This window comes from Adiantum capillus-veneris, chromosome 2, assembly GCF_014529385.1.
Source record: "Adiantum capillus-veneris isolate H3 chromosome 2, ASM1452938v2, whole genome shotgun sequence".
Classification (NCBI taxonomy): Eukaryota; Viridiplantae; Streptophyta; class Polypodiopsida; order Polypodiales; family Pteridaceae; genus Adiantum; species Adiantum capillus-veneris.
In genome coordinates, this window is record NC_140932.1 from 59,524,953 (window position 1) to 59,597,041 (window position 72,089).

Sequence of the window (72,089 nt, forward strand, 5' to 3'; positions counted from 1 at the left end):
AGTTATGATGGCTGGTTTTTTGGTATTTTGAGCCATTTATGCTGTTATGCTGCTGAAATTTTGGCAAAATCAGAGGTTGAGTCAGGTGTGCCTTCTTGGGAGCTTCATGGTTGGCTTTAATGGATGATCAAAATGGCCCTCAGTTCACTCCTTTTCATTTAACGCAAAGAATTCAGATTAATGTTCATGTGTCCAGGAAGATCTTTTTCCAGCAGCGCATAGTCTTTATGTTTGGGCCAAGAAGATTGAGAGAGATCCTGGAATGTCCTTTGCCTGTTGTCATTCCGATGATCAACTATGAAAACTCATTTGATGTGCATGTGTTTGTCCTTATCTAAAGTTGAGCTCCATTGAAGTTTCTAGGGATTGGGAAGTGAAAAGTTTTGGGTTCTTGCACGTGTGTTCGAAGGGGTTCTCAAAGCATCATAATTTGGGTAGCCATGGCTTTCTCTTATCCCGAGTTTCATGGAAGAAGTGATGAAGATGTGGAAGAATTTTTGGAAAAGATGGAGGTTGCCTGCATTAGCAACCAGATTCATGACCCTACGCAAATGTTACGCCTTCTCCAAATTTGTTTGAAGAGTGATGCACGAGCTTGGTCCAAAGCATTTGAAGAGGAGTTGCGTATGGCTGATCCACCTATAAGATTGAGTTGGGACAATCTAAGGCATGGATTGGAAGTGGAGTTTGTGAAGATAGAAGACCCTGACAAAGTGTGGCAAGAAGTACAGGCTTTGGTGCAAAAGGAAGGTGAGCCAGTAGATGCATACATACGTAAGTTTTCATTGGCATGGGAGCGAATGTGCAAGGCTTTAGCACCACAGGTACCCCCGCCTGACATGATGAAGAAGGACAGGTTCTTGGCTGGTCTTTGGGAGAATATACGTTGGAGAGTAGAGCTAAAGAAGCCTAGGACATATGAAGATGCACTAGAGGTAGCAAGGAACAAAGAGTGGAAGCTGAGGAAAATGAGCCAGTTAGGGGTGGAGTCTTTGCCTATGAGGTCTGAATTTCAGCCTATAGAGTCTTTACAAGGGCGCATGTCAGGGGTTCATCATGAACCAGTGGTTCCTGTTACTACTCAGGTTATGCCAGCAGTGGTCACTACAGCAGTGCAAGATGATGGCCTAAGGCAAGACATGAGGCAAGTGGTTGATCTGATGAAGAATCTCAGCCTAAACATGCTAGGTCAAGTGGGAAGTAATCGAGGTCGAGGGCGGTTTGCAAATCAGCCAGGAGGTGAAGAAAGACCTAGGAATGGTGCTGGACAAAGTAATAGTAGGTTTTGGAGGCAGACGCCCACATGTTATAATTGTGGAGAGTTGGGTCACATCAGCCCGCAATGTGATAAGCCACCAAGGATGGGGGGAGACATGTATCCATTGCCAAGACAGGTGCTAACTAGATCAAATGATTATGGCATCGAAATTAAGGGAGACGAAGGAACCAGTGGACTGACCTAGGAGGAAAAGGGAAAGACAAAAGTGCAAAGTGTAGTCACCTTGGAGAAGGCATCAAAGCTAGAGGATACATTAGTGATGCCTATTGGGAAGAGGACCACAGAGGATAAGGAAGGAAGAAGTGCCCCAGGTCCTAGTAAGAAGAAAGGAAAGAGCCATGAAGGCGAGGATGTCAAGGCCAAGAGGAAAAGGAGAGCTCGTCGAAAGTTTCATGTTTCAGATTTTCCACTAGGGGATGGGCAATTAAGCTATGACTTGAAGGAGGATCTGACGAGCAGGAAGGCAGATGTTACTTTTGGGCAGCTTATAGAGATGGTGCCTAAGCTAAAGCGACAGTGGAAGAGGATGGTTAACCCAATGGAGAAAGAGCCAGAGAGAGGTTCAGTGAAGGTGTTGGCAATGGACGAGCTACCAGACATTTGTCCAATAGTAGATGTGTGGCATAAAAGGAAAAATTTGGGACAAGGTTATGTGGATGGCGGAGCCCAAATATGCGTCATAACACACTCATGCGTTGAGAAGATGGGTCTCACAGTGGCTGGGGTGTCAGGTTTTCGGATCAGATTGGCAAACCATCAAAAAGTAAAATGCTTGGGTGTTGTAAAGAGCTTAGAAGTGGAGGCATATGATGCAAAGGCAGTGGTTGATTTTCATGTGATGCCAGCAGGGTTGGGAGCATATCCTATTATACTGGGCAGACCATGGTTACGTGCAGTGGGAGCTGTTCAAGATTGGCGACATGGTACAATTAGCCTCTATGGAAAGACAGGTACCAAGAAGCTTTATAATATGGACACAAGGAAACGATTAGAGGAGCTTTATGAAGATGAGGATGAGTCTAGTGATGAAGACTCTTCCACGGTGACAGATGAGGACAGTGATAGCACTACCAGCAGTGATGAGGATGTTGATGTTGCATTTCTTTTGATGGATAAAGAAATCCAGGAGATTGGTTTAGTCGCATTTGCGAAGGAAGTTGAAGATGAAAGTGAAGGGCCTTATGAAGTGATTGAAGGGCTGATGCAAACCAAAGTTGAGTTGTCAAAGAAGCAGGAATTAATGACGCAAATGATTAGTGGAGACCTCTCAGCTATGGAGAAGGATATATATTTGCATATGCTGGCTAGTTTTCCTGATTTGTTCATTACTTCATATGAAGAGATCAGAGGGTTCAAGGGTGAAGAGATGCATATAGAGCTGAATGAAGGTGCTAAGCCAGTGCGGCAAAGGCTAAGAAGGATGGGTCAAGAGCAAATGGAAGCCTTGCGGGTAGAGGTGGACAAGTTATTGAAGGCAGGGTTCATAGTTCCAGTGGAGACCACAGAATGGGTGAGTCCAGTAGTAGTCAGTCCAAAGAAGGATGGGAAGTGGAGGATTTGTGTAGATTTTAAGCCCTTAAACGCAGCCACAAAGAAGAACCCATATCCTCTTCCATTCATCGATCAGATCTTGGATTCAGTGGCAGGTTATGAGAGGTACAGTGTGTGTGATGGTTTTTCAGGCTATTTTCAATTGAAGATTGCTCTTAAAGACCGCACAAAGACAACTTTTATTACGCCATGGGGCTGCTATTGCTACACAGTGTTGCCGTTTGGGTTGTCAAATGGACCATCTTTCTATCAAGAAAGAGCAAATTGGGTGCTGGAACCATTCATTGGTAGTTGTGTTAAGGCTTTTATGGACGACTTCTGTGTCTATAGCAGTAGGGCTGAGCATCATGAGAAGTTGCAGATGGTATTGGCTCGATATGATGAATGTGGAGGACAACTAAATCCAAAGAAATGTCATCTAGCACAGCCAAGGGTGAAGTTATTGGGCCATATGGTGTCAGAAAATGGCATTGAGGCTGATCCAGATAAGGTGAAGTCTATTATTCTTCTTCCATCACCTATGAGTACAAAGCAATTGACAACCTTTATACACAAAGTGAAGTACATGGCACGGTTTATTCCATTGTCTTCGCAGCTTCTTTATCCATTACAGCAAGTGGCAAAGCATGATCCATTGCAATGGGATGACAAGTGTGAAGAAGTGTTTCAAGAGGTGAAAGAGGTGTTAGGGGGGTTGTCAGCCATGCAGGCTCCTGATTGGGAAAAAGTTTTTTATGTAAATCCATCAGTGGGGGATGATGCCATTGGAGCCATGCTATTGCAAAAGGGGAAGGGCAGCCATTATATGAGGCCAGTGTATTGTGCAAGCCGAGTGAAGTTGGTAGCGGAGAGAAAGTTATCGGAAGTAGAGCTAGTGATGGCCAGTGTAATATTTGCTTGTCGACGATTTCGTCATTACTTGCTACCACGGCCTTTTGTTTTCTTGACGAGTTATGCCTTTTTGCCACAGTTAATTAATGGTATTAACATGTCAAATGTGGTGAAGAAATGGGTAATTGAGCTGCAAGAGTTTGAGTTCTCTTTTCTAGTGGAAGATAGTACAAGGGCTACCCTAGCTGATTTGTTGACCTACAAGGAGAATCCCCTTATTGTTAAGGAAGAGGTGGTGAGAAAGGTAGTTGAAGAAGTGCCACAGATCAGCAATGCACATGTGTTGTTCTTTGATGGTTCATACAGAAAGAGCTACGATGCAGCTTCAGGGGGTATAGCACTTTATGATCCAGAGGGGAAGCTAGTATGCAAGAGAGGGTTCAAATTGGATGCGCATAGTAACAATGAGGCTGAATATGCTACATTGGAAGCCGGATTACACATTTGTTTGAAGCATGGGGTTCGAAGGTTGAGCATAAAAGGTGATGCCTTGTTAGTGGTGAAGCAAGTGTTGGGTGTGTGGAAGAGCAAGAACACCTCATTGAAGGAAATGTGCTTCAGAATTAAAGGCCTGTTAAAAAAGTTTGAAGCATGGAGTATCAGACACATTGAACGTGCTCTAAATGGAGAGGCACATGAAGCAGCTCAAGGCATGATTGGGGAGCTATTTGTGTTGAGGACCACTTTACCTCTTTATCATGGCCGGGAAAGTTTGGCTCAAGAAGAGGAGTTTTTGCTAACAGGAATCATTCCAAAGGAGATTCAGAAGTCTAAGAAGTATGGCTTTGTGCGTAGAGCATACAGGTACAAATTGATTGGTGATGTCTTATACATGAAAGGGGCTGATCTCGTGTTGAGACGTGTACCTTGGCGGGAGGAGCTTTACAGAGTGTTGGAAGAGAATCACGAAGGCGCATGTGGTGGCCATTTTGCTCTAAAGATCACCTTGCATAAGATTTTGCAAGAGGGGTATGTATGGCCTAGTTTGCACAAGGATGTTCACCATTGGTGTAGGTCTTGCAATAGGTGTCAAGCATTTGGGAAGAGAGTGTTGAAGCCAGAGCTACGAAAAACCATTATGGCGTTTGATGTGTTTGAAAAGTGGGGGATTGATGCAATAGGCCCGTTACCTATCACAAGCAGGGGCAAAAGCTATATCTTGACGGCAGTGGACTATCTTTCTAGATGGGCAGAGGCTATAGCAGTAAAACAGATCACTGCAAAGGATGTGGCAAAATTTGTGTATGATGAAATATGTTGCAAGTTTGGGGTGCCATTAGAGCTACTTTCAGATAAGGGGCCAGGATTTAGAGCTAAACTGCTAGACTTCTTATGCACAAAGATGAAGATTAGGCACCAGCATACCACTCCTTATTACCCGCAGTGTAATGGCTTGAATGAAAGATTCAATGGTGAGTTGGTACAGATTCTTTCGAAAGTGACAGAGCACCAAGGAAAGAATTGGGATTTGGAATTGCCTAGTGCATTATGGGCTTACCGTACTTCGGTGAAGACAGGTACAGGGTTTACTCCATTTCATTTGGTGTATGGAAAGGAAGCACTATTGCCTGTGGAGGTAGAGTTGCCTGCGGTCAAGATGTTAGAGAAGTTGCTTGGGCCGCCTAGTGATGCATTCAAAGAGAGGCTCTTGCAATTACAAGAGGTCCAGTTGGATAGGATGAGCGCATTGGAGCATTATGGGCAGATGCAGGATAAGGCTTTGACAAAGCTAAATGAAAAGGTCAAAAGTAAGGGTATCAAGCAACATGACTTGGTTTTGCGCTACAACAGTAAGCTGGACAACACCTTCCAAAAGAAGTTTCAAATTAAGTGGGAAGGCCCTTTCAAGGTAGTAGAGTGTTTTCCAAATGGCACATATCAGCTGGCTAACCTGGATGGTGTTCTACATAAGTCAAGGGTAAATGGATTGCGTCTTAAATTGTATCATGCTAGATTGATGATGGTGGAACAAGATGAGTTGTCGGTGGAGCAAGAAATGTTGGTGAAGGATGAGGAGACTTGTGATGCGGCGAGTCTCATATCTCTCTTTGCTGCTGCTGATCATGAATGATCTAGCAGGCTAGGGGATGGGCAAATTATGTCAGGAGTTTTTTGGAGCAAGGGATTGCGCATATGTACATACCCATGCATGGTGCATCAAATAAAGTATTGCCCATTTTCCAGAGCCAGGTGGTTACGTGGGGCCCACATGTGTACAGGTAGGACACCATGTACATAGTGCATCGATTTTCATCGTTACTAGTACCATTGTGTTTTTCTACAATAAGGAGGAGTTGGTAGCGCGTAAAACTTCTCGAGGAAGCTATCCGTGGGCCGACGACGTGAGGTCAGCAGGTGCGTCAGATGGCATCTAGTGGCGTCAGGAGGGCGAACGAGGTCAATATTTGCACGCAGATGAGGACGGACACAACGTGGGTGTTTGCTTGTGAGAATTATGCAGAAAGGTCATCATGAGGACCTTTTTTTGGGGCCACTTCACGTGGTGGAGAGATGCATTATTGGAAAAAAGCTGAGTGCCAGGTGTGCGAATGATGCAAAAAGGTGACAACTATGCACTGCGAGGTCAGTTTTTGGCCTGTTCGGGGTCCGTTTGAGGTCATCTAAAAGGCCAAGGGTGCCCAACTAATAAAGCTAAGTGTGGGAACTGAAAAAACTGAGAGAAGACCAGAAAAAACGTGGAGAAGAGAGGAGGAACAGCCGCAGGTGTGTTTTTGCTCATTTTGGAGCCTGTTTTGGCCGTAAACTGCTCATCCGAGGTCGGATTTGAGCACTTTGACATTGTAGACTGGGGTTTTGGACCGTTCCGGACGCGATGGCGCTGTCCATTTTGCCAAATTCCTCACTCTTTTCCTGCTGTTTTTCTGTGTAAGTTTCTCCTATGAGCGAAGTTTCTGCTCTAGTTTGTGATTGTATCTGGTATCTTTTACCCATATTGTGTGAGCTGTTTGCCCCATTGGTGTTGGCCCAAGCTCATTTGTATCTAAACATCAGAAATTCTCCTCTTTTGAGCTGAGTTTTTTGGGTGTGTGTGTGTGTATGTGTGTGTCTGTGTGGAGTGGGCAAGTGGATAGTCTCTCTCCTCTCACTCCAGAGGTGTGTTCCCTGTCTCATGGATGCGAACATAAAAGCTTTAGAAGGAGAATGGGGTGTAGGAGGGCCTCTTTATTTTCCATGACCTTATGGAGGTGATCAATATTTTGACGCATTAGGAATAGGATGGGGTCTAGGAGGTCCATTTGCCATGAGTTTATGGAGGTGATTAACATTTTGACAAATAGATGTATGCCATGTGTTCAAGAGTGGTGGGTGTGTAAGAGAGGTGTAAGGATGGTCAAAGGATGCACTTTTGCGGCCCAAAAGGGAATGGACAACTTTCTGATTTTTGGCCTTCTAGAACTCCTACATATGATCTCCGATTTCAGCGGAGATTATAGTTGTGGTATCTACACACCGAGCTCTTTCCAAAGGTATGCTACATGATATACTTTTGCCCGCTAGATTTTAAATTTTATTTTGGGGAGAAAATTTGAATTTAAATAAATTAGCCGTTTTGCTTGTTTGACTCAAAAGCGATCCTTTAATTACTTTCTTAATACTAAAGGTTTGACTCCCTTAAACTGCCAAATAAAGAGACCGTCCTGGACTCCATTCTCTTCCTAATGAATAGGTGTATGCCATGTGTGCAAGAATGGTCGATGTGTAAGAGATGTGTAAGAATAGTCAAAGGATGCACATTTTTTGCCAAAAAGGAGGTGGACAATTTTACAATTTTTGCCTCCCATAAGTCCCATATATGATCTCCAATTTGAGCGGAGATTATATATCTGCAATCTACAGATTGAGCTCTTTCAGTAGATATGCTACATGATATGGTTTTACCCGCTAGATTTTAAATTCCATTTTGGGGGGAAACTTTGAAATCAAATAAACTAGCGGTTTTTCTTGTTTGAATTCAAAAGTTGTCCTTTGATTACTTTCTTAATACTAAAGGTTTGACTTTTGTAAACTGACAAATAAAGAGGCCCTTCTAGACCCCATTCTCTTCCTAATGGAAGTACCAGATTGGGACACCAATCAACTCAAACTATCACTTAAAGGAGGACAACTCTTAGTTCCAATTGCACCGAGCAAAGAGGAATGGAAAACAAGTCGGCGACCACAAAAGAAACGAGGGAGTACTCAATCTACATCAACCTCTAGACAAGAAAATGCTATAAGTAGCATGCAAGGAGTGTGGCAGATTTGGGTACCAAAAGCACAACCCAAGGACAAACCGCCGCAAATTTGGGTGCCCAAAAAATCATCTACCATACTGAAGAAAGTTTTGCATCTAACAACTCATAGAAAAATAGCTTTCAGAAGAGAAACTAGCACTAGATGGGTTTGGAAACCAAAGGAGCATTTATCTTCTCCATAAACTATAAAGCTGATAAAGCAGTGGAAAGTTAAATCTCAAAAAATTCAACCACAACAATGCATCAATGGAAAACCAAAATACCAATGGAGAGTTAAAGCTCAGCAACCATCATCATTGATACCTACAACTCAGAAAATTATTCTGCCAAAGCATCAAGATGGTACAATCAAACAAAGAGCACACAGATTACAAAATTTGCTATTTAGAAAACAACCACAAGAAACCTCAACCACTAAAACACTTGAGTTAACTACTGAAGACCCAACTCTTGCACTGTATACTGGTTTGAATTTCATTGACCTTCACAGCATGATAGAGCCAACCATGGCTATGCATAGATACAATTTCTCAACCCATGCACACGATGTCCCAGAGTACTCCATCTAGGAGGGGTGGAAGAAAACTTCATTAATTAAGGGCATTGTTTGAAGAGGGAGGAAAAGTTGGATGTTAACGTGTGTTTTTTTGCAAAATTACCTAATAATGCCCTTAAAAGTCATCAACAGGGGAGTTTCAACTGATAACATCTCCGAAATGAGTGTAAATAGTGTATGTACAAATGCATTAAAAAATAATATTTTTTCCTTATTTTCATCAACTTTCTTGATATTGGAGCTTAAAAATGAAGAAAACCACCCAGAAAGTAATAAAATAGTATTCTTCAATGGATTTTCTTGATTATTTATTTTTTAATTTTATATTTTAGTGCATTTAATTATTTTCTTTGATTTTTTTAATAAACTGGTCAAAAATTAATAATAAATAGCAAATGAGCTCAGATGGAGAAACTCAAGATATACAGATGATCAGAAGAACAAGACGGACAATCACAAAAAAATTCTATCAAAATGAAAAATGAAAACGGGAAGCCTAAATTAGGCCACTAAGGCCTGTTTATGCAAATTCTTGCAGAATGAGCTAACGGAGTCCGATCTAGTAAGTTTTTGAGTTTACGTAGATTTCATGGCCTAGTAGGACTAACAAGGGAATCTCAGGAAATATAGTTTGGGAAGTCCGAGTATAGATATTCAAGGTAGCCCAAAATCACCTCATTTGGACCACTAGTCACTCTTGGGGAAGAAAGCTTTCTCTCTTCTTCGCTTGCGATTTTTGCAGTGCACAGTCGCCCATTTTCAGCATTGTCTCACAGGAGACATGAGGGGTCATCAAAAGACGTTTTTATATAGCCGGGTAGCAAGTCTAGGCCAACAAAAAAACCCTAGAATCTCGATTGTATACCAATTCCTATGACAAAAAAATGACCATTGCAGTTTGTGAGGTCTACCAAATTGGACGAGACTTGAACTGTAGCATGTCCCTAGATATTAGAACACTTCCATATCAATATATGGCCATTTGGCAAGGGTCAATGGGGTCCCAAGTAAATAATCTAGGTTTTTGCCACATGCTAGTATTGATTTTTGACTCCACGGGCAGCTTATAGGTAAGGTCTACACACAATGTGCGTAGACGGTTTCAAGAAAATAGTCAAGGAAATCTTTCTAACAAGAGGAAACATTTCAAAGACTACAAAGTGTCAAATTTGACATATGAAGTCAAATTGACTCCGAATGAACCCAAACTCGATGAAAAGCATCAAGACTATATAGCGGACAAGTTCGTGGCTTCAGAAGTAACCAAACAACTACACACCAAGTAGTAACAAAAACTGGTGATTTCAAAGTCTACAAGCTCACGAAGTGATGCCGACGCAACCAAATCTTATCAAATTCATTTTTGTACCTGTTTTAGATATAATGAAGTTGTGACGCAGGTCATAACATTATCTTTTCAAGTAAAAAAACAATTGTAGTTAATAACCATGATTATTTACTTTTGTACACAAGTAGCTTGAAAATGATCATTTTGCTTCACCTATCACTTGTACACATTTATCTCATGCCACATGTCAACTTTAAGCCTAAAAGATCAAGAAAATCTCAAATTTTTGTCAAAAAACGTTGTCAGGAGTTTTTTGGAGCAAGGGATTGCGCATATGTACATACCCATGCATGGTGCATCAAATAAAGTATTGCCCATTTTCCAGAGCCAGGTGGTTACGTGGGGCCCACATGTGTACAGGTAGGACACCATGTACATAGTGCATCGATTTTCATCGTTACTAGTACCATTGTGTTTTTCTACAATAAGGAGGAGTTGGTAGCGCGTAAAACTTCTCGAGGAAGTATCCGCGGGCCGACAACGTGAGGTCAGCAGGTGCGTCAGATGGCATCTAGTGGCGTCAGGAGGGCGAACGAGGTCAATATTTGCACGCATATGAGGACGGACACAACGTGGGTGTTTGCTTGTGAGAATTATGCAGAAAGGTCATCATGAGGACCTTTTTTTGGGGCCACTTCACGTGGTGGCGAGATGCATTATTGGAAAAAAGCTGAGTGCCAGGTGTGCGAATGATGCAAAAAGGTGACAACTATGCACTGCGAGGTCAGTTTTTGGCCTGTTCGGGGTCCGTTTGAGGTCATCTAAAAGGCCAAGGGTGCCCAACTAATAAAGCTAAGTGTGGGAACTGAAAAAACTGAGAGAAGGCCAGAAAAAACGTAGAGAAGAGAGGAGGAACAGCCGCAGGTGTGTTTTTGCTCATTTTGGAGCCCGTTTTGGCCGTAAACTGCTCATCCGAGGTCGGATTTGAGCACTTTGACATTGTAGACTGGGGTTTTGGGCCGTTCCGGACGCGATGGCGCTGTCCATTTTGCCAAATTCCTCACTCTTTTCCTGCTGTTTTTCTGTGTAAGTTTCTCCTATGAGCGAAGTTTCTGCTCTAGTTTGTGATTGTATCTGGTATCTTTTACCCATATTGTGTGAACTGTTTGCCCCATTGGTGTTGGCCCAAGCTCATTTGTATCTAAACATCAGAAATTCTCCTCTTTTGAGCTGAGTTTTTTGGGTGTGTGTGTGTGTATGTGTGTGTCTGTGTGGAGTGGGCAAGTGGATAGTCTCTCTCCTCTCACTCCAGAGGTGTGTTCCCTGTCTCGGCCAGGTGTGTTGTGTAAGCCGAGTGGTGCCCCATAGTGTGTGTGTGTATCTTCCCAAGAGTGTGTGTCGGGTCGTTATAGAGGCGCTGTGTGTGTTTTCATCCCGCTCACAACGTACTAAAGGCTCTTCTATCCAAATTTGGAGTTAATTGTCACATTTTTTATCCAGATCATCTCATATCTTACACAGAGGAACTTTATCATGTCTAGAACCAACTTGTAACAAAAAATGTCCAATTTGATGAAAAAGTTAATAATTGTGACTATTTACTTTATTACCAAAATGAGTTCAGATTTCAACTTTGACCTTATGGGACCAAAGTACATGATGTGACAAGCCCACCAATCAAGTTTGATCACATTTGGATTAGAAAAACCCAGAATCCATTTATATATCTACTGTTTCAGAGTCTAAAGACAAAATCTAGTACCATTTCCACCCTGTGCACTCAAATTAGGCCACACTTAACTCAAAGTATCCAAATCACATGTTTTCAAGCTTGTGGAGTCAAAAGTGCAATAATATTCAAAAAAATCCCTACTGTAAATAAACTTGTGATTATTTACTTTGGTTATAAATTTTACCTACATTGCATGGTTTTGATCCTTACATGTTTTTATGCATCTATGCATGCTCAAGAATTGATTTGAAGCAAAATGGACATCATTTGGCAACAATTAGACATAGGGCATTTCAGAGCAGAAATTTGTGAAATTTTCTAACTACAAACTATATTCTCCTAATAGGTGCAATGCAAGCTACTAAGAAAGCAAAGCAAAGGATGACTCAAAAGGAAAAGCTGCAAGAATTACCACCATACCAGTTGCAACCGAGTTCAATGACAACAACCATGGTAACCTACCTATCAAGAGAGCATCTTAAGGAACATAACACCAAGTCTTCACCGGCAGATTCAAGAATGAAGATGGAAATCAGGTAGAGTTGCAAATGCTACCTAAAGAAATATACAATGTAGCAGCGAAGCCAATTACAAAAGAAGCCAACAGAAGGTTAGGACTTCAAGAATTCTACAATCAAGAGCCATATAGAGTAGATTTCCAGCGGGCTTATGAATTATTATCAACCATCAAAGAAGATAAATGTAATCGGATCACGCATCAACAGGGACAAAAAGTTGAAGTGGTATTTAGCAAGAAAATAGTGACTAAAGCACTAAATTTACCAACTGAATGAATGACAATGAGGGCCAGAGATAGGAAACAACTGGTATATTCAGCAATGGTACAGTTTCCGCCACCTTCTCCGACCTCATTCTCAAGCAAGTGGAAGATCCAACCCGTCTTTATCACCAACACTTCCAATTCCTCTCAAAGAGATCACCAAGATACACTACTCTGAATCACACAGCTGCAACCATTTTCACGCAAGTGTTAAAGTCAACAACAAGGAAAAAAAAATTTCATTCTCAGTACGTGCTTACAACACTCAAGAGCACAAAGAAGGAAAGAAAGGTAGCATATTTGGGAGCTCCAAAAGTTCTAACCAGGATTTCATACCATGCTATTGGGACGACAGATAACTTGCTATCAGCCCCAAACAGAATACTTGGATAGTCTCAGCTCAACCCTCTCCATGAACCACTAGATCAAAGAAGAAAAGAATAAATCAATCAGATGAAGAATCAACAGAAAGATCACTTGAAGTCCATAGAAGTGAAAGCCCTAACAATGAAGAAAAGAGGGCAAGCAGAGAAGAAATGAAGAAGAAAGCAGTGGCAATCCATCAAGAATAACCTCAACTAGAAAAAGCAAGGTTTGAAAGAGAAAAAGAATCATAAGAAAAGAAGTCTCCAAGCTGCTAGAGAGAACCTAGAGTCATGGAGCCCGAGGGAGATCAAGGGTCGAAGGACCAAGAATCCCAAGAAGAGGACCGAAGAATATCTGAAGGATTTTGTTGAGCGAATGTATGCTGAAGCCGAGCCTTGAAGATACAAGAATCTCTAGAAGCACAAAGGAAAGAAAGAGAAGAGTTGGCTACACAAGAAAGGCAAGCAAAAGCTTCACAACAAAACAAACCACAAAATGAACAAGGAGAGATGTCTCCAAGACCCACTTCACCCACTACGGAACAAGAAGACCAACCAATGCCAAATCCAAGCCCTTCACTAACTGCCAAATCCAGTAAAGGCGAGAAAGAAAAAGGAAAAGAGAAACAAGAGGTTGAAGCCAGTTATGAACATCCCAAGGAAATAGAAACAAAATCAGTTAGACCGTCCACATCACCACAAATAGAATCAAATGAACCATGTACAAAGCCACAAGAAGAATCTGCTCCACCGTCGAAAGAGCCGCAAGCCAAATCTGCTGGACCTTCTAAGCAACCTCAAGTAGAATCTGAAGAATGGGAAACAACAAATGAAGTGATCATCTAGGTAATTGAATATGTAAAGCAGATGCAGATGATGACAAAAAATATACGAACAGCAGCTCTTGGCCGCAGTGCTAAAGCTCAAGAGTTGGAATAGGTAATTGATGATCTCCAAGGCGAGCTTGAAACAGAATGAGCATCATTGAGAATCTTCAAGGCCATATAAAAGAGCTAAAACATGAAGTAGAGCAACACCAAACTGTCAAGGAAAGGCAACAGAAGGAGATGGAAGATTTAGGAGAGCTTCTCACAAAGCTGTTAGATGTATGTAAAAAGCAAGGACCAACAACTGATTGAAGTAACTAAAAAACTTTTGAGCACTACTCAGTTAGTACAAAAGCTCCAAGTGCAACTAAATGTAGCAAATGCTTCATTGGAATACTCACAGTAGCGAATCAATGACCAAGAAACATTCCTAAAGAAGATTAGGGAAAACCCTATCGTAGCTTCAGAATTCCAAGTACCAATCAATGAAGAGGAATAAGTGCCAATGGTCTAGCTTTCTAAAGCTGAAGAAGATGCACTTAAAGAACAGATTGTCCATGAAGTAGATGCTGAATGGAAAGAGGCAATAGATTGGGAGTTGAGAGTTGTTCACTCACTCAATGTAACACAACTCACTCCCAACCAAATCAATGCTCAATGGCATCAACAGTCGCTAGCCTACACTTTGATAAACTGCAAGTCAAAGAAAGACTTTACAAGGATATGCAAGAAGAGGGGTAAGATTCTCTGCACCCTAAATGGAGAAAGAATTGCCTCAACAAGAACTCAAGGTACCTCATTTTGTTTACAAGAGAACCTGGAACAATCCACAGAGACATGACATTCTGTCCAGTACCAAGGGTAAGGACATGGAGACACACGAAGCATTAAAGAGGAAGAGGCCGACTTGGCTCAATTTCCAAAACTGCCAGCTCTAGAGCAAGGACCAGTAACTGAAATACATGGTGAAAACCCTAACGGGCGCCATGAACTCCTTCAAGAGCTTGCCTGATCTCTCATCTGCAATGCTATATAAAATTTGTAGAATGCTGCTCACATGCATTCAATTTTTTTCATGAGCCTAAACAAGCAGTAGCCGCATGAATGTCTATCTTAGCAGGTAATAAAGGCTTGTGCGACGATTTGAGTGGGAAAACTATAGAAGAAGTCCTCTATGGCTTCTATGCCAGATGTATGTTCTTGCCCTCAAGCAATATGTTGGCATTCGAAGACGCTTTTCACAGAGGATTGTTCACATGACATACAAAGGATTTTGGGCCAATAAGATCAGCAATATTACATCAAGTTTTGTTCGCTATTGTACCATCGAGCTTAAAAGCAAAGTCACTATTCAATTTTTGCAAGTCCCTAAGAAAGAATGCCGCATCAGATATTAGAAATCTCTACAAGCACTTAGAAATCGCCTCGCCAGTCGCCGTCAACCCGAAGACGATTTCAGTCCATGAAACTGTGTCAAGGGACGACACAGTCAAGGAGGGGGGAAATGTTAGCAGCAAGCTAGCCCATGTAAATTTTTTGACAGCTTTTATTGTAAAAACACTAATTTTTAAAAAAAAGGGAATATTGTAACTCCTATATTCAAAGTGGATATTGTAATCGAGGAGTTGGAGCTATAATCTTCCAGATTGTATCAATTTATACTTAGTTAGAGATCTCGGATGATTAGTTTTTTACCAAAGAAACCTTGGCTAAAGTATATCAACCAAGTTTTGTAAGTTATTAAGTTTTAATTAAGTAATATACACAGTGTGAGCTAACGGTGCTCACTTCTCTCCTTATCATGCTTCCTACTCCCTTGTCGATTGTCACATTGCAGTGCCATTTCATCATAATTAAGAATTCTAGCTAGGAAAACACAAAGTAAGCATATGCGGGGTATTGGGGCATCATTGTTAATCATTCATATGCATTCGGGGTATAAAATGACTAGGTCAAAAGATCATTGCTCTTAATACTTGCCTTTTTTCACGTCATCAAAAGTGAGTTTTGAGACCATAATCATGTGTGCTTAAGTCTTATATACTTGTCTTGTAGTTTTCTTAACATTCGGATGTTGTTTGATGCTATAACGGTCATGTTTGTTTTTTGATTGGTGCTTAGCTTTTGATGACTTAGGTCATTTGAGTGTAGCTTGTGTTAGATGCGAGTTGTTTGTTGTTTTCCAAGAGATTGACACCCTCTTGTAGCCTCTATGCACTAGTCGAGTCATCTTTGTCCCGGGGAATGACAATTATGTTTGTGGTTCTCTCTATGTCTTCAATAAGATAAGAGTGAGTTTAGAAAACCCACCCACAGGACTCAATGCATTAGGAAGAGGATGGGGTCTAGGAGGGCCTCTTTATTTTACATGAGCTTATGGAGGTGATTAAGATTCTAATGAATAGGTGTATGCCATGTGTGCAAGGATGGTGGGTGTGTAAGAGATGTGTAAGAGTGGTCAAAGGATACACTTTTCTCCCCAAAAACGAGGTTGAAAATTTTATCATTTTTGACCTTCTATAACTCCCACATATGATATCTGATTTGAGTGGAGATCATAGATCTACAATCTTTCCATCGAGCTCTTTTCATAGATATGCTACATGATATGGTTTTACCCGTTAGATTTTAATTTCCAATTTGGGTGGGAAATTTGAATTCAAATAAACTAGTCGTTTTTCCTATTTGAATTCAATATTTATCCTTTGATTACTCTCTTAATACTAAAGGTTTTACTTGAATTGCCAAATAAAGAGGTCCTCCTAGACCCCATTCCCCACTTTCATGCAAAGCACCTAAAGAGGCCCCTTCTGGTTGTCATGGTGCCATGACAAGTGATTGAGGTCCATCATTCTTAATTAAAAGGCTTTGGCCATTTATGAGCCCGCAGGCATGACCCCTAGTTGGAAAGGCCATGTCATCATCATCCTCCCTTGAAAACAAAACTCCAAAAAGATGATTCCACCCTAATAGAATTACCAGTGTAAGGAACCTTGCCATCCCAAACCAGTTAAGCGCATACATAATTACATGATTGCATAAGCATAATACTGGTGTTTCCACATAACTTCAATGGCATAGTAGAGAACAGTTTATCCCATAGTGACATTCCAAAACCATGAAAATACATTAGAGATTTGTCAATCAAAAACCGTAATAACTTTGACCAACATTTATCAGATACCAGTATATTTTTTACAAGTGTAGCTTGCCTAGCCAGCATGTGCAGTTTCAAATGCAAAATTTCCAAGCCTCTATTGGAAACAGCCATAGAAACATGTTCCAAGGCTATCTAGGCCTTATGGCTGGAACCCCATAAGAATTGGAGGCACCCAGATCTAAGATGGTTTGAAACAATATCATACTAGCTGAGAAGTGGCAAAAAATATACTAGATAGGGAACGAGAATGTCTTGCAACAGCCTAACCCTTACATGCAATGTCCATGCATCACAGTGCCAAGAAGCCATATTCAAGCAAACCCTCTCTTCCACCCACTTAGTCATATGTTTAGGGGTGACATCCACCCCTATGCGATATCCTAAATACCTAAAGACAGTACCCGTGTGGATTATTTTGCCCCGCAAAATAAGGTCCTCAAATGTTTCAGCATATACATTAATTAAGTTAGTTTTACCCTAGCTAATCTCAAGTCTTGCAGCAGCAAGTGAGTATATCCTAAGATAGTTCATACATTTTCCAAACCTAGCTTTATTAGCTTGAAGAAAAGTCAAGGTAACATCAGCAAAGCCCAAGGAAACCACCTGATCCGCCCCAATTTGCCATTCCTTTGAGTTTTCCCCCACTAGCATGGGCAACAAGAAAGCAAAACAATGGATATGTAGCACTAACAAACAACAATGTGCTCAAGGGACACCCCTGTTGTTGCAGTAAGAACATTGCTTATTAGGAAATTTGAGACGAGAGAAAATATTACCGCGACGGCCACCTCTGCGGTTTCCTCGTTGAAATGGACGCCTTCGAGCATAAAAAGCCCGTTCCATCTGTTGTGACTCACTCTCCTCGTGTGAAATCATAGCTGTATCATGACTAGCATTACGACGTTCTTGACGTTGAGAGTATTCAATTAAAGACATGCAGGCTTGGTCGAAATCAAGACCATCTTTATTAGAGAGAATAGTAACAATGTTATCATAAGAAGAGTCCTTCACCGTATCAAGGAGAAGTGTAATCAGTTGCTTTTGTGGAACAGGATCACCGACAGCAGCAAGTTGATTAATAATAGATTTGAAAGATTCAATATGTCCCGTCATGGCAGTACCAACTTCATATTGTAACTTGTTAAGAAACCCTCTCAAATAAAGTATTTCTGTGACAGATTTCTTCTGAAAGTTTGCAATAAGGTACTTCCATACGTCGTGGGAAGTAGGCAGTTCGTACATATCAAGCAAAAGGGAATCAGTAAGAGCAGAAAGAATATACCGACGAGCTGCTTTATCACGTCGTTGCCAATCCGTATAGGCAACATTCCAATCTTCAAATATAGGTCCTTCAGTGATAAGCACGTTATCATTATCAGTATCAACAGGCTGAGGCGGACAAACACGATTTCCAAGAACAACATCGGAGAGTTCATCGCCTTCAAGAATTAACAACATCTTTGCTTTCCAGCCTGGAAAACCTTGACCTTGGAAAGGAGGAACAGAACGCTGGCCAGAAGGAAAGCCGTTGACGAGAATATTCATAGCCATATCTTGTTGTGAGAAGACGTATAAGATAAGATCGCAGAATTTGCACACCATATATGGTGAAGGCCGCAATTGATAATGAGAGAGATATGAGGACTGCGTTCTGTCAATGATAAACGTAAGAAGGACGCTCAAGGAACTTCCAAAGATGTGAGAGACGTCACTCAAAAAGGGCAGGGTAAAGGAGACGTTAATAATAAAAGAGTCCTCAAAATAGAGTGGCGTGAGACACAAGATTGACGGCCACAATATGAATAACGAAAAGCTAAATCTTCTCGAAAAAGTTAACGCCAAAATAAGAAAAACGATCGCGGACGCTTCACGAAGAAGTAGGACGAAGAAAGCTGCGTCAAGCTCAATTGCAGTAAAAACAGCATAACTTTCTGCTGCGAACTCCGATTGACGCAAACCTAGAACTCAAATCGAAGAGCTCGAGGAGACGAATAAGTTTTGGATGAAAAGTGCCATTGTGCTACACTCCATTGCGCTTTTCCCGTTTCTCCAAATTTTGAGCAGAACAGCAAGAAAAATTGAGATGAAGTTCAGGGTGTCATCAACAAGAAAACGTAATCAACGATTAGATTGATTAGCAATAAACATCACACAAAACACTAATCATATTCTTCTTAACACAAGACAACCACAATTAACAAGAATCAATGCTCAAAAGTAAAATTTGTAGCAATTTTTGAATCTTACATGCAAATCGCATACACAAACTGTTTTGTCACCATGAATTGAATCGGCGCATGATCGTTACTGCTCTGATACCATGTTGAGATGCAGAGAGAAAGAGAGAGAGACGAGACAAGAGACACACCATATACGCTCCCAAAGACTGATTCATATTGAGGACAAGATACAAATATATAGGTGAGACCAAGTTGAGTAGAGTGAGCCATATATAGCTCCAACACCTGTCCCACTAACCTGTGAATCTGTAGGGCTTATGACATGCTGCCATTGATTGAAATTTGTGAGGAAGTCCCCCTGTGCTAGCAACAAAATGCATAACGCAATTTTATTCACTATTGTTTACCGCGGTCTTTTACCACGTTTTGTAGATAGAAGGTCCAAATTCAGTTGGAGAGGGAAGAGAGAGGAGGGTGGGGGGCTGTATTTAAATTATTATCATGAATATTTCCACGATTATACTGCAGTGTTTACCTCAGTTATTGCCGCTACTATTACCACATTTATTCCCGTGGCAAGATTTAGCACCCAAACTCTCAAATTTTGGCTTAAACATCTCCCCCCTCCCCCCCCCCCCCCCCTCCAAAGTTTTGGGGTTTCCCTCCTTTCAATAAAAATTCTAGAATGTTATATGAAATTTTCATTCTTTTTAAAAGATATGAAAACATGAAACAATATTAGCTATTTAGGATTACATTTGGTTATAGCTAAACTAATCATTGTCACTTGATTAACATAATTGAGCGTGTTCACAAAATTAGAGAGAGGAAGAGGGGGGAGAGAGAGATGAATGGATTACACGATAAAAAATATTCATAGCTTAAAGTATGCAAATTTTTTATGAATCATCTTCCAAAACAATCATCCAATTCTAGGCCCATGGCTTCTAAATCAATAAATAGAGAAATGGAATTGTCGTTTGTGTATGCGTTGGCTCCATTATCTTTAAATTCATCCTCCTCCATCTCATCATCTTCATCATCCGTGCTAAGAGTTTTCGCCATCGGACTTGATTCATTGACATCCCTCTACTCTATCTTCACCTCATCGAAGATGGTCTCCACTTCATTAGTGAAAAAAATGGCTCTCCTCCAAGGTGCTACGAGAATTACAAACCAAAGTTTTGGTTGGTGGATTGCATGTATATAGATGACCTATAGAAGAGAAGCTCAAAGTGAGTAGCATTGGTATAATTAATGTTACAAACAAATAAGAATAAAAAAGGTCGTCACTTACTTGCTTACAATTGCACGGTAAAACTAATTGTCATACCTCCCTGTGTGATGCACACTAGAGTCCACCATGTAGAGGCAATTCTCATGTCGTCTAGACACATTTGCAAACCACTTGCAATGGAAGACGAAGGTATGAAGGGTTCTAAAATTAACCTTTAGTATCCTTTCAATAGTTCCATAGTATCTGGCTTCATCACCATCTATGTCAAAGTTTCCCATGATGCCACAATCCATGGTGGTTTTACGCTCATCAATGTGGCGCGTACAAAAGTGAGAACCTTTTGACCATATAGAGTTAAAGGAAAGGCACTACAAAATAAGGAAGTATATTTTATAAAAAATACAAAGATAAAATCAAGTAACAAATTTACAATATGGTTTAGGTATATGAGTACTTTACCTTTGGTACGTAGCCTCGTGCATACACCCATTCTTTGTTGGTGATGTCTTCTCCACGCGCTTTGCTTCGATCATTCTCTCATGAATCCACTCCGCACTAATGAGATCTGGGAGACATGCAAGGTGTCTAGGCACTGGGGTGCCCTGCTTCCTCCATGTGCTTGTTTCCATGCGGTGGAGTTGACTTAGAAGGATTGATCGAGGAAATGCATCCTCAATGGCACACACAGTTTGTTTGCAAGTGTTTGAGCAGCAGGGGTAGCATCTATTTCAATTTTGTTGGAGCTCACAATCTGCAAGAAAACATACAAGGATATACTAAGTTCTAGTTGAGATTATTGTGTACATAAAATGTGTAGTTGAGTGGAGTCTTGTGGTGTATCTTACTAGCTCTCCAAGTTTGAAAATAGCATCCCTCACTTTCTTTTCCCGACATATACACATACTCACCGGCAAAATGAACTACAATGTAAATTAGGGAAAAGGGAAAGTGAGAGAAAGTCATACACACAAACTATAGAAAGAATAGGGAGAGGGACATTACCTGATGCATCTTATGAAAATCATGGGAATTCAACTCATACAATTGAACGCTTCCACCCTTCTTCGCTTTTGTGAAAGATCCCTTTAGCAACTTTATGTATCCTATTAGTGTTCAAATAGAAGCAATGCTGCCCACCACTTTGTTGAATTCTTCTTTGGCTAGAATCCATGGTGCTTTATGAAGAAAAATATTTCCATTGGGGACACGATGTGTGGAGTAGCAGAGGAGCGGAGACGTTTCAAAAGCCTCAAAACCTCTCTGGCACCTAGTGAGTCCTTCTTGCCAATAATGTGGTCCCATAGTGTCTGGGATACATGATTGAATATGTGCATGGGATCCAAGAGGTGTTGTATTTTTAAGTCCTCCCAATATGGAAGCCATAAAAATATGGAATACCTTGACATACCTTTTGGTGGAGGACACGGAGCCAGATTTTTTTGTAGTGCTCTTCCCAAATGGGTTGCCCAATTTTCCATTGTGAGATTTAGAGGTGTCCTCCCATTTTCTTGAGCCTTGTGCTTTCTATGACCTTGGGGTAAGAAATGATGGTTGTTTTGATAGATTACCTTGCAGAAGGCATAGGGCCTCTCTGTCACCAATGATGGCCCGCAAGTAGGACATGCATTGTGACCCCATGTGGACAACGTAGCATACATATCATGTTGTTAGAGAGAGAGAAAACTAAAGGAAGAGAGAGATCGAGAGAGAGGAGAAGGGAGGTACCAAAAATATCTCAAAGCCTAGGATAGTCATGCATAGTCCACATAAGGATTCCCCTCACAATGGCTTATTCCCCCCCTTTTCAAGTGAGACATCTACAATAGGAACGCCCCTCCATAACTCCTACAACTCCTCAATGAGGTGCTTGAGGTAGACATTGTGAGTCATTTTTTGGATGAGCATAAAATCATTAGAGCATGCCAAAAATCTTTCCCACTAGCCTCATGTACATATGTGTACATAGTGCTTCGAGTCTTGAAAGTGACCATGTAAAAATTTATGTACATAGGTTTGATTTTACCAGGTTTGAGTGCTGAGGTTCCAGGTTTTTTGAGTCCCCAAGACATAGTTTTCAATAAGTATTTTCAGCCGTGCTTTACAGCTCGTGAATCAGGCTTGTACATTATGAGTTATGTGCATTTGAAGTGGGCGGTCTTGACTTAGAAAGTATTTACAGCTGCATGTGACAAGGGAAACTGGGCCAACATAATGATTTGAAATAGATATCTCCAAAAGTAGTCATGGTGATGGGCTCCAAGTTGTACTTTAAGGTGTTTCATTTGGTGACCAAAGCAGTAAGTTATGCTTTTGGGAAGGTTGTCCGATAAGTTCTTGTACTTGAGAGAAAAACTGGAAATTAATTGGGAATGAGGGAGCTGGGAGAATTGCGGAGGAACCGCCATGTCACATGGAAATTATCCCACATGTGAAGGAAAAATAGGAGAATGAGGGGTATATGGGGCAAAGGGAGTGCCCATTAGCGGTGTACACTTGAGAGAATCTTGGAGAGAAGCTTGGCCATGGAGGGCTCGTGGACTCTTGAGGGAGAAGGGGCACCCTTTTGTGTTCCCATTGAGCTGGACATGCGCTTGGCCACCCATTTTGGTCCATTGGACACTTTCCTCCACCCCACTCCCTTGGTCAAAAGGTCACCAAAACCTCATTTTCTATCCAAAAAGGGCGAAAAATGAACCAATTAAACGAGGCCTAACACCTGCACAACTTCTAGAGAGCTCATTTTTTAGCAAGAAAGAGTACACCCCCGGTTTCAAGTGGCCATAACTCTTTCATCTTTCATCTGATTTTCGCCTATGGAGACTCTACTAAAATCTCCAAAAGATGAGCTTCACCATGATGTCCTTGGTTGATCCTAGTTATGAGTGTATTTCATGCTTGAAGGGTTTTTCATAAATCTCTATAGGTGTTTCCGACAGTGCAACAGTTCTTCTTTCCGATGGTGTGACTCATGCAAGGCTATAGAGGAACTTGTATTTCTTATCATTTGCACGTTAACATTCTTTTGGTTCCTCCACGGAGGAGAAAGTGCTCCTATGCTCAAATTCTTGCGATATATGTCTATTTTGTAGGTAGAAAATGTAAAGGGGATGTGGGTCCTTATGGACAACCGCCTATGTATCCACAAATTGTGACAACACTTGAGGCGGTCGTGTAATGGAATTGCAGCCTCTCGAGGGTCATGAGGTTTTGTCAAGCCAAGTACTAGGGCCCAAGTTACTCCAGTGTCAAGTGGACTAGGTACTGAAGCGATCCATCGACATCCCTTGAGCTTTTGATGTCACATGTAAGTGTTTTTGTGGAATCAAACATGGCGGATGAGTTTCCACAGTTTCATAAATTACCGAATGCACAAACTTTTATTGAGAAATTGGAAGTCAATTTCTTATTTCAAAATATATTAGATCAGCCTATATTGTTCAATGCGGTTACTGCAATACAATTTATAGGATGAGACAAAGTTTGGTTACAAAGTTATGAAGAGTTCGTGCAGGCACAAACTCCAGGGGTGGTTTTGGGCTACAATTGTGTGAAGCAAGAATTATTGGCACAATACAGATCCATGGAAGTGAGTGATGAAGTTTGGCATGAAATCTTGGGGTACACTCAAAAGGCTAATCAAAGTGTTGATGATTTTGTCATGCAGGTCACCCATTTATGGGATAAATGGGCCCGATCTTTGGGAAATTAAATCCCTCCAACCATGTTAAAGAACGAACGTTTTGTAGACAACATAAAGGAAAGTCTGAAGCTCAAAGTTGAGTTGAAAAGGCTCGGTACCTTTGAGGAAGCAGTCAGTATTGACAGGGAGCAAGAATGGAAGGCTCAAAGACTTAATGAGTATGGGAAAGTGGTCCAAGTGCAAGGTAATGGTGGCCAAAAATGTGGGAGATCAACTAGCGGCTGGAGCCCAACGTGTTCAAAAGGCTGCTAACACTGAACGGTTACAACATAATATGCAAGATATGATGACCATGATGTAGGAATTGCGGCTCAATGTTCTTGGATGTGGTTGTGGTCGTGGTAGAGGAATGACCCAAGCGTATGAAGGTCAGCCCAATACTAATGTGTTTCATGGAAAGGTGTATTTCAGCTGCACAGGAGGTTCATCCCTACCTGTTATAATTGTGGTGATCTTGGTCATATCAACACTTATTGTTCAAGGCCAACAAGGATGGGAGGTGATACGTTTCCACTTCACCAATAGATTCCTAATAGGGATAATGATTATGCATTGGGTATACGAAGAGATCAAGGTGCTAAACAGGAAAATCAAGCCTCAACCTTTGGTGGTCATGTGGGTATTGTGCGGGTTGAAAAGAAGGAAGCGGATATGATTCCCGTAGGCAAAAGACAGAGGGAAGTCTATGCCACTCCAAGTCCCAACAAAAAGAAAGGGAAAGAGAAAAAGGGTGAAGATGTAAATCCAAGAGGAAGAAAAGACCTCGTAGACGGCTTGAAGTAGCAGATTTACCTTTGGGAGAAGGCCAAATAGCTTACAATTTAAAGAAAGACCTGATTGGGAGGAAAATAGATTGTACTTTTGGAGAGTTGATGAATATGGTACCCAAACTTAAAGGCAATGGAAGTCATTAGTGGATCCAGAGAAAGAGACAAAGCATGGACAAGTCAGATTTGACTGTGAGAAAGTTACACGACATTTGTCCTATGGTGAACGCTTGTCACAAAGGTGTGGGCATGGTAGAGACCTACATTGATGGAGGTGCTTAAGTTTGTGTGATCATGTAGTCATGTGTCTAGAGATTGGGTCTCATTACACGTGGGAGCTCCAGGTTTGGGATTTGACTAGCAAACCATGCCAAAGTGGAGTGTTTAAGGCTGATTAGACTAGTAAATCATGCCAAAGTGAAGTGTTTAGGGCTGATTAGAAGTTGAAGTCTTTAATGTGAAGGTTATAGTAGAATTTCATGTTATGTCAGCTGGCCTGGGAGCTTTTCCTATCATTTTGGGAGGACCTTGGTTGAGAGCTATTGGTGATGTGCAAGATTGGGGCAAGGGCACAATCTATGTTTATGGCGAGAAGGGTGAAAAGAGGGTGTTTGAAAAAGCAACCTTTGGTTCTAGAAGATGTGAGTGAGAATGATGAATTTAAAGTTACCAGCAGTGAAGACCGTGCTAAGGATTCACAAAGTAGCACTCCTTCCAATTCTAGTGATGAGGTTAAAGTGTCATTCTTGTTGGTGGATCAGGAGAAGAGAGAAATTGGTGAAGTATTAGAAGTGTCAACGAATATATATGCTTCAAGATGTTTAGAGAAACTTAAAGAGATGATGCAACCTAAACAGGAATTGCTAGTGAAGAAGTAGTTGATTCAAAATATGTTGAGTACTGATTTGACACAAGGAGAAAGAAGGGAGTATTTAACAATGTTGGAGAGGTTTCCAAAAATTTTCATCACTTCATATCAATAAACAAAGGGTTTTGTTGGAGATCCTGAGAAGATCGAGCTTGTTGAAGGGGCAAAGCCAATAAGACAAAAATTGAGAAGGATGGATAAGGAACCAATGAATGCTTTAACGGAAGAAGTACATAAACTTTTGGATGCAGGGTTCATTGTGCCAATTGATAGTGCTGAATGGGTGAGCCTTGTCATGAAGATCACTCCAAAGAAAGATGTGCGTTGGAGATTTTGTGTTGATTATAAGCCATTAAATGCAGTGACCAAGAAAGATCCTTACCCTTTACCTTTCAGTGATCCTTTAGAGCAAATGAATGCTTTAAAGGAAGAAGTGCATAAACTTTTGGATGTAGGGTTCATTGTGGCAATTGATAATGTTGAATGGGTGAGCCTTGTCATGATCACTCCAAAGAAAGATGTGAGTTGGAGATTTTGTGTTGATCATAAGCCATTAAATGCAGTGACCAAGAAATATCCGTACCCTTTACCTTTCATTGATCAACTTTTGGATGCAATGGTTGGCTTTGAAAGATATAGTGTTTGTGATGGTTATTTGAAATATTTTTAGCTTATCCTTGCTCTTGAAGACCAAAAAAAGACTAGTTTTATCACGCTATGGGGTTGTTTCTGCTTTTGTTGCCTTCCTTTTGGGTTAGCAAATGGGCCTAGAGAATTCGAAAGAAAATTGGATTGGGTCCTTACCCTGTTCTTGGGAATTTTGTCAAAGGATTCATAGATGATTTCTGTGTATGCAGTCCAAGAAAAGAGCACATTCATAAGATTAAATGGTATGATGATAGCGGGGTTAGTTGCACCCTAAGAAGTTTCATTTGGCAAAACGAGGGTGAGTCTTCTTGGACATGTGATTTCAAAAAATGGGATTGAAATAGATCCACAGAAAGTAGAAGCCCTATTATTAAATGTTGTCTCCAAAGGATACAAGACAGTTGGCCACTTTTATCTAGAAGGTTAAATATTTGTTATCATTCATACCTTTGGCATCACAGCTATTGTATCCATTGCAGCAAGTAGTTAAGAATGAACCTTTTGAGTGGACTCATGACTGTGAGGATATTTTTGATAGATTCAAGGAAGTTTTGACTACACTACCCATTATGCAAGCTCCTAACTAGGAACAGGAGTTCTATCTTAACCCATCAGTGGAAGACAAGGAAGAGGTGGTGTAAAACAAGAAGGTCGAGACTCTTGCCATATCTGATGCTTCACTGTTATATTTTGATGGCTCTTATTAAAGAGGGCATGATGCTGCTTTGGGAGGCATTGTCATTTATGATGCACAAGGAAAATTTGTAAGGAAACAAGGGCTAGAACTTGATGGCAAAAGTAGCAATGAAGTAGAGTACATGTCCCTTGAAGGTGGTTTGCACATCTGTTTACAGTAAGGAATTAGACTCTTACAGATGAAACGACATGCCTTGTTGGTTGGGAAGCAAGTATTAGGAGTATGGAAGAATATGAATCCTAAACTAAAGAATTTATGCTTCAAGGTGAAATTGTTGCTCAAAAAGATTGAAGCATGGAGTTTGCAACATATTGAGAGGTCTCAAAATGAAGAAGCTCATGATGTTGCCCAAGAAATAATCACTTGTGTGTTTGTGTTGAAGGAAAACGCCCCTTTATATCATGGAAGCAGGTGAATTTTTTGTTGACATGTGTTTTACGTGAAGATCTACCATCCTCAAAAAAGTATGATTTTATAAGAAAAGGTAGAAAGTACAAAATGATTGATGATGTGCTTTACATGAAAGGAAGTGATTTGGTTTTACGTCGTGTGTCTTACAAAGAGAAAATTTACAAGATTTTGGAAGAAAATGATAAGGGATCTTGTGGAGGTCATTTTTACATGAAGATCATGTTGCATAAAATTTTGCAAGAAGGCTATGTGTGGCCAAGTATTCAGCTGGATGTTAACCATTGGTGCAAGTCTTGTTAGCCTTGCCAAAAAATGGAAAAGAGAATTGTAAAGCCTGAATTATGAAAGACAATTCTAGATTCTGATGTGTTTGAAAAATGGGGTCTTGATGCTATTGGACCCTTACCCATGACTAGAAAAAGGAATCCTTACATCTTGACAGCAGTGGATTATTTGTCATGTTGGACAGAAGCCAAAGCTATCAAAAAAATTACTATTAAGGAAATGGGAAAATTTGTATATGAGAATATATGCTGCAAATTTGATGTGCCATTAGAATTACTCTCTGATAGAGGACCAAGATCTAGAGGAGAGCTGTCTATTTTCTTATGGAAAAATCTCAATATACAGCACATGTACAATTTTCCTTATTATCCACAATGCAATGGTCTCAATGAGAGGTTCAATGGAGATTTCTTGGTAAATATCTTGACAAAGGTGACCCAGAAACATGAGAGAACTTGGGATTTAGAGTTGCCTTGTGCATTATGGGCCTATAGGACTGCTATCAAAACGAGCATAGGGTTTTCTCCTTACCACTTGGTCTATGGCAGGGAAGCATTATTGTCAATTGAAGTGGAGATTACTAAACTCAAATTGTTGTCATTCGGAGATGAAGAGCAAAGAGATACTTGGCAGAATAGGTCATTAGAGCCACAATGTTTGTAATTGGACAGAGTTTTGTCTTTAAGCTACTATCAATAAGTGTCAAAGAAAGGTCAGCTAAAAATCCAATGAATGTGTGGAAGCTAAGGGAATTGAGAAGGGTGATATTATGTTGCGATACAATAGTAAGTTGGACAATCCCTTTCAGAAAAAGTCTCAAATCAAGTGGAAAGGTCCATTTACTATTGTGAGCAAGTTTGACAATCGCACATATCAATTGGTAGATTTAGGTAGTGCACAGCAGAAACACCATGTTAATTGTTACAGATGAGATGCTATTAATGAAGGAAGAGAGTGTGAAGACATCTGAGAATGTGAAAGAGGTTTCTGGGAATGAGCTGCAGTAGTTGGTCACCCTAGAAACCTCTACTTGTCATGAATGATCAAGAAGGCTAGGGGGGTTTGCAAGCTATGTCAGCCATTTTGTGGACAAGCATAAAGTCATTAGATCATGCCAAAAATTTTGCCCACTAGCCTCATGTACATATGTGCACATAGTGCTTTGAGTCTTGGAAGTGACCATGTAAAAATTCATCTGCAAAGGTTTGATTTTTTCAGGGTTGGGTGTTGAGGTTTTGGGTTGTTCGAGTATCCAAAACATAGTTTTCAATCATTATTTTCAGTTGTTCTCTACAGCTCGTGAATTCGACTTGTACATCATGTGCATCCGAAGTGGGTGGTCTCAACTTAGAAAGTGATTGCAGCTGCATGCAACAAGGGCAACTGGGCCAACATGATGATTTGAATTAGAAATGCTGAGATTTGAAATCTCTAGAAGTAGTCAAGGTGATGGGCTCCAAGCAATACTTTTTGGTTTGTCATACTCCAACAAATGAGCTTGAGAACCCTAATTTCTTTTATACACTACCTTATATACCTAGGGTAAAAATATGGAATGTTTGAGCGCCCAAGGCCTTTAGAGTTCCACCACATACTGGATCTGCAACCTAGGCACACTTACTAACCTGTTCTTTACACATTACAAGAGGTCACTTGAATTCCGGTGCCACATTACCGGCGTCACTCACGGGCGTCGGTATATGTGTGTGTATTTATGGAGGAAGCTAAGGTTTTTTTTAAAAATTGAATTTTAAATTTTTGTTTCTTCCTGCATCTATTCCGCTGACAGCCCAAATTGACATTCCGACAGCTGTACCGACAACTGTACTGACGGCAGCTACAAAAATAAAAAACGCGGGCTCACAATTTAATATGAGCCGACACACAAATGATTGATACCCACACTTTCACGACCTTTCAAAACTCTACTACATGCAGAAGCTTCTACTCCCAATTCACATATCTTTTGCACACATATACCTCAGTAGACTGCTAAACACGAGAGTGACAAAAGAGGTTCACACCGTTTGAGAGAAACACTGGCATATATCACTGCAAAAAACTTTTTAATGGGAATACAATGATGGGTTGCATAAAAATTGTCCTCCTTTGCTTCACGGTCATCCTAGGCTTTGGATCGCCATGCCCTCCTCCCTTTAATTTACTGTGGCACCCTTTACTGCGGCTCTCGGTGCTACCTTGTAACCTCCCTCTACGGGACAGCCTCTTTGGATCTCCCTTTATTGCAATCTCTGCCCTTAGGAGCGACTCTTTCAGCACCTTGTAATAGCGGCCTTAGACTTGTAGGTCACCACCCCTATTCGATGGGTCTTGTCTTTTCTCCAAAGACTCTCTAGCATGTGAAGTTCCACCTCTAGATGGCGCTCTTCTTTTTCTTCATGATGGGTCCAAATTATCCTCCTGCTTGTAGCCCTTATTTCCCTTGTGGCTCAAAACCATGCAGCTTGTGGCCTTCACAAACTCTCGAAGCCCCTTCTTTATCTTGCAAGTCTCATCCCTCGGATCCCAGTACTCCCAAGACTGCTCCTGCTCACAGTCCTCCAACCCACAACTCTCCTACCTTTGATCACACGCCCTTCGTGCACACCCAACAAGCGACCTATCGCTCTTGCTCGCGATCCTGCTGACCTGAAAATGGCGCTCCTAGCAGCCCTTCTTATGTAATGTCCCCATTCCGCCTATACCGAGGTCGGGATGGGATCCTTGACAGGTCTCTAGGTCTGATAAAAATCGGAGTCTCTAAACAGGAAAAATCCAAGGAATAGACCTTTACCATTGACAATGGCTCGGGTCTACGGAAAAACCTTTTAAAAGTCCAATAACTATTTCGGCCCTATATCTTCCACAAATTGGACTAAGGTATCCTCAACCAACGCTTTTTTCCCCGTAACATATGTGAGGGCATAGCCGCTGGTAGATTCCTCTTCCGATTCAAGAAGTTTTCTAAACGTTTTAGTGCGTAGGGATGGATAGTTACCTGATCAATCAGGTCCACCCGTCCATGATTGACAACCTTAGTCAATCCCCACTTACCACCCCGCACTCACACAAGATTCATTTATCTTATTATCACATTGTTTTAACATTTAAAATAATGGTTTCTTTTAACGTTCCATCACAGTAATTCCTTGAAGACAGCATTGAAAGCATTCTTTCAGAAAACAAACATCTTTAAACTTAAGACAGGGTACTGTCAATCAAAACATTATCCATAATAACCATGACCAATACTCTTCTTGTCTCAAGACCACCTAAGGGTGAAAAACGACACCCATTCCTTATTCAAATCCGGAGTGGATAAACCCCCACCCAAGGTTCCGGGTGTCCATACACCAAACCAGTTGCCCATACAACCAGGAGGCTCCCCTAGGATAAAAACGGTATCCTAACTTATGGATAAACATCAAGACATCACACGGAGTAGAAACTCATCGTTCATGGGGGTAACCGACTTAACCGTGGCTAGAAAGCTAATCATTATCATCAATTTATATCAAGGACTCGGAGGTGTCTTGAGACAAGCTGTCTTAAGGATGATCAAGCATATCTTTTCTAATTCAACCAGTTTTAACCCAAACAATTCTTTCCTATATTATAAACAAATGCACGTTGGAAGTTACCTTCTGTTTTGAGTCAGTTCATCCTTCTTACGTATGCAATGCTAATTTATAAAATAACTTAAACTAATTAAAGACTTAATTGAATAATGGGACACCCACCTGGGATTGATTGGCCATCTGCTGTTGCGCTCGCGCTTGAAGACTCTCCTCTGTAGGCATACTACTAGGCCTGGCTTCGTCATTGTGCGACGCTCTAGTTTGTTTTGGAGCTACTTCCTCATCATCAGATGTAGGATTTGATCCGGTTCTTTTTGGTGCCATAACTTCTTATCCATTTAAAAAAGATGTCTAATCATTAGGTAAATAATTCAAAATCTAGACTTAACCTTTGTATTCAACCGTAACCACCGTAACCCATCCAAGGTTAAATTTATTGTCTTATTTGATAAATTCTTGACCTAGTAATTTCTTATTTGTCTATATAAGCATGATAACTTCTTCCACCGCTTCCCTAAGGGTTTTCTGAGCTCTCCTAACTTTATTATAATTTTCTATATCTTTTTCTCTAATTTTTCCATTGACTTTTAAGCTAATAATCTACTTATTTTGGGCTTAATGTTTATTGTAATTAATTTCTCTTAAATATTTCATTTCCTCAACTTGATATCATAGGTTTACACTTACTATAGTTTTCCTAAAAACTTTTGACCACAAAGTCTATTTATTTTAATTAATCATTCGAAAAAAATAGGACTTTTGGTCAATTATAATTTTCTAACCTCACCAACTAACTATGGTATAATTACCACAAGTAGATAAGGATATTTTTGACCTCTGGTAATTATCTTATTATTTTTTAACTTAATGTATAATTTTCATCTTCAATTTTCAGCTAAAATTAGGATAATTTAACTTAGATAAATATCTATACTACTTTTCTATCCTTGACATAATTATCACGGCCTCTTTACCCTATAATATAGCTCTGGTAAATAGGATGTAATCATATAGCATGATTTACTAATTTCTCTCTTTAGTTTTTAGCTAAAAATAGTGTAATTTGACTTAGATAAATATCTATACTACTTTTCTAACCTTGGCATGATTATCACAACCTCTTTACCCTAAAATATAGCTCTAAAAAATAGCATGTAATCATATAGCATGATTAACTAATTTTTCTCTTTACTTTTTAGCTAAAAATAGTGTAATTTGACTTAGATAAAAATCTATACTACTTTTCTGACCTTGGCATAATTATCACGGCCTCTTTATAATATAATATAGCTCTGATAAATAGGATGTAATCATATAGCATGATTTTCTAATTTTCCTCTTTAGTGTTTAGCTAAAACTACTGTAATTTGACTTAGATAAATATCTATACTACTTTTCTAACCTTGACATAATTATCACGGCCTCTTTACCCTATATTATAGCTCTCATAAATAGCATGTGCTCATATAGCATGATTTACTAATTTCCCTCTTTAGTTTTTAGATAGAAATAGTGTAATTTGACTTAGATAAATATCTATACTACTTTTCTAACCTTGACATAATTATCATGGCCTCTTTACCTTGTAATATAGCTCTAATAAATAGCATGTAATTATAGCACATAATTTACTAGTTTTCTGTATTTAATTAATTATCTACATTAGTTATCTGAGCTTCTCCTAATTATCACGGACTCTTTAATACCTAATTAATCACTAATAAATATATCACAGCATTTGAATTCAATTTACTAATTTTCCCAATTTAAATTACTAAAAAAAAGAATAATTCTGCTTAAGTAATTAGCTAGATTTATTTTCTGAGCTTTTTCTAATTATCATGGGTTCTTGAACACCTAAGAAACCACTAATAAATATATCACAACATTTGAAATTCATTTACTAATTTCCCCTATTTAAATTATTAAAAAAAGAGTATTTTTGCTAACTTAATTAGCTAGATTAATTTTTTGAGCTTTTCCTAATTATCACGGGTTCCTAAACAACTAATTAACCACTGATAAATATATCACAACATTTGAAATCTATTTACTGATTTCTCCTATTTAAATTACTCAAAAAACAGAGTATTTCTTCTAACTTAATTAGATAGTTTAATTTTTTGAGTTTGTGAACACCTAATTAACCACTGATAAATATATCTTAACATTTGAAATCCATTTACTATTTTTCCCTATTTTAATTACTCAAAAAACATAGTATTTCTTCTAACTTAATTAGCTAGATTACTTCTATGAGGTTCTCCTAATTATCACAGGTTTAGGGTGACCTATTTAACCATGGATAAATATATCACAACATTTGAAATCAATTTACTAATTTTCCCTATTTAAATTAATCAAAAATAGAGTATTTCTGCTAAATTAATTAGCTAGACTAATTTTTTGAGCTTCTCCTAATTATCACGGGTTCTTCAACACCTAATTAACCACTAAAAAATATATCACATCATTTGAAATTCATTTACTAATTTCCCCTATTAAAATTACTCAAAAAATAGAGTATTTCTGCTAACTTAATTAGCTAGATTAATTTTCTGAGCTTCTCCTAACTATCATGGATTCTTGAACACCTAATTAACCACTGATAAATATATCACAACATTTGAAATCCATTTACTAATTTCAATTGTTTAAATTACTCAAAATACAGAGTATTTCTTCTAACTTAATTAGCTAGATTAATTTTCTGAGCTTCTTCTAAGTATCACTGGTTTAGGGTAACCTATTTAACCAGTGATAAATATATCACAACATTTGAAATCCATTTACTAATTTCTCCTATTTAAATTACTCAAAAAGTAGAGTATTTCTGCTAAATTAATTAGCTAGATTAATTTTCTGAGCTTCTCCTAATTATCATGGGTTCTTGAACACCTAAATAACCACTAATAAATATATCACTTCATTTGAAATTCATTTACTAATTTCCCCTATTAAAATTGCTCAGAAAATAGAGTAATTATGCCTAATTAATTAGGAAAACTTCTCAAAAAATTATAGGATAATTTTTCTAGATTAATAACTTTCTAGTGTATCTTTGATAATTACTTCTACTTAATCTAATCTTAACTAATATATTTACCATTAATTCATGGTTAATTTGGCTAATTTCAGCCGTATTATAATAGGATAATTAATTAGCTTAGTATTACTAAGCTTAATTCTAATAATCAGCAAAGATTAATTAATTAAGAGAGGTTTGAGGAGCATACATAGGCCTAATCTTTGATTTATTAACAAAATAGCTTAATCTAACCTTGCTAATTAAGAAAGATTAAACTAATTACCGTTTACGTTAATCAATTAGAGATTAATCTCTAATGATTTCTACATAGCGGTCTCTCTAGAGGAGAGAGAGTGTGTCAAGGCTCCGAGTCTGTCCAAAATGTGAAGCTAGGGGTCCTATTTATAGTTTTCTAGCACTCTTAAGCTCTCACAGGCTTAAAAAAGCAGTTGCTTGCAGTTCAAGCAGTCCCCTATAGGTAAAACAACGACCCCTACTGCTAAATGAGTCCCTGGCAGGTGAGTGATGACCCTCCCATTACCTGCCAGCTTTTAAAATATCAATTATGCTATATTTTGACCTATTTTTGCTTAATTGGTAAATATCTTATAAATATCTAGGAGGCCTTTAATAAAGTCTATGCTTAAATGATTACTGCAACCCTTCAATTTTACCTATTTTACTCAATTTATAGTGTAAAATTCCAGGGGTCATAACTATGCCAGTTTTTATCAGAATTCAATTCTGAAAATTTCTAGCCCGGGGTTTGCTGTGCTTAAGATTCCCAAAATACCAATATTTGCCATGGTCGGACAATTCTACATTGCGTTTTCAATAATCATATCAGTTTGATTAAGCTTTATACAACCTTTAAGGTTTCAGAAACTGGAAACCTTACATCTTCTCTCCAATTCAAACTCCCTACATACCATGCAATCCCCCCCTCTCAACTCCTCTTAGCTATAGCCTTCTATCGACCTCCTTGCATCTAGCAACCTTCCTGATCAGCCCTCAAAATCCTTGCTATGCCACTGGATGTCCTTGCTTCTCCCCTCCATCAACCAATGCATGGCCGCCCTTTTTCATGTGGAACTGAAGCCCATCTCACCTTTTCCCTCCAGCCCACTATAGTGGCGCCGGCAAGCTCCACGTGCCGTCATCACCTACAGAGTCAAGCTCCACGTGTTCTTTTAAAGCTGAAAGTTATTTTGTAGCTTACCTTAGGGTGGCTTCACATTGGCACGGCGGAAGATAACCTCCAAAAGGCTATGTTCCGGGTGGAGGACATGAATTATTTGGTCTTCCACCGCTAAATGTTCACAATGGGGAGAGTGGAAGAGAGATTGGGTGGTTTCTGCCGCCGCCTAGTGTGAATTCTAGGGGATGGGTGGAAGCAACACAAGAAGACAAAAGATTATATTTGTTTAATTTTAAAAATAGATTTGCAAAATGAAAAGGCATGCCAAGCTGCATATGTGGAGGGTGGAAGAGAAGATGGCCGGGGGGGGGGATGGAAGTGAAATGCACAAAAGCTTCCGCGAGCTGGCACAATTTTCCAGAGCTCCCACCACGGGATGTGAACAGGAAGGTTGATGTACAGGCTAACTTTTCCTGCCGCCGCCTACTGTGAACCCAGCCTTAAAAGGAGTTTTCTGCTTGGCCACCGGTCCCACCACCCGGGAGCCCATCTGCACTCGAAGCTTCATAAAAAGGACCTTTTGCTCACGTCAATGATGACATGGCCACAACCATAACTGAATACAATAGACTCTTAAAAACATTATTCCCAAAATATCTATTGAGAATAGCATTATTGTCCCAATCATTGACAAACACGAGTTGTTAAGGCTTTCGATTATAAAATTGCTAGACATTGGCCTTTAGGTACATTAAAAAATTGAGTTTACCGAACACAATCAATCTCAGCATACATATCATGATATCATCACAAGCAAGGATATCCACCCACCCTACTTTAGCACTTTTCCAACCAGTTGAGCTTGAAAGTCCTCCTTGGCCTACCAAGAACTGCATTAGGTATACATATCACAATTGGACCTATTGAACACTGCATCAATCACCTGCTCAAGCACTTTGCTATCTTCTTGGGAACCTCCATGTACCAGCTTCTGAGCTCTCCCTGGACTGACCAAATTTGGTTGTATCAACATCTTTGTACACACTCATGCTTTTGTGATGCATGTTTAAGTGGGCAATGGAGGAGATGCAATAGCAAGCAATACATTGAAGAATGGAAATACATATCCATTGTACTGGTGCAAGAGGTGGACAATGAAGAAGAGGAGGGAGCCAAGGAGGATGATAGCAACATGAAAACTATAGCATTGATATCGGACATCAACATGCCAATGTACGAGGGAAACCAACAGACAATATGTGAAATGGTGTCCGTTGGGGACAAATTTTCAGTGAAGGCAACTGAAGGTGGTGAGGAATTTTGATGTATCTTTTGAAATGCACGAAAGCCATGTACCAAGAGCACAAATCACAGATGGATAAGTGGCACAACAAGATTGTTAGAGGTGGACTTGTGGTTGAAGGCTTGTACTATGGCCAAGTGGATGGGAAATGTGATACATACAACCTTCTTGATCATACACCACCAGTCATCATCTATTCCCACCTTGTAAGAGCCATATGAATTTTGATGGAGCCTATGTTTGGACTCTAAAACATGTTTATTTTAACCAATGAGGTGTATGAAAATGTATACAATAGTGTGTCGTATGATGTCGATGGAGAAGAAGATGAGGGCATTTGACCCATCCCCACCTCTGCCATTCGGGAGATTGAGTAATTTGCACTAGGTCTTCCATTCAAGCGTAAGTAATTTGTCCTTTCCCTCCCTACCTCCACTATTTATGCACATTGCAGGCTACACTATTAAAGTTAGTAATATAGCTAGTTCATAGGAACTTGGAAAACAGTGAGCTACATGTTAGAGCTACACCACCGTTGCTTTGCCATTTTGTACGGCTAGTAATTGTCTTGGGTTGGACGCCAATTGCACATCATGCAGAGTACATCGGCGAACACTTTTAGCATGTGTCTAGCTGATAGTTTTCTTAGCCTGGCTGGGTGCACACATTTTTTGCCATTTTTGGGTTTTTATGTTTTTTACACCAGTTACACATTTTGCCCTACCTCAACCTAGCATCCTATAAATAGAATGGTTCGAGTCTTATAGTCATACATTGTGTATTGAGAGAATCATTTGCAGAGAACTCTCTCTCTCTCTCTCTCTCTCTCTCTCTCCCCAATATTTTCGGTGCATGTGGCTTCACACCCTCTCCGCCGCTCACTCTCACATGGTATCAGTCACTAGATTGTGGAGAATCTTCATCAATGTCCCCTCCAAAGACTAGTACTAGCATTTCTACAACTTTCCATCACGGCAAAACTTCGAAATGCCACCTAACATTTTCAACCCTAGTGTTTTTTGCAAACCTAAGCCAGTGTTTTTGGACCATCCTTGCATTTTTTCAGATTAAGGCAATGATCTCCTTCTCTCTCCCTTCGTGCTCCTTTCCTGCATCAAAATGTAGCAAATCAGAGTTGAGATAGACCTACGTTTACACACTAGATGTATGGTTTTTTCCCTTGCTGAATTTTTAGCAAACATGAAGCCTCTTGCATGATCAAGAGTGGCTAAGACTTGTACGAGATACCCTTCTACCGACTGGCACTTGCAGAACTATACCTTGGTAAGGTATCTACACCCAATCGACACTCTTTTGGCATTGATTACTTGCTGTTTTTTTATCTATTTTCAGCCCTCACTGACTGAGAAGTGTGCAAACCCCCTCCTTTGACACACTGCAATGCTCTCGTATCGATCAGTGGTGTACATGCACACTGAAATCTCTATTACAACAGCTTCTAGCACTCTTTGTACCATATTTTGGGCTGACGGCAAGCTGAATTTTTACCCTTTTGTACAGTTGATCACTCCCTTGCTCGTCGGGACACCAATATGCGATGATTGTCTGAGAAGTTATTTTCGACTTCTACAACATTGGAGATGGTACCTCTGTTGACGACTTGCGATCTTATCGATCTACCTCTAGGACTACTCTTTGAGCATGCGACATGTCGACTCCAAAGCAAAAGGGACAGCAACAACAATTTGAAAAGGGGGACACCGTGTATTTTGCGACTATAGCCACTTCCACTTTTGTGACTACGTGAGCATCTGCCAACGCAACAACCAACAATTATGCCCTCACCCAGTTAGCTGAGGAAAAGAAATTGGATTTACACAACTACTATGTGTAGAGGACATGAGTCCGCCAGAATGATTTCCTACCATTGACTCTGGGAATGGTTGAATGATTTCACCCATTTGGCTACAAAGCCTTCCCTTCCCAGTTCCACTCAGGACCAAATCCATGAGTGGTTGGATTGGGACATATGAGTCTTCACCTTTCTTATGAGGAACCTCACAGATCGCATCACGAATAAAGTTTCCAAAGAGGAGCATGCACATCCATTGTGGAGACATATCCTTAACCAGTTTGAGGAGACCTTGTTTGCCAGATAGATCACACTTGAACGAGAGTTGTACAACATCAAGTTCAAGGATTTCAACTCACTTCGATGGGTTGATCCCCTAATGCGGGAACTCTGGGATGACCTTGTCTCTGTCCGAAGCGACATCACCTCGGCATGCATGGTTGACCTCTTACCATTCAAGATTCCCCCACGCTTTGTTCCCTACTTTTAGAGTTTGCTCACATCTAGACATACCTCTTTTCCCACTTGGGACGAGATTCTCCCTTCTCTTAGAGAGAGCGAGAGGCACTCCGATGCCGTTCGGTGGCATGTACATAGTGTGAAATAAAACCATTCACCTCACTTTTGAAACTTCTCAATGCATGGAAAGAAAAACAATAATGTAATATTGTGATATATGCTAAAGCGGCTGCTGCGGTCGCTATCATGTGCATACCTATCCGGGGAGGTGTGGCCCTGGATGTGGCACCTTTGCGTGCTTTCCCACTTGATAAGGTTGCTAATTTGGTTTGACAATGTACATACTCCAAGTGTTTCATTGTGGAACACTCGTCTCGCCTATAAAGAGTGATGTGGGCAAAAACTGCAAAAATAACAGCTAACAAGCACCGTTACAGAATTCCATGGAAAGTGACCCAAGATGTTACATTGATAAAAGAATGATTCTTATCTATGATTTTTATGCTCGTGCAAGTGATCCCATAAATTTAGGGATTTTTCTAACTTCATTTGGGATTTTTTGCATTAAAAATGGCCCAAATATTGACGCATAAGCTCATATTTCCATGGTTAAGAGAGAGAGAACTGCTTTTTACAGAAAAAACCTTCAATTTTTCTCTACTGTGCAATTGCTTCCATGGGTGCTCCATCTATGTGTAGGGCAGCCTTGCCTCTTCATAATCTTGTATTTGAGCTTGTGAGGGAGTCAATTAGGGTTTCCTTTTATCAAAATGGTGTGTGGGATCCACATTTTAAGCTCTTAAATCTCTGAAAATTCAAATAATGGTCGCCATGAAGGTGGAAGCTCGAGTACTCCTTTCAACTGTTTGATGTAACGACTATGTAATTGGGGCCGAGACTACATCATACCATGAAAGAGGTTTGGGATTTGATTGAGATTTGTTCTTGTATGAGCATTGAGGTTTCATGGCTGAAATTTTAGTGTTTTTCAATGGTCTTTTTAAGTGAAATTGAATGTAATTTGGTGGTCCTCTCATCATAATCTCAACTACAAAAACAAGCAATTTCCAATCACGATAGGAAAGAGGGTTGGTGACTTTGTTATCATGAACACTCTTAGATTTTTAGTCACCCTTAGAAAGAGGGTTGGTGATTCTCCACAAATTCTTTTCACAAAGTGTTTGTGACTCTCATCACGAACTCTCAGAGCTAGAGGTTTTGCACCTTCCCAGCTAGACCGCACACATTCCGACATTTCTGGTGAAGTCGACGCGAAGTTGCTGGGGTGGGAGTTTTTGAATTGATCTACGCACTTTGTTAGCCATGGATGATGTCATAATAATCAATATCTAATTCTCCTAAATGATTTTCTCATGTTAAACTGATCATTTAATATGGGGAAGTGCCAGGGGAGAAAAAGCTAGAATATTGGTTAAGCTAGCAGACCGGCCACAATAGGGATCAAAAGGAGGGAAAATAGGGATCCAAAGGGGGGGGCCATCTGCAAAAGAGACATATGCAAAAATGGTCTAAAAAGACCCTAAGGCTCAACCCATTAAGACTTCCAAAATGCTAAGGTTCCAAAATTCAAAGGTTGTGTCCAAAGGTAAACCATAGGGGAATTGGATGCTTTGTGTGTGTCCAAAAAAGTCTTTGCACATCCCTACATAGGAGGGGGCGAGCCTAGCATGTAGGGGATGAGAGAGAAATCCACACACACACACACAAGATCCCTTTACACAAAGGGAATGAGCGACACATGTTAGCTCCCTAGACCAGATGCCCACAAGGTGTACCCAATTCCTATTGGATGGCCTTGGAGGTGGACCAATGAGAATTAGGCTAGAGTAAGTCTAGTTTAATTAATTTAAAAACACTTAATAAAAGAACCAATGAGAATTAAGTCCTCTAGAAGACTATTGGACAGTCTCCCAAGGGGCCCAATGAGCATTCAACAGCCCAATGGCTTGCCTGATTCCTATTGGCCAGGACGCAAAGGGGTCGAATGATAGTTTAGTTGAATTATTAAATTACCTAAATCTCTCACAAAAGGGGAAAGGGGGACACATGTCAGAAGGCTATCACTTATGCTGCTTAATAGTCATTGGCTAGCCCTGGGGAGGTCCAATGGGAGGATAGCAAGAGCAATTAGCAAGAGGGCTCGCCCAAGAGAGAGAGGGGGGTGATTTTTCCAAGGAATTATCACACACACACTCTCACACAGTCGATGTGAGAAGAAAGAAAAAGACTATCTCTTCCCAAGCTTTAATGGAGAGCTCATCACCTACTACAAGCTTGTGAGATAGAAGCCTACATCGACACACTCTTGGCATTGAGGCGGTCCGGGGCGGCCAACAAGAAAGGCGGCCTCTAAACACCCCTCAAGGCTCCCGTGCTGCTCAATTGGGGCTGGGGCAACCACAAGCACAACAAAACAACAAACCCACAGCCAAACCCAAACAAGATAGGGGCACCACCTAGTTATGGTATGCGAACTAGGACGCAAGAGAGATTTTTGGCACAACCAAGAAGATGCACCACACAACACACACAAACAACCTCACACCAAGACACACACAAACTGGACCAGAGAGAGCTAGAGCAAAGGGAAGAGAGAGAGAAAAGGATCTTGCGTAATACCTTATTTGTGACTTGCAAATGGAGATGGTTCATTATGATGCTATCATAGAACTTGTATAAAACTCACTCAATGCTTAGTGATTGCTAAACATTGCCAAAACACACACACACTGTCTTAGGGTGTGGGAGACCTCTCACCACAATACCCTCTTACAATGGACACAAAATTGGCAATGAAAAACACACTAAAACACTTTCTAAAATCAAGATCAACCGATAGAAACTCAAAATACACAAGTCACCTTGAATTCACCAAACCGTATTGCACAAATGGAAGGACGAAGATTTGAACGTCGAATCACGCCTTTGATGCACCAAACCTCAATTTATTGATGATGAAGGAGCATATACAATAGTGGTTTTGAGATTTGAGGAACTCACGCTCTCTCACTTGCAATGTGTATCTTGAAGGCTTCTCTCACACCAAGAGTGAAGCTCACAAGTGGTTGCTACACCTAAGTCTCTCCTCCCGCATAGAGTGTTGGGGTGCTATGTGAGATGTTGGAGGTTGTTTTACAAGAAGGAGAAGGGCCTATTTATAGGTTGGAGACCCCTCATAAAGATTATTGGAAATCCTAATTTACAAGCTAACAAATCAGGATTATGATTTTTTTGAATATCAAAACATTGCGGGCCTTCTTTGTCTGCTTGAGTCATGGGTGAGGGCTCAAAAGAGAGCATTATTGATGGTGAATAAGGTGAAAGTAGAGTTTTAAGGAAAAGGAGAGAGAGAGAGAGAGAGAGAGAGAGAGAGAGAGAGTTACTTTGTACATGTCTTGAGGTGAGGTGTCTTTTATGGTTAGGTCAATGCTATTTTGTGTTAGTATGTTAGTGGTTAGTGTTAGTAATCACTAGAAAGTTAATGTTACATTTACAATGGGTAGAATGAGGTGGTTGGTTGAAGTAAGATGGTTGAATGAAGTGAGCAAATCCTTGTGATGGTGAAGCTTGAAGAAATTTTGGACTTACTTGTGTAGGTTCTCAAAATGACTATCGATCTTCTTCTTTGTCTTCCCTTCTTTACGCCACCGCCGCCAAGGTTGATTATCGTGATGAAAATGGTAATTCCGTTGATGAGATCTCTTGATTTGCAGAGGTTAAGCATGGTACACATGCTGAATTTATGTATATATATAAGGGTTAAGATGGAATTGTAGTTTGGAGATAATAGAGAGAGGCATAGAGATGGTGTATGTACATGGAGAGCTCATATGAGAGCTATGGGAGTAAGTGGGGAGGTTAATGGTGAAGAAGGTGAGAGAAACCATTGAAGGTGCAGGTTTGAGTGAGGGATTGAGAGGAATGTGTGTGTGTGTGTGTGTAGAAGTGTGGAAAGAGGTGAGAGAAAACTATGGGCTACTTATGAGAAAAGTGGGCAGACTGGGGTCCACTCAAAAAATCATATCTCACCGCTGGTAGCTCCAAAAATCGTGAAAAAAATTTGAGGTGATTATTCAGAGTGTGGGCTACATTTTCTCTTGTGACCACCGCTCCAAATTCGGAGTGGAGATAGGTGCCAAAATTCTCACCAAAAAGCCTTTTTTTATGCCTGCAAATGTCTTTTAGTGGCCCCCTCCTTTGTTGAATTTGTACAATGCATCCAAGAGTGAGCCCCTCCTTTGTCATATCATAATACAAAGCATCCAAGTTGCCCTTGACCCATGCATGGAGGAGGGTTATTGGTGAATAAAGAAATATATACATGGTGGGACTAGTGTATTGACTATTTATGGACTTTAGCTCAATGAGCACATGGTGTTAGAATAATGAGTAAAAATAATAATAAAAATATGGAGGAGTTATGGATATGGAAAGATATTGGAATCATATGATATGGTCCCGCCTTGAATTATTTTGGGTGAAAGAGGAAAAGGTATGCAAGTAAATAATATAATAAACGTAACCAATGAGTAGAAATCAATTTTTTGTTTTCACGAGGGTGAGGGTGAAAATGTGGGAGTGATTTGTATAAAGGAAAAATATGAGGTTAGAGTATGTACATATTGGCAAAAAAATATAATTATGGTGTAAGAGGATGAAAGAAGGTGTACATAGGTTTAATAAAACACACACCTAAGTAGAAATATTTAAATAAAATACCAAAATAATTATAAAAAATCCCTATATTTAGGCCATATATACAATGAAATATTTACACACAAAGAGGCCATAATATACTTTTATTTTATTTTTTTTTTATTTTTTTGGCTCAACTAGCCCAGTGACTAGCTAGCTGAGGGTTTTTAAGAAGATATGGGAAAAGCCCCCTAACTCACACACGCCTATGTACAGTGAAATGGTAGGGATAGCCATAGCGTTTGGGTGAATTTGGTAGGGTGGAGTAACTTACTATGGCAATTACGGAGAGCCGAAAAACGGCTATCAGCATGTGGATGCAAATCCAACCAAGAGCCAAGCTTCAATGCATGCTCATCTCCTCTACCATGCTAATTACTAACCTAGGCTATGCTAATATGAGTGATTATGTGAGGATATGTACATCTTTCTCGTAAGATGCTCCTTCTTCCTCTCAATCTACTCTCATACCCTGCTAGCTCTCACCATCTTCGAAGGTGTGTGAGGTCTTGGGTCTGAGACTGGGGATAATTGATGTTGTGTTTGCTAAGTGTTTTGCTTAGTGCATGAAGCTTTCATCTTCATTTCACTAGCTAGTCTTGAAGGAACACAAAGAATTGTATTGTACAATGTCTCTCTTGATGGGAGAAACCATAATACAAAGCCTTTTGGAGGGGGAACCGGCTCCATGCCAATCCGGTCCTCAACTGTTGTCAATAGCTTAATTTCTCTCTCTTTTGAAAGTATTGTTCATGCTATCTAACTAGGTGTTATGCTTTTAGTTTCTCTCTCCACCCAAGCACTCTTGTAATTCTCATTAGGAATCTATTCTAATGAAATGCCCACTATGTTCATGCTAATTTCCGCTACATACAAGTTTTTAGGCCATTAAATGTTATAGATGAAAATCTAGAGACACATGGAATGCACTTTGATCATGTAGTCATGCAAATGTTTCAAGAATTTGCCATGTATATGCAGCAACAACAAGCAACAAAAAGAATCCAGATTGCAACCACAAAAGCACTGCATTCCATTGTGGAAAGAATTGACCTGTTTGATGGAAAAGACATCAAAAAAGTATCTTTGAGATTATACGAAGGAAATGGAGTTGAACCAAGTGTGTGAGGAAGACATGGTCCAAAGTTTTGAGCTAGCTTGTGTCCCAGAGATCAGAGATTGTATTAGGGCAATTCAAAATGCTCATGGAAGAAATTGAGAGCAATTCAAGCTTGCTCTAAAAGAAGACTACTTTATGGAGGACTCTAAGAGGTGACCAAAAGAACTTTCTTAGATTGGGTTGCAGATCCTAAAGAAGGGATTTTTGCTATAGAGTTTCTCTGAGAGTTTGAGCCATGCTATGCCCAACTATCACAAATTGAACAAGCATCCTTGGATAGGGAGAAGGTAGAGCTTTTCCTACAAGCAGTGGGCAACTAAATCGAAGAAAAGTTAGAGCTTCTCTTGGAAGACAGAGATATAGATCAAGGTTTGAAGACAAGGTGGAACGATGTACAAGATGCAGTCTCCCTGTTGGCCAAAAGACAACGCAGAAGGGATAAGATGGTGGTAACAATGGTGCTCTATTTTTTGCTAACCTTGCTATTGTAGCTTCTAAGGATGATGGATCTATGCTTGAAGAGCTTGTGAAGGGCGTACGCAAGCTGAAATTAAAGCTAGCAAGGCTTGAAGAAAAGGGACAAGCATCAAGTCAAATACCTCAAAACAGAGAGGGGTTTGTAAATAGGTGAATATGGTGTGACAACCCAGACCATCCAAGAAGGGACTGTGAAATCTTCAAAGATGATTTGGGTAAAGATCTTGTCTTCTTCAAATAAGGAAAGATACATCTTAGTGAAACAGAGAAGCCCTTGGCAACCAACTTTGGCAAAGGAGGGATGCAAAAGCTAGTTGAGGACATGGCAACCAGTCATGCTATCTCAATGGTTAAAGCAGTAGCAAAGGCTATTTAATTCATGCTCAAAGGGTCAAAATCTATTGAAGACGTCACTGAGGATGGTGAAGATGTCTAGCATGTGATGGAGTTAGCTATGAAGGGAAAGTTGACTAAAGAAATCTTAATGAAGCAGGAGATTGTATCCGTCTTGAGACTGGGTGATATGACCCTATAGATGCCTTGTCTGTGCATGCCTACATTGCAAAGTGTCGAGGCAACAAGGCACCTGTTGAAGAAAAACATAGGAGAGAAAATGGGGATGAAGGCCTCTCAGAGAGGGCTACTAGAGGTGGAGGAAGAAATGATCCGGGTCCCTCTCAAGAGCCCATGGCAAGGGAATGTCCATCACAAGAAGTACCAATGAGAGATACTGCACCAAAGGAGAAGCAAGATAAACAAAAGAGCAAGGAAAAAAGCCCATCATACAAGCGACAATCAAATATTGAAGCTGCCATAGATTTAAAGAAAGTTTTAGAGGAAAGGATCTTAAGTAGCAAGGTGGAGTTTACATTGGGAGAAGTCATTGGCATTGCAAAGAGAGAGTTCCACGAGGAAATCATTGATATTATAAAAAGGAAGCGACAAGCTTTAATGGATTCTATCCAATGAGAGGCTGAAGAGAGGGCTTCAAAGACACGTGTGATATAAGTACAACAAAGAGATGAAGATGAGAGTTTTCTAAGATGCTATGAGTCTTTGGGTGGCAGAAATAAGCATGTTAAATTTGAAGATGAAGATGAAGATGAAGCCACTCATAAGAGCCACTATTCTTGAAACCATTGGGAAAGGGCTACATTAAAAACCTTGGTTAAAGTGGGAGATCATGAGAAGCCTTGCGTGGCCTTGACAGACCATGGTTTGGAGATTAACCTCATGTCCAAGAGTCTCTATACGAAGGGGAAGTGACCAATTGATACTGACCATGGGTGGATGATTAGGGGTGCAAACAACTCATCCACGGATCTCTATGATGCTTGTCCAAATGTTAATATAGCCATAGGGGATGTGAAAGGTGAGCAAAAACTATTTATTCAAGAGATTTCAAGCTATCCTTTAGTCCTTGGACAACCATACATCACCGCAGTGCGAATGGAGACAAAAGTAATGGATGATGGATCTTCCTATGCCAAGGTCAAAAACAAAGAAAAACGAGTTGTCCAATTCCTTACATTTTTCATTGACCATGAGAGAAATCGTGACAGATTAAAGGACCATTGTCTACCAAAACCAAGCAAGGATTTTGGAGATCAAAGGGAGATGAGGGGTTTTGGTCGAGTACCATTGTAAAGCGGGAGTGTATTGGTACAGGAAGAAAAATGTTCTCACCTGATCCAAAGGGAGACAAAGCTTTTTCTACAGGCTCCCTAGTAGCGAAGGATGGATCAGTATCTTTTACAACGGTTGGAGATTTAAAGAAAGGATAAAAGAATATGTAAATAGTTTACAGAGAAAATGCAAAAACCATGATTTGCTAGATGAAGACGAGTACATTTTATGTGTTTTTGAAGAGGTTTTTTTTGTAGCTACTATGGGTGATCTCAATGCTATAATAGGTTCTAGTTTTCAACAAGGAATGACCTGATAAAAGTAGCTTCTATGGACGTGTATAGGATCATTAAGTCTTTCAAAGATGAGGAGTGCTTCAATGTGCAAAAAGATCTAGAACTGTGAGTTGAGAGCAAGTACAAGACTATAGCAAAGAAGGTGAAACTAGTGGCATTGCCTTTGCCTAAAGATTTCAAGGAAACGATGGATAAAGATTCTTTCCAACCTAGTCTAGGAGATCCAAAAAGAATTGGACATAAGTTTACGCAAGACTCATTGAAGATGTTAAAAGTTGGAGGCAATGACTCCTTGATAGAGATTGAAAGAAAATTGAAAAGACACTCTCCAACCATGTAAAAGCTTTTTCATTTGAGCTGCATGAGATAGGGTGTGTGGATCCATCTAGAGTTGAACCAATGGTAATATTCATTGTACCTCATGTGCCTTGGAATCTACGACCAATTCAAGTTCCAAAATCACTCTTGCCAGAGATTATAGATTTACTCAATGGAAAGATAAATATGGGGATCTTGGAACCTTTATGTGCCCCCTACTCAAGCAGATGGTTCATACTACCAAAGAAAAATGGAGCTCTACGCTTCATTCAAGACATCCAGCCTATCAAAACAAAGTCACAATCAGGAATATGGGTACAAGCCAGTTGTAGCTGACTTTCTAGAAGCATTTTCAAGAAGGACAATATATTCTATGGGGTACGATTAGTTCCAACTAGCAATGGAAAGCAAGGACTTGACTACCATTAGAACACCCTTGGGTTTGGTAAGGATGTGCACCTTACTGCAGGGAGCAACCAACTCAATTGTGCACATGATGAGCGGTATGAACAAAGTCCTTCGTGACTTCATACCTCAAATTACAATTCCTTTTCTTGATGACCTTCCAATCAAAGGATGCGACGTAGATAAAAAATATGAGGCTTTGGATTCGAGGGGGTGCCGTAAATGTGTGGCAAATCACATCAATGATTGTGATAGAATTTTAACAAGGCTAGAAGAAGTGAAACTTACATTATCTGGAAAAAATTCAGTGTTTGGGGTTGAAGAAATATTGATAGTGGGACATCTTTGTAGTCCTCATGGGCGCCGACTTTGTCTAGCTAAAGTGGATGCAATACAAAGGATGAGGGAATTATGCACAAATATCACGGAGGTGAGAAGGTTTCTAGGTGCATGTGTCTTCTATCTCATATGGATTCCACATTATGCACATGTCACAGATCCTCTTTATCGATTCCTAAGGAAGAACCAAAGGTTTCAATGGAATGATGTACATGTAAAGGCTATGAGAAAGCTGAAGCAATTGTTGTTGCCTTCACCAACTTTGAGGAGATTGAATATGAGTGTGGAAAACTGGTGATTCTTATAGTGTACACTACTCCAACAGAAATCGGATGGGCAACAAGATAAGACAATGAAGAGAAACATAGGTATGTGGTGAGGTTTGGGGCCAAGGTTCTAAGCTCTCACCATAGAACATATCCACAAGTAAAAAGGGAGTCATGGGGGGTGGTTACAACATTAAAGTGTGACAAGGAGTACTTCATTGGAGCATCTATAGTTGTGGAGACTGATTGCTTACCACTTCTAGGGATGATTGCAAGCTACTCTACTCCTGATATTGCTATGCTTAGGTGGATTGCTTATATAAAGTCCTTGAAACCAGAATTGAATCACACTGCAGGAAAAGATAATGCAATGATAGATATTCTTTCAAGGGCAAGGTATGAAGATGAGGAAGAAGACATGGGCACAAAATTCTACACAACTTCTCATAGAAAGTGTGATGATATATGCATTGTATCTTCACTTGTAACTAACTCCCAAGTCAGTGAAGCTTTTCTACAACGCCACTGTTTTACGGCATGGAAGAAAGCCGGTGGGTCACGCTTAATACATTACACCATCCATATTGCCCCCAACTACAAAACCATGTTTTTCACTCAAAGTGGAAACCGTACTAACACTTACATGCTCGAGCCTATCCCCTTGTCGGCGATATGCACTATTGCAGCCATTAGGCTGAGCTCCCATTCCCGTTAATGCGAGACAGGGCATTGGGAAAATGGAAAAGAGTCAAATTAACTGTGCACAATCTGTTCACTGCAAGTTCGAGAGTCTAACAACCATCTGATTTTGCTTCTCTGACATTTTCATCCATGACTTAGACCTACACACTTTCCTCTCCGAGCTATAGTGTGGGATCTTCATTGTGAGTCTCTCTCTCTCTCTCTCTATCTATATATCTATATATATATATATATATATATATATCATCATTTTTGGTGCGCATGACTCACACTTTCTCCATCGATCACTCTTACATTACAATCATCTTACAATGAGAAGACCACTGCCAGATTTGGAACTTACTAGTATTGGTAACTGGAATTTCCCGAGCTCACAATGTTTTTTGTTTTTCAAAACAAGGCTAGCTATGCTATAAATTTTGTATAATCAAAATTCCATGACATAGAATCACCCTAAAATGAGAAGACCAATATCAAATTTGGTTCTTACTACTACCGGTACTTCAATCTTCAAAATCTTCAAATTTGGTACTTTTATTATAACTTCCCCAACCCATAATTTTTTTTTCCACAATAAGCTTTCTCCTACAATCAGTCTGTAGTGAGATGTTCAACACCAAATTTGATACTTTACACTACCAAATTTGGTAGTCTCCAATGTCAGTATCAAAAGCACCAAATTTTGTAATGGTATACCTAACTTCCCCAGCCCCTTTTTTTCCAAAATAAGCTTTATTCCATAATCACCCTGGGAGATGACTAGCACCAAATTTGGTACTTTACAGTACCAAATTTTGTAGATGCCAATGCCAGTATCAAAAGCTCCAAATTTTGTACTAGTACGTCTAACTTCCCCATCCCATAATATTTTGTTTTCCAAAATAAGCTATCTTCTACAATCACCCTGTAGTGAGATGACCAACACCTAATTTGGTACATTACAGTACGGAATAATCAGTCAGTATTCTCCATTCCGACCTTGTCACATACCTCTCTCGTACACACACTCCTAATTGTTGACTAGGAATTTCTTACATGTGGACGTTTTCTCTATCACCATTTCATGTTGGTTACCTAGAGGGCATCTCACTTTTGCTACCCTAGGTCATGTATGTCTGCATCCTAGCCGCACTCATGCTAGGTGGTGCCCCTCTCTACCTATAGGATTACTCCTACCTTGAGATGTTGCTTGGGGATGCTCAGGCTATGTGTGATGTAGAGGCCACCCCATATGGCTTGTCATTTCCGGCCATCATTGTCTTGGTGCCCCCATCGAGGATCCTTTCATGAAACCCTCCAGTTTAAAATACTGAAACACCTAAACTTTTGTGGATGGATGAATGGCTAGCAGGGTTCGATAACTGGACGACAGAAGAAGAAGATCTCCAAGCACAACTAGACGAACTCCACATCTCCGTCGAAGCTCAAGTGCCAGGTGTAATGGTAATCGATTTGCAGTGGGAGAGTCAACCAACATGCCAAACTCAGTGGATATACATAGACCGGGTTCCAAGAAGAAGAAGGAGAAAGTCGAGACCATGTCCACAACCTACAACCAACCCGCAACAACAAGATGGAGGGAGCTCTGTACAATAGAGAATCAACACTATTCTACTTTGAGAATCAAGTAACTCAAGTTGTACACATGAATCAGTACAACTTACCTCAAGGCAGATCACACATTCTGATACGAGTACACTCAATCAAGGTAATACTGGACTTGAAGGCTCACTATCAGCATGTCATCTACACCATGTTGGGTGGGGAGCTCTTCTTTGAGGTTCTGGCATCAGATCATCCATTTGTCTTACCTTTGGTACAAGGCAATGTACCGTTTGAAATTTTAATCTATGTTCTAGTGTAAAAAGGGTGTACATGACTCCTTGTAAAGAAAAAGAAAAGAAAAAAACTTTTGATTTTGCAAGCTAAGCACTGTGTCTTTCTAGCTCTCTCTCTTAGTCATCATGGAAAGTGTAGCATTTCCAACATTTAAAGGAGATAAGGGGAGGATTTGGTAACAAATTTCCTAGATGACTTTGAAGTAGCATGTGTAGTAAGCAACAAAGATACAGATGAATCTCGGGTTAGAATCTTTAAGCATCTCATGCAGCTAGAAGCTAGGTCATGGTACAACACACTTCCGCAAGAAACTAAGGATAACTAGGAGCCCTTAAAAACTGCTTTTAAGAGGTGCTTTGGGGGAGGTACCACTTTAGAGAAGCTGTGGGACAAGTTGAGAGACTTGAAGCAGGAGGTTCTTTTAGAATGTGCCATCTATGAGTCCAAGTTTGTGGATTTGTGGGAACGCTGGGCAGAGTCACTGGCAAGAGGGGAATTTGCACCCGATTTTCTAAAAAATTACCAGTTCACGCATGGCTGATGGCTGCTTCTCAAGGAGAAGGTGAAGGGTAGATTCTCGGCTACGTACGAGTTAGCCGTCGAGATTGCTCGCCTTAAGGACAAGAAGTTGTAGATGAAAGCCAACGAAACCGAGTCAACAGAAGGAGGAACATGGGTCGACCAACAACCACCATTCCTCCACCACCACCGGCTCTTGGGGTAAGAAATGACCAACAAAATATGTTGGCCCACATTACTGAGAAACTGCAAAATTTGTATGTCCACTTGATACATCAAGGAAGGAATCAAGAAAGAGATCAAGACCTGGGAAGAGCACGATGACAAAACATGGAGTATCACTGATACAACTGCGAAGAAGATGGTCAGGGTATGTACTACTATCCCAAACCGTGACAAAGCTATAATAGAGGAGGTAGGAGAAACCAATTGTCACCCCCTAGAGAGAGAACACCCCCACCCCAAGCACCAAATCCACCAACACAAATTCTACATCCACCCTAGGCACCACCACAAGTAGCCATTCCACCTCTTCCACCGGCACCACCACCTGATCGCCCTATAAACATCATAAGGTTAGAAGAGAAAAGAAAGGCTGTAGTATTGGATCCACCCAGAGTAAAGGAGAGGGATAAGGGTAAGGAGAATGCAACCTTTGTAGAACCATTTGAAGCCATGACTTTAAAGAGATCTAGGAGGGAGAAAGATACACAATCTGATGATGATAGAAGCATGAAAGGAGAGACTAGCAAGAGGCCATCAAGGCCATGACGGAAAATAGGCATCACCGACTTCCAGTTAGGGGAAACTTCTAGGACCTATGATCTAATATTGGAGTGGCAGAGCAAGGACAAAAGATTACATGGCCAGAACTGCTACATCTTGCACCAAAGCTAAGGCAGCAATGGTCCAAAATGGTAAGTACAAGGCACTCCAAAGCAAAGGTCGCCGGAGCAATTTCGGGTTGCAACATTGATGACATCCTTCCAATTGTCAAAGTCAACATAAAAGGTAAGAGGTTTGGAAACACCTACATTGATGGAGGTGCACAAATTTGTGTGATGAGTGAAGCTATGATGCTTCGGCTGGGGCTTGAGGTTGACAGGACTTCTCCATGCAAGGAAAAGATGGCAAACAACGTAAAAGTAAAATTTGCAGGTGTGGTAAGTGTTGTGAAGATAAAAGCTTTCAACACTGAGGTAGAAGTAGATGTTTTTGTAATGCCTACTAAGGGGGAGGGCTATCTATTAATCTTGGGAAGGCCATGGTTGATGGCCATGAAGTCAAAGCATGACTGGGGATATTGGAAAGTAGAGGCAAATGGACCTAGAGACATCAAACATATGAAACTACTAGTGAGTCTTCCACTTTTGGGGAGGTGACCACATCCACCAATGAAAGCAACAGTTCCATCGATGTGATGGGTATCATCATGAAGGATCTACAAAGGGCAAGCACCACTGGCAACCCCTCACCAGAAGGGCAAAGCAACAAAGAGGAAAGTAAATCACCTAGCCTAGGAGAAAGTAGGTTGAAGGGTATGTTGTCTATGGAATTAACAATTGAGGAGAAAGATAAATTCTTGCAAATGTTGATGGGATTTCCTGACCTTTTCATTGACAACTATGAAAGAATCATAGGTATTACACTAGTGGAACACCATATTAAGGTGAAGGAAGGGGTAAAACCAGTTGTGCAAAAGCTACGACAGCTCGGGGTCATACAAGAAAATGCACTCCTGGCCGAGGTAAGGAAGCTACTAGAAGCAGGGTTCATCTATCCTGTACGAAACTCAAAATGGGTGTCACCCGTAGTAGTGATGCTGTTAGGAGTTTTTTGGAGCAAGGGATTGCGCATATATACATACACATGCATGGTGCATCGAATAAAGGATTGTCCAATTTTCATAGCCAGGTGGTTACGTGGGGCCCACATGTGTACAGGTAGGACAGCATGTACATAGTGCATCGATTTTCACTATCACCAGTATCAGTATGTTTTTTCTACAATAATGAGGAGTTTATAGCGCGTAAACCTTCTTGAGGAATCTATCCGTGGGCCGATGACATGAGGTAAGCAGGTGCGTCAGATGGCATCTAGTGGCGTCGGGAGGCCGAACAGGGTCAGTGCTTGCACGTGGATGAGTACGGACACAACGTGGATGTTTTCTTGTGAGAGTTATGCAGAAAGGTCATCATTAGGAAAACTTTTAGGGGCCACTTCACGTGGTGGCGGGATGCATTATTGGAAAAATTTGAGTGCCAGGTGTGCGCATGGATGCAGCAGGGTGACAACTATGCACTGCGAGGTCAGTTTTTGGCCTGTTCGGGGTCCGTTTGAGGTCAACTAAAAGGCCAAGGGTGCCCAAGTGATAAAGCTAAGTGTGGGAACTGAAAAAACAGAGAGAAGACCAGAAAAAACGTGGAGAAGAGAGGAGGAACAGCCGCAGTTGTGTTTTTGCTCAATTTGGAGCCTGTTTTGGCCGTAAACTGCTCATCCGAGGTCGGATTTGAGCACTTTGACATTGTAGACTGGGGTTTTGGGCCGTTCCGGACACGATGGCACTGTCCATTTTGCCAAATTCCTCACTCTTTTTCTTCTGTTTATGCTGTGTAAGTTTCTCCTATGAGCGAAGTTTCTGCTCCAGTTTGTGAGTGTATCTGGTATCTTTTACCCATATTGTGTGAGCTGTTTGCCCCATTGGTGTTGGCCCAAGCTCATTTGTATCTAAACATCAGAAATTCTCCTCTTTTGAGCTGAGTTTTCTGGGTGTGTGTGTGTGTGTGTTTGTGTGGAGTGGGCAAGTGGATAGTCTCTTTCCTCTCACTCCAGAGGTGTGTTCCCTGTCTCGGCCACGTGTGTTGTGTAAGCCGAGTGGTGCCCCATAGTGTGTGTGTGTGTATCTTCCCAAGAGTATGTGTCGGGTTGTTATAGAGGCGCTGTGTGTGTTTTCATCCCGCTCACATTCTTTTGGTGCCCCCACGGAGGATCTTCTTCGAGTACCTTCTGCTTCGAGCTTCGAGCTTCGAGCTTCGAGATTCGAGATTCGGGGCTACAGGTTACAGGTTACAGGTTACAGGTACAGGTGATTCACACAAGTACAGGTAGCTAAAGTACAGTGATATACTGGCAGTGATGTCACTTGCAGTTGTTGTGGGTATGCATCACTTGGCGCCTGTTTGAGCGCATTGTCTGTTGGATTGTACGTTACTTGTGGAAACTGCCATGGTACACCTTTGTGGAGCCATATATGGTTTTATTTGGTAGTCCCAGCAATTTCTGAGACTTGTTCTGGAAGATAGTCATTTCTGAGACAGTCTATATTTTGGGTTCCTACTGCTCTACTTCTCGGGAAACTCTGTCAAAATTTTTCCAAGTTATGATGGGTGCTTTCTTGGTCTTTTGAGCCATTTATGTTGTTATGCTGCTGAAATTTTGGCAAAATCAGAGGTTAAGTCAGGTGTGCCTTCTTGGGAGCTTCATGGTTGGCTTTAATGGATGATCAAAATGGCCCTCAATTCACTCCATTTCATTTAACTCAAAGAATCCAGATAAATGTTCATGTGTCCAGGAAGATTTTTTTCCAGCAGCGCATAGTCTTTATGTTCGGGCCAAGAAGATTACGAGAGATCTTGGAATGTCCTTTGCCTGTTGTAATTCCAGCAGCGCATAGTCTTTATGTTCGGGACAGTGATAGCACTACTAGTAGTGATGAGGATGCTAATGTTGCATTTCTTTTGATGGACAAAGAAATTCAGGGGATTGGTTTAGTTGCATTTGCGAATGAGGTTGAAGATGAAAGTGAAGGGCCTTATGAAGTGATTGAAGGGCTGATGCAAACCAAGGTTGAGTTGTCAAAGAAGCAGGAATTGATGACACAAATGATCAGTGGAGACCTCTCAGCTATGGAGAAGGATATATATTTGCACATGCTGGCTAGTTTTCCTGATTTTTTCATTACTTCATATGAAGAGATCAGAGGGTTCAAGGGTGAAGAGATGCATATAGAGCTGAATGAAGGTGCTAAGCCAGTGCGGCAAAGGCTAAGAATGATGGGTCAAGAGAAAATGGAAGCCTTGCGGGTAGAGGTGGACAAGTTATTGAAGGCAGGGTTCATAGTTCCAGTGGAGACCACAGAATGGGTGAGTCCAGTTGTAGTCAGTCCAAAGAAGGATGGGAAGTGGAGAATTTGTGTGGATGTTAAACCCTTAAATACAGCCACTAAGAAGAACCCATGTCCTCTTCCATTCATCGATCAGATCTTGGATTCAGTGGCAGGTTATGAGAGGTACAGTGTGTGTGATGGTTTTTCAGGCTATTTTCAATTGAAGATTGCTCTTAAAGACCGCCAAAGACAACTTTTATTACGCCATGGGGCTGCTATTGCTACACAGTATTGCCATTTGGGTTGTCAAATGGACCTTCCTTCTATCAAGAGAGAGCAAATTGGGTGTTGGAACCATTCATTGGTAGTTGTGTTAAAGCTTTTATGGATGACTTCTGTGTTTATAGCAGTAGGGCTGAACACCATGAGAAGCTGCAGATAGTATTGGCTCGATATGATGAATGTGGAGGACAACTAAATCCAATGAAATGTCATCTAGCACAGCCAAGGGTGAAGTTATTGGGCCACATGGCTGATCCAGACAAGGTTAAGTCTATTATTCTTCTTCCATCACCTACGAGTACGAAGCAATTGACAACCTTTATACACAAAGTGAAGTACATGGCAAGGTTTATTCCATTGTCTTCTCAGATTCTTTATCCATTACAACAAGTGGCAAAGCATGATCCATTGCAATGGAATGATAAGTGTGAAGAAGTGTTTCAAGAGGTGAAAGAGGTGTTAGGGGGGTTGTCAACCATGCAGGCTCCTTATTGGGAGAAAGTTTTTTATGTAAATCCCTCAGTAGGGGATGATGCCACTGGAGCCATGCTATTGAAAAAGGGGAAGGGCAGCCATTATATGAGGCCAGTGTATTGTGCAAGCCGAGTGAAGTTGGTAGCGGAGAGAAAGTTCTCGGAAGTAGAGCTAGTGATGGCCAATGTAATATTTGCTTGTCGACGATTTCGTCATTACTTGCTACAACGACCTTTTGTTTTCTTGACGAGTTATGCCTTTTTGCCACAGTTAATTAATGGCACTAACATGTCAAATGTGGTCAAGAAATGGGTAATTGAGCTGCAAGAATTTGAGTTCTCTTTTCTAGTGGAAGATAGTACAAGGGCTACCCTAGCTGATTTGTTGACCTACAAGGAGAATCCCCTTATTGCTAAGGAAGAGGTGGTGAGAAAGGTAGTTGAAGAAGTGCCACAGATCAGCAATGCACATGTGTTGTTCTTTGATGGTTCATACAGAAAGATCCATGATGCACCTTCAGGGGGTATAGCACTTTATGATCCAGAGGGGAAGCTAGTATGCAAGAGAGGGTTCAAATTGGATGCTCATAGTAACAATGAGGCTGAATATGCTACTCTGGAAGCCGGACTACACATTTGTTTGAAGCATGGGGTTCGAAGGTTGAGCATAAAAGGTGATGCCTTGTTAGTGGTGAAGCAAGTGCTGGGTGTGTGGAAGAGCAAGAACACCTCATTGAAGGAAATGTGCTTCAGAATTAAAGGCCTGTTAAAAAAGTTCGAAGCATGGAGCATCAGACACATTGAACGTGCTCTAAATGGAGAGGCACATGAAGCAGCTCAAGGCATGATTGGGGAGCTATTTGTGTTGAGGACCACTTTACCTCTTTATCATGGCCGGGAAAGTTTGGCTCAAGAAGAGGAGTTTTTTCTAACAGGAATCATTCCAAAGGAGATTCAGAAGTCTAAGAAGTATGGCTTTGTGCGTAGAGCATACAGGTACAAATTGATTGGTGATGTCTTATACATGAAAGGGGCTAATCTCGTGTTGAGACGTGTACCTTGGCGGGAGGAGCTTTAAAAAGTGTTGGAAGAGAATCATGAAGGCGCATGTGGTGGCCATTTTGCTCTAAAGATCACCTTGAATAAGATTTTGCAAGAGGGGTATGTATGGCCTAGTTTGCACAAGGATGTTCACCATTGGTGTAGGTCTTGCAATAGGTGTCAAGAATTTGGGAAGAAAGTGTTAAAGGCAGAGCTACAAAAAACCATTATGGCGTTTGATGTGTTTGAAAAGTGGGGGATTGATGCAATAGGCCCGTTACCTATCACAAGCAAGGGCAAAAGCTATATTTTGACGGCAGTGGACTATCTTTCTAGATGGGCAGAGGCTATAGCAGTAAAACAGATCACTACAAAGGATGTGGCAAAATTTGTGTATGATGAAATATGTTGCAAGTTTGGGGTGCCATTAGAGCTACTTTTAGATAAGGGGCCAGGATTTAGAGCTAAACTGCTAGACTTCTTATGCACAAAGATGAAGATTAGGCACCAACATACCACTCCTTATTACCCGCAGTGTAATGGCTTAAATGAAAGATTCAATGGTGAGTTGGTACAAATTCTTTCTAAAGTGACAGAGCACCAAGGAAAGAATTGGGATTCGGAATTGCCTAGTGCATTATGGGCTTACCGTACTTCGGTGAAGACAGGTACAGGGTTTACTCCATTTCATTTGGTGTATGGAAAGGAAGCACTATTGCCTGTGGAGGTAGAGTTGCCTGCGGTCAAGATGTCAGAGAAGTTGCTTGGGCCGCCTAGTGATGCATTCAAAGAGATGCTCTTGTAGTTACAAGAGGTCCAATTGGATAGGATGAGTGCATTGGAGCATTATGGGAAGATGCAGGATAAGGCTTTGGCAATGATAAATGAAAAGGTCAAAAGTAAGGATATCAAGAAGCATGACTTGGTTTTGCGCTACAACAGTAAGCTGGACAACACCTTCCAAAAGAAGTTTCAAATTAAGTGGGAAGGCCCTTTCAAGGTAGTGGAGTGTTTTCCAAATGGCACATATCAGCTGGCTAACCTGGATGGTGTTCTACATAAGTCAAGGGTAAATGGATTGCGTCTTAAATTGTATCATGCTAGATTGATGATGGTGGAGCAAGATGAGTTGTCTGTGGATAAAGCAGAGTTGGTGAGGGATGAGGAGACCTGTGATGCGGCGAGTCTCATATCTCTCTTTGCTGCTGCTGATCATGAATGATCTAGCAGGCTAGGGGATGGGCAAATTATGTCAAGAGTTTTTTGGAGCAAGGGATTGCGCATATGTACATACACATGCATGGTGCATCGAATAAAGGATTGCCCAATTTTCATAGCCAGGTGGTTACGTGGGGCCCACATGTGTACAGGTAGGACAGCATGTACACAGTGCATCGATTTTCACTATCACCAGTACCAGTATGTTTTTTCTACAATAATGAGGAGTTTATAGCGCGTAAAAATTCTCGAGGAAGCTATCTGCGGGCCGACGACACGAGGTAAGCAGGTGTGTCAGATGGCATCTAGTGGTGTGAGGAGGCCGAACGGGGTCAATGCTTGCCCGTGGATGAGTACAGACACAACGTGGATGTTTTCTTCTAAGAGTTATGCATAAAGTTCATCATTAGGACCACTTTTTGGGGCCACCTCACGTGGTGGCGGGATGCATTATTGGAAAAATTTGAGTGCCAGGTGTGCGCATGGATGCAGCAGGGTGACAACTATGCACTGCGAGGTCAATTTTTGGCCTGTTCGGGGTCCGTTTGAGGTCAACTAAAAGGCCAAGGGTGCCCAAGTGATAAAGCTAAGTGTGGGAACTGAAAAAACAGAGAGAAGACCAGAAAAAATGTGGAGAAGAGAGGAGGAACAGCCGCAGTTGTGTTTTTGCTCATTTTGGAGCCTGTTTTGGCCGTAAACTGCTCATCCGAGGTCGGATTTGAGCACTTTGACATTGTAGACTGGGGTTTTGGGCTATTCCGGACGCGATGGCGCTGTTTATTTTGCCAAATTCCTCACTCTTTTTCTGCTGTTTTGGCTGTGTAAGTTTCTCCTATGAGGGAAGTTTCTGCTCCAGTTTGTGATTGTATCTGGTATCTTTTACCCATATTGTGTGAGCTGTTTGCCCCATTGGTGTTGGCCCAAGATCATTTGTATCTAAACATCAAAAATTCTCCTCTTTTGAGCTGAGTTTTTTGGGTGTGTGTGTGTGTGTGTGTGTGTGTGTGTGTGTGTGTGTGTGGAGTGGGCAAGTGGATAGTCTCTCTCCTCTCACTCTAGAGGTGTGTTCCCTGTCTCGGCCAGGTGTGTTGTGTAAGCCGAGTGGTGCCCCATAGTGTGTGTGTGTGTATCTTCCCAAGAGTGTGTGTCGGGTCGTTATAGAGGCTCTGTGTGTGTTTTCATCCCGCTCACAACGCCTAAGAAGAATGGTAAGTGGAGAGTCTATGTTGACTAAAAACCACTAAATGCAGCTACAAATAGAGACCACTTTCCTCTCCCTTTCTTGGATGAAATTCTGAATGAAGTAGCAGGTTCTGAATGCTACACCTTGTGTGATGGTTATTCCGGGTATTTTCAAATACACATAGCCTTGGAAGATCAGCTAAAAACCACTTTCATTACGCCATGAGGGTTGTTTTGCATACAGAGTTATGCAATTTGGTCTCACAAATGCACCTGCCACATTCCAAATATATGTCACATATGTCTTTCAATCGTTCTTTGGAACATCCATAAGAGTGTTCATTGATGATTTTTGTATATATAGCCCTCGCATTTCACACTGAGAAAAGGTAACTGAGGGTTTGGCAAGGTTACAAAGCCTAGGTGGACAATTAAATGTGGACAAGTGCCACATTGGGGGTAGAGTCATTCTGTTAGGCCATGAAATTTCAGCAAAAGGTATCAACGCCGATCCAAGTAAGGTGTCCGCACTCATAGCCCTACCTTCACCAACAACCGCACATCAACTGGTCTCTTAAAAGGTGAGGTACTTGAGTAGATTCATACATCTACTATCACAACTTGTTCTACCACTACAACAGCTCACTCAAAGATCAACTTCATCCTGGGACGAGGAGAGCGAACATCACTACAAAGGTAAAGGAGGTCTTAGCCACCCTACCAACTATCTCACCACCTAAGTAGGATGAAAAATTCTATGTCACCTCAAGTGTGGGTGATGACTCCTTGGAGGTTGTGCTACTCCATAAGGATACAACAACATCTTTCATGAGTCCAATTTACTTCTCCAGTTGAATGATGATAGCAGCAGAGAAAGTTTTCACCCATGTGGAACACCTAGTCCTAGCCCTTAGATTTGCAACTACAAAGTTCAGGTCATATTTCTGCCTAGGCAATTTGTAATGAGATGTTTCCCTATGTTGTACAACACATGGATGTTTCTGCTAGGATTACTAAATGGCTAGTTCGTTTGCAAGAAGACAAGGGCAAGCTTGGGAGGACTCATGACCTACCAAAACTTTGAGAAGAAGGTAAAGCAATCTAAAGGGGAAGGAATTCAATCACTTCCAGAGCCACCGGTGGTAGAAGGAGCACACTCTCTCTACTTTGATGGAGCCTACAAGTGAGCATCTGACAAAGTAGTTGCAAGCATAGTGGTCTTTGATGAAAAAGGTATCAAGGTATTTTTGCTTGGCCATTTGTTGGAATCACCTTCTAACAATGAAAGCTAAGTATGCAGCACTAACCAAGCAGTTACAATGGTGCATCTCGCAAGGGGTAAAGCGCCTTAACGTATTTGGGGATGCTCTACTTTTGGTAAGGCAAGTAAATGGAGTATGGACATGCAAGAATCCTAGCTTGAGGACTCACTTAAGCTGTCTAAAAACCTTGTTGGGTAAGTTTGAAGAAGTTCAATTACACCATATCCCAAGGGCTTAAAACCATGAAGCTGATTCCTTAGCAAGAAAAAGACTACGTGAAGTGGTGGTTGGGGCTATAAAGCTAAAGCTCCCTCTATTTCAAGGTAGTGACGCCTTACCTGACATCATGCATTTTTTGGAAACAGGGGAATGTCCACTGGATTTAACAGGAGGACATGAGCAATGGCTTACCCAGAAGGCCACAAGGTTTGGCTTATCAATGAAGGTTTGTATTGTAAGGGTAAGGACCAAATACTCACGAAGGTCCCTCTCTCTAATGGAATTACGGGGGTAATTTCCAGTTGATGTTGTTTGCGGTTGTCACTTTGTCCTGGATATAACAAGTAGGAAAATCTTGCAGGCTGGTTTTGTATGGCCTAGCCTCAATCGTGATGTAAACCATTGGTGTAAGACATGTAAGTTGTGTCAAAAGACCAGCAGCAGGTCACTCATGCCTGAACCACAGACACCTATCCTTTCATATGGACCATTTGGAAAATGGGGTATAGATGCCATAGGACCACTGCCTAGGGCCAACTCAGGGAAGTTCTACATCATCATAGGAGTCGACTATATGACTAGATGGGCGGAGGCTACAGCCACAACTAGGATCACAGTTGTAGAGGTAGTTAAGTTTGTCTATGAGCACATATGTTGTAGGTTTGGCACACCATTAGAAATCATCTATGATAGAGGGCCAAGTTTCAGAGCAGACTTGGTAGGAGAGTTAATGCAAAAACTTGGCATTACAAGGAGGCACTCATCACCATATTACCCTCAATGTAATGGCCTAGTTGAGAAAGTGAATGGAATGGTTTGTAAAATTATCACCAAGTAGGTTAACAATCATCCTAGAGATTGGGATAAGTATCTACTCCCAGCTTCGTGGGCCTACAAAACCTCATTCCGTACATCTTTGGGGTTCACCCCATATCATTTGGTATTTGGCAAGGAGGCAATCTTGCCTATTGAGGTGCAACTAGCAAGTCTCATAGTGATGGCAAGCCAGCTTCAACGACCCAACATGCATTTGAGAGATCACATCCTCGACTTGGAAAGACTACAGCTGAACAGAGAAGAAGCAATCAATTATTATGCTGCATAGGTAGAGCACAGACGGCTTAATTTCAACCAGTATGTTTGGCGCAAAGATTGAAAGAAAGGAATGTTGGTGCTCCGCTACCACAACCGCTTCGACACACGCAAAGATAAGAAGCTCCTACTCCGATGGGAGGGCCCTTTCATCATTAGGAAAAAGTATGCCAATGGGAGTTACCAGCTTATGGAAGCTGATGGCAAGCTTCATAAGACCAGAGTAAATGGTTGGCAACTTAAACCTTATTTTCTTCGATTTGATCAGACTCCACCTCTCAACATTCCTGATGAGGATACACCGTCACTCTCCACCTCCGACGACAACGATCCAACATATGAGTTAGACGCATGAATGACCCTAACCATAGTGGAAGGGCTAATGATACCAGGTTACCCGCACCGCCCTCTAGCCCGCCCGGCCTGAGACTTAAAATTTTGAGTTTTCCAAACCCAAACCGCAAGAATAAGCCACATTCAGGAGCATGAGGTAACACAAATAAAAAAATGTTTTTCTTCCTTATTACTTCCACCACCAATTTCCCCTTCCTTGCTCGCACGCCTGCAATAGGCTACCGCATTTTCCCTTTTAAACCACCATCTCTCTATCTCTTACCCTGATTCTCTACCATCTAGCCAATAAAACAAGCCTCCATTGGTGGGCCACCATGCATGAACCAGAGTTAGTCTCTCTCTTGCATTATTTATATACACACACCCTTCACTCTCTCTTACCTCACTCCCTCGACCTCCCTCTCCCCTCCTGTCTTCCTTTCACCAGCGAGCCACGTATCATATTATCTCTCTCTTTCTTTCATTCTCTCTGACTCTCCAAATCTCTCTCTCTCTCTGTCAACAACGCGAAGGCTAGCAATAATACTCTCTCTCTCTCTCTCTCTCTCTCTCTCTCTCTCACACACACACACACACACACACACACACACACACACACACACACATAACCCCTACCCTTACCCACCCCGTTGACCCTCAATAACCCCCCTTCCTTGCTCGTTGTCAGCCACGAGCAGCCCGCAGGCCCCCCCCTCTCTCTCTTTCTCTCTCTCCCGCTTCCGGTTCAAACCACACGCAAGCTAGGAAAGTTTTCTTTATAGAAACATTTATATATATATATATATATATATATATTTATAAATAATATATAATCACTCTCTCCCTCATTCCAACACACACACTCTCTCGATACACACACACACACACACACTTACACACCCACATTCAAATTATATACATACACACACACACACACCCACAAGCATGCCTACATGCACGTATATAAACACATACACACACACACACACACGCATACGCACTTACGAGCACGACATGCATAAATGCACTCATAAATATACAAACACACATATAGACACACATTTGACGCACACATATACACACCCACAATAAAAAAGGGTGAAAGAAAATACAGCATCAACACCATCGGCAAAGACGACCAGTTCGTGCACCGTCGACACCAAAACAAGAAACGGTGCTGAAGGCACCCCCTGGCCGCCACCGAGAGGAAGGGACGCGTAGCATCACAGCTTCCCACAACAACTACCAATTCTGGAAGGCTTAAACCTCACACCGACCACCGTAGCCATCAACAAAACCCTTGTAAATTCCCCGAACTCCACTCTTAACTAATAACCCACCGAGTGGGTAGTGGATTGTAAAAAAATCTCCCCACCCCACTCTTTCCTCTTTCTCTCTATCTCTACCTTCTCTCTCTCTCTCTATCTCTCTTACTAGAGAGGCATCTAGATCTTCTACAGCGACCAGTGGATATTTGCAAGGACCATTAGGTAAGGACCACCTCTTAAGCCTATATAAAGAGGCCTTCGCTAAGCACAAAGGGAGGCAGAAGTGAAGAAGGAACACACTAGCTCTATGCACTCTACATTCTAAGCACCACTAAGCAACTAATGCACCCCCCGAAGCTAGAGAGATCATGGAATCATGTTTGGTTGTAAGGTTGGGCATTTTAGCATTGGCAACATCACCATTTTCCCCATTATCCACACACCATGGTTGAGTTACTAGTCACGACCACTCCGTGCACATAAGGCAATCACTACTCCCCCGCAAGGCAACATGAGCACGCTAGGATTGAATGCATCGACACCATGCTCCCTTGGGCTACTCTCGATGTTGGTGATTGACGTCGTTGGTGGCTGCATCCTCTTGATGTTTTTCCTCAACTAACCTCCCCGCTAACTCCAACTTCGCCATGCACCATATGGTGCTTGAATTTCATCATGCATCCCTAGTGCCAAGAGCCATGTTTGTAACAATCAAGACCACCATTTGTAAGTATCGTCATCGCCAATAAAAGGGTGCAATGCTGTCTTGATCTTTGGAGTCCATTCTCTATTCTCCTTAGTTTTATTTTCCCACATTTGCAGGATGTTTTGTCTCTTGTATATCCCTCTGCTTGTGCTCCATCACATGCGGCCTTCCAATTAGTCATTATGATCCATTTTGACCTTGTCACATACCTCTCTCCTACACACACTCCTGACTGTTGACTAGGCATTTTTTACACATGGACGTTTGGTGTATCACCATTTCATGTTGGTTACCTAGAGGGCATCTCACTTTTGCTACCCTAGGTCATGTATGTCTGCGTCCTAGCTGCACTCATGCTAGGTGGTGCCCCTCTCTACCTATAGGATTACTCCTACCTTGAGATGATGTTTGGGGATGTTCAAGCTATGTGTGGTGTAGAGGCCGCTCCATATGGCTTGTCATTTTTGGCCATCAGAAGGTATGAGATGGACGAGAGGACATTTCATTTCATTGTGAATAGAGGCTTAGCTAGGTCAGAGCCTGATTATAGCCAAGAGGAAATGCAAGAAGAAGCTACTCAACTAGAGATAGATTGTCACCAAAGCTATGACAATCACTTGGTCAAACAATGTTCTCAAATGGAAATCACTCAAGTGAATGCCTATTTTACTCACTTGACCCCTAAATAGCCAAAAATTCCAAACCAAGTCCAAAAGATCACAATGAATGTCTTAGGAATCGTTCAGCTACCCAATAGCTCAAAAAATGGAAACGTCGTAACAGTTCAGGTACCTAGTGGCTCAAAAAATGAAAACGTCGTAATAGTTCAAGTGGTCACAAGAGTGTAAGCTCAAAAAGAAGATGAGGAGAAGCAAGAGACAGAGAAAATGCAAACAAATGCGAGTGTAGCGATGAGTGAATCAAAGACCAACACACCTAGTAAAAAAACCAAGATCATACAGAATAGTTAGAAAACTAGAAAATCTAGGATGAAAGCTCGTAGGGAACAAGAGAAAAAATCCCTAGCTAAGAAGTTTACCCAAGCTAAACAGAACATAAGACAACACAAGAAAAGTGTTACACCTTCTCCTATGCAGATGTCTCAACCTCCAAAACAACCATCAACAGAAAGTGAGCCAAAAAGTGATAGCTCAAGAGGATCAGTGTTGGTTGAGAAGGTTAATGAGCCATTAGACGGCCTCCTAAAAGCCTATGAAGCACGGCTCAAAAACAACCAAAACCCAAGTCGAATAGAGGTAGATGAAATATCCATATGCTAAACTATAAAAGTATAGGCTTGAAATGTACCAAGAAATGATTCAAACAGCCCAAGATTTACTCGAACCACCAGTTGGAGAACCTACACCAGTAATCCCACCAAACTAGGAACAAAAAGAGTTAGATTCCAGCCACGAGCACAACCAAAAGCTCAAGGACCCTTTATTCGAGCCAAGGAAAGTGTTGAATAGCACAAATAACTCTTTTTGAGGGATTTCACTTAGCTATACATGACAGTTGTAAAGAAATATATGGTCTTGATGAATTGTGTAAACAAGTCAGAGAGGCCAATGAAGCGAGTAAGCTAAGCAGACAAATAAACCAGACGGGTGATAGAAGAGGAGTGTCTCTTCCACTAGTAGTGTAATTTGAGATTAGATCTCAAATGAATCTAGAAGTGGAATAGTATTGGGGAGACAAAAGATATGTACAGTCAAACCCATTCTCTAAAAACACTACCGTCCTATATGGGAGAGTGCGAGGCCAAGTCAGATGTTGTTGCAGTTCCATCACAGAGATGTCTCCCAACAAGGTCATTAATTCAAAAGGATTGATAGACATTTTGTCGACACGAGTCACATGTACGATAAATTTATCCAACTGGCTCAGAATATGACCAAACATGTGGGCTACTATGGGAAAATTCCTAGAGAAATTCGGTGCTAAAACACAAATGACTCAAATCAAGGAAGGAATCAAAGAGTTGGAAATGCCTCAACACAAGACCAATACCTCTGAACAAATTAGGGGAGTACTATGAGGGAGAAGATGGAACGCCATTCTTCTTGTTGAATTCCAAGGTGTAGAAACCATGGAGATCCTTGATAGCAAAGATGTTGTTTCCATCGCAACAAAAGAGATCTAGAAGAAATGGGGAAAACTAGCACTGAGGGCTACTAGGTTGAAACTGCAGCTTGCTGATGGACACATGCAAAAGCCCATAGAACTTCTAGAAAAAATAATTTGTTACTTCTTGTGGTATTGAATTTGAGCAAACCTTTGCTATTGTTGACTTGGCAAGAAGAACAACTATGATATCATTCTAGGAAGACCATTCATGCGACAACTGAAAATGTTCCAAGATTGGGGTTATGACCATATCTACATGAGACATAGGGAAACCACGACAAGGATAAACTTGAAGGACCATAGTTACAGGTATGTCACGAGAACACCTGTGGAGGTTATGACCATATCTACATGAGACATAGGGAAACCACGACAAGGATAAACTTGAAGGACCATAGTTACAGGTATGTCACGAGAACACCTGTGGAGGAGTTTGATTCCGCTACTATAGCAGTATTGAGACTTCTACATGGCTGGGTAAGCCTAACGAATTGTGGATGTGTGGAGCTTCACAATGTGAAAGTTTAAAACGAGAGATTGTATTCTAGAAAGGGCAATTGAAGATAAGGATTATATCCAAGAACCCTTCCAGTTTGATTCCCACTATAGCTATATAGCATATACTTCTACATGGCTGGGTAAGCCTACGAATTGTGGATGTGTGGAGCTTCACAATGTGAAAGTTTAAAACGAGAGGATTGTATTCTAGAAAGGGCAATTGAAGATAAGGATTATATCCAAGAACCCTTCCCTAAGGAAGCTTTAGACCACTTGAATGGAACACATCCTGGCTACTTCAAGATGATCCAACAACAAAGTTTTGTGATAAAGATGGGTATGATGTCGTTCCTTATTTTGCAGTGATTGTAATCCAAAAAAGCAAGGCTGAAGAAGAAGACAAGTTTTATGACTATGTAGGACACTTGGAGCTTCAAAAGATGCCGACAATGGAAATCTAGACAACCCGCAGGTGACATGAACACTTTAACTAATTCATGGTTTTAATGATTTTCTAGATAAAAAAACCAAGAGCCAACATCACAGCTACAAACATAAAGCACACAAGGGCCAAAGCAAAGACCGCTAATGTCTTGCACAAAGACAAGGTGGATCCCATAAAAGTCTCTTCAAATACAAATGAAACAGGGACAATTATGGGTTCCCAAATGAGAAGAATCAACAAAACAACCAGTAACCACAAAGAAGTGGGTCCCAAAGGAAACCAATAAAACTATTGTTACTGCACTGTCGCTTGAATTCTTTCACTACCTCCTACGATTATAATGCAATTAGAAGAGAACCCACTACAAGGAACAATGTCGAATATGAAAACCAACCACAAGGCTAAAATGGATCCCAAAGAAGCATCAAACAGATAAGTACGCCTTCAAAAAACTCTACAACCTTCAATCAAGAAAAATGGCACAGGAGCTTCAAAGATCATCACATTTCTTAGAATAGGAAGCATTTCTAGCAGATGCCAATAAGCAAATTTCTTATACCCACATCTTTCACAACTTAAGTTTTTCCATACATTGAATGTGTATGCGTAATAGGGCTAAATTATAAGGCCTGCATAGACACAATTTTTGATTGCCCAAGCACAACACATACCTTTGGTGATACCCTGTCGCCAAGGAGGACTCCAAGTAGGAGGGGGGTAGGCATTCTAAATGCGGACCTAATATTAGAGGGCAATGTTTTGTGACTTGTATTGAATATTTGCATTTTTGTGATGTGATAATTTTTGGCAAAATTCAAAGTGTATGTACTCATATTAGAGTTACAAGAGTAGTATGTGGATAAAAGCCATATATGAGCCCCTAGGGACATGTGTACAATGTACATAGCATTTAGATTTCTATGACTATAATTTTAGTTTTTTATTGACTTGAGTTTGGTTCTATTTAGTTGTTTTTGAAATTTTCTTTATTTAAAATAAAATAAAATAATAATAGATCCATAATCCAAATGAAGAAAAGATTGCAGAGATGCTTGAGCAATACAAAGAGAAGAAGGCACAGGAAAATGGTGGAACTTCATGAGGTACGTCTCACAAGCCATATGCACAAGGCTATATTGTCAAAGGTAAGAAAAGAATGTTGAACATCCTTCAACAATAACATCAGGCAATGTGGGTCAAACTATAGGGAACAACAATGCTTCCACCTCAAGGGAAACCCTTAGTACGCCGGGCCTAGAAGTTTATTTCTCAACAAAAAATTGGGAATATGATCTACAAACTAAACCTTGACTGACCTGCACACAGGTTACCCTTCCCATATAGGTTGTCTAGAAGTTGTACAATTTACTTCTAGCACAACAAGTCTAAAGGAGTGACGACAGATGGTCTGCAATGTCATCCCTAGCTTCATCCAATTGGAGAGGCAAAATTGAGGATTAATATTCCTTCAATGGGCCTTATGATATTCTTGGATACGGGCAAGGCTAGAAAACAGACACTATCACATATGGAACTCCTTTAGTGAGTCCAATGGACCCTTCATATATTGTGTCGCCTAGAGTTTTGGTATAGTCTGATCCCACAAGTAGTAGTTTTACTTTTCCAAATCTATCTTATTTGTCTCTCAAAGACACTAAAACTACGATACCTACTCTCGTGATGAGTACAAAAAGTACACCTTGGACCTCATTTGTTAGCACTGCACTGCTACCTAGTAGCATAGTGCCCCCAACAATACTTACAGGTGTGCATTAAGCCCATGTACCTGTCGCACCTCATGCACACATAACTCTTACACCCCCAATTATGCCAAGGGCTTACACTCCACAATGGCATTATCCAAGATCTTGCCTCTGGAACATCATCAAGTGTCTCAAAGATCCCAGGAGATGCAATGGAGGATGTGATTAAACTAGAAGTACCTTCAACGCTACTTAATAGCTATCTAGAAGTTGGCTAATAAGATAATATTAACCGTCTAATAACTGTCATACACCACCTAAAAATCTTTAATACTTTGCCAACAACATGTAGCCATAGCATGGCTGGAGAGGTACACAACTTGAAACTTAGCAAGAAACTCTCATGTTGGGGTAATCCCAACTTGTGACAAGGCTTGCATAAATTGGCTAGACCAGAGGTCCCTAACACCTTAAGGTTTTGGGGTCTAGATGGCTATACCAATTTGTGGAACATTGTTGTTAAGTGTGCTTGCACGGCGACAGTATTGGGATGGGTGACCTCCCTGGAAGTCTTACCCCCTTGGGACCAACAATTGGTATCAGAGCCATGGTTGGAAGCATAGAGCATGTGTGGCAAGCATATGTGGCATGAATGAATGAGCTTCCCAAGTTTGGCTTAAGGGGGAAATTGTTGGGGTAAGCCCAACTTGTGACAAGGATTGCATAAATTGGCTAGACCGGAGGTCCCTAGCCTAACACCTTAAGGTTTTGGGGTCTAGATGGCTAGACCAATTTGTGGAACGTCATTGTTAAGTGTGCTTGCACGGTGACAGTACTGGGATGGGTGACCTCTCGGGAAGGCTTACCCCCTTGGGACCAACATCTCGGACCTCACATTTGCTTTGAAGACCATATTTTGGACTTTGGAGCAGCCCGCAGAAACATCACAAGTACTAATTTTTAACATTACTGGTAGCCGTGAATTCTTGAAGGGGCTGCAAGAAGACTTTGCTGGGGATTATCCCAACAATTAGAGTCGATTGTGAATCCTGCTGTGACTGCATTGTATCTCCACTAGATATATTCGTTGACTGCATTGTATCTCCCCCAGATGTCTTTGCTGGTGTGAACATACATGTGGTTAGAACACAATTAGCTCCTTTTACAAAAAGATGCTAAGAAACAATTAAAAAAGGAAGTCAACCTTTTGGAAACAAAGTCAAACTTTTAAACAAATTATTGGACAGCTTTTGGTTGTTAACAACTAGAAATACTTGCTGCATAGTGAATGAGAAAAGATTTACCACACACAGTCAGTAGCTATTAGGGAGCTGATTAACAAGCATCAAGTAGAATTTGCCTTCTACTAGCTCTCTAAACCTAGAAAATGGCTATCACCCACTAGCTAGTTAGAGCTATCTATTGGGCATCTATTAATAACTGGTAAAAAGCTTTCTGAGGAGCAGTTATAGCCTATTTGCTTGCAAGATATTGAGCAGCAATTAGTTGTAAATAACTAGGCAATACTAGCCACATAGCCAATAAGAGTATATACCACACAATCAACAGCTAATGTGGAGCTATTTAACAAGAATAAAGTAGATTTTAACAGCCAATAGCTCTCTAAACCTAGCAGGTAGCTATCACCCACTAGCCATGAAAAACAATACGTACCCAATAACTGGTTAATACCTACACAATAGCTACCTAATAGCTGGTTAAAAGAGCTAAAAGCTCTCAAAACCTGGCAAATAGCTAGTACCCACTAGCTGTGGAAGATAATAGCTTCTTAATAGCTGGTGAGATAGCTACTTCTAGCTAATAGCTCTCAAAACATTACAAATAGCTATTGCCCAACCCAATAGATATGGAAGACAATAGCTACCTGATAGCTGGTTCTAAGATTTCGATCAAGCAGCTATTGATAGCTGGTCAGATAGCTACTAGCAGCTGATAGCTCTCAAAACCAGGAAAAAAGCTTTGACTTAATAGCTCTGGCAGACAATAGATACCTGATAGTAGCTGGTTATAAGCACTATCAAGCAGCAATTAATAACAGCTTCAGATGGATACTTCCAGCTAATAGCTCTCCAAAATTGGCAAAAATATATTACCCACTAGCTGTGGAAGACAGTAGATGTGATCAATACCTACTTCTAGCTAATAGCTCTCCAACCCTGCAAAATATCTATCACCCACTAGCTGCGGAAAATAGCTATCATCCACTAGCTATGGAAGCCAATAGCTAACTCATAGCTGATTAAAAGCTCTATCACACAGCTATTAATAATAGGTCAAATAGGTACTGCGAGCTAATAGGCCATCACCCACTAGCTATGGTAGAGGATAGCTACCTAATAGCTGTCTGATAAGCAACTATAGCCAAGTTTGGGTCTATAATATCTACACACTATCAATATCTATTGTACAGCTACGAAAGTCAATAGCTACCTCATAGCTGGGAAAAAGCTTTGGGACCAGCAGATATGTAATAGCTAGTACCTGATACAGCTATTGGTTACTAATACAACTTACTACTAATTACAAGCTATTTGATAGCTTACCACTAATTACAATCTATTGTCAGGTATTGGTTACTAATATAATTTACTACTAATACAGCTATTTGACAACTATTGGTTACTAATAGAGCTTACTACTAATACTTTTGGTTACTAATACAGCTTTTCCTTCCTTTGGAGCTTGAGTAACCA